Source organism: Anopheles marshallii, chromosome 2, assembly GCF_943734725.1.
Source record: "Anopheles marshallii chromosome 2, idAnoMarsDA_429_01, whole genome shotgun sequence".
Lineage (NCBI taxonomy): Eukaryota > Metazoa > Arthropoda > Insecta > Diptera > Culicidae > Anopheles > Anopheles marshallii.
Genome location: NC_071326.1, coordinates 10130356 through 10198095, shown reverse-complemented (window position 1 = coordinate 10198095; position 67740 = coordinate 10130356). Strand labels below are relative to the sequence as shown.

Genomic DNA, 67740 nt, shown 5'->3' with positions numbered 1-67740 from the left:
ACAACAGCAAGATAAAAAAAACTAACTGCCTATCCCTGTATGTTTTGCAGAGTGTACGATGTGGACTCGCTGCGTCATGTATGGCGCATTGGACCGACACCAACACCGCAACCCGTCAACGGTACCGGTAGCGGTAAGGCTGGGAGCAAACGCGCCTCCGCCGCCGGTATCGCCGGATCGCCCGGGCCCAACGTATCCACGGCCGGTATCACTTCGAAGCTCGCCTATCTTAACAGTCTGGGCGATACGGCTGTTGATTTTGACATCGCACCGCCACGTGTGGTTTCTTCCGCCACCGGTGGAAGTGGCCCTATCGCCGATACCACGTTCTCACCGACGACGACCCTGTCAACGACGTCGTCAACGGTCACCACAGCGAAACCGGCCATTACTCCGAAGGAAGGCACCCTCATGAATGTAGGTACCACCAACGCTACCTGGGCGATACTCTTGCACTGTTTGTTTGTCCATTCGCTCCCCGTCCGGCTATGCTGCCGTCCGAGTTCGTCCCGTTCGAGCACGTGACATGATGCACCACAGCTGAAATCATTCTCGTTTCGGGCGCACTCATTTACGGATGCATTGTCCCGCTCACCGTCACTCAGTCAATGGGTGTCTGTGTGTGGATGCGTTCCCATACCATTTATGTCCCATCTTGGTGTTTGCACAACCTCTTGTGCCAATATCGCATGTGTATTTCTTCCTGTCGGTTCTCTGAATATTCATCCGTTTATTTTTTTTTTCTTGCTGTTGTGTCCACTCATCCCCAACGCAGGATTCTTTGATCGCGCAGAAGAATAAAAAGGCCTCCGCCGGTGCAGCCGGTACGAAAGTTGAATGGCCGATAGTGATTCTGCGAGGCGACGGTAATGTGTATGTACTTTGTGCCGGCATCGACACCAATCGGCCAAAACTGCAGGGTCCGATTTCGATTCAGCCGCAGGTCGACGATAACTATGGACTCGATTCCTGTTCGCTCATCGTCATCCCGACGCTGCCACCGACGGTCATCATTGCCGAAAGCACGGGCAAAACACATCATGCACTCTTCCTCGAGGAGTCCTGCCCGCTCGAACGGTTCCACACGTCCGAGCTAGCCGACAGCAATCTTACCATGCACCCGTGCGAGTGGTACCTGCACGTATTGGAAACGGTCGAACTCGAGCTTGGCCTACCGAGCGTGGAGGAAACGAAGGAGGCCAAATCCTACTCGTGTCCGTTGCATCTCAAGCGCGACCCGCTGAACGAGGCCCGCTACTTTGCCTACCACAACGCGGGTTTGCACGCTGTCACGCTGGATTTCACTCGTCCGCTGCATGCATTCGTCCAGCAGGAGACCGAAGACGAGGATCTGGTGGAGAAGTATCCCCTGTTCAATTCACATAGCCGGGCCGAATACGTCGTTTGCACGAAGGCGCTGCAGAATGCCAACACGAACGCTGTGCTCGGTTTTACACTGCTCCAGTCACCTTCCGGGTTGGTATTGTTCCTTGCCTCCGGTCAGGTCGTTTCGCTGGATCTGATTACCGATCACAGTTTGATTCGAAAGTGGCCACTTGCGGGATCGAACAAAAAGCCCAACAATGCCGAATCACCCATAAAAAATGTAAGCATGTCTACTAAAAGAAACACGCTTTACCACACCCCGTGTACGGTATGTTACTGTTTTAAGGACGTTTCTCTTTTTTTTCCAGATGTTGAAAGACTCATTCCAAAAACGCATACAATCGATTCTCAAGTCGGGCCTCACACAACCCATCCTGAAGCTGGACCAAACCACTGAACCAACACCACAGGAAGCGTTCGAGCTGCTGACACAGGCTACGCGAATGCTGCGGGAGAACTATTTCGTGCGGCACGACAAGGCTCGCCAAGAGATAGAAAAACGCGAACACGTCCTAAAGCTGCTGAAGCAGCAGCAACTGTGCGATATTGAGGAATTGCAGGCGGAAAAGCAAAAGATTCGCGCCACGGCTGAACGGTTGGCAGAATTCTATGAAGATCTATGCGACAAGCAAAACTCCCTGTACAAGCGGTAAGTGGAACTTCATAATCGTTTTAAGGCATTTGCAACGTATGGACACGTGTGGGTTTACGATGGAATCCGACACGAGGCGCTGGCAACAAGACGTGCAACCATTTCTTTACAAACGAATAGTCCGCGCCTATAATCCTTGCGCGAGCTATTATAACTCAATTATCGCCATAATTGTGATGGCTCTCTGTCATACATCTGATTGATAACCGTTTTTCCTCCGTAAATCTGTAGAAATGTATTTATTATAATTTATTATTATGATTTTAAACATATTCGAAGGTTGTCAATGTGGTAACTTGGGGCATGCAATGCAAAATGCATATTAAGAATGCACATGCATCAAACAAATGCACTCGAAGACAGTACGAAGCCATACAGTTGAAAAGATCAGCTGCACTTCTATTGGTTGGGCGATTTTCTGCAGTTGGAACGCTTGTCTTGAGTAACCCCTTAGCGCACAAGTAAAGGGAATAGTTTGGAGGAATGTTTAACTCAATTATGAACATCGTTTTGCGCGCATAAGGCGCCCTATAAAAGGTGCACCCTGCGGTCAGTTCAAATTGAGTCGTTCTTGGTTCTTTGCAGCCGTTGCAACGTTAGCCTAAACCATAAGTCTGAAGTAGTTCGAGTAACATCGATTTTCTTCAGCTTATTGGAACATAAGTGAAAAGTGAAAAGTGTGTGTGTTTCGCAACAATTACCTTAACCGGCATTAATAATACCAAGTGCGAGGGATTTCTTCCGATCGTGGTAAGATGCAGCGCCAACGTCCCGAGGGAGATTCCGAAGGACCTTCCGATGGACGGGATGGATTGTCTTGATCATTTTCGTTTTGTCTTTCCCATTCTGTTGTGCAGTCGTAACAATGGCAGCCTTTGTGGAACCGCATTTCGATGCCTGGACGCAGGGATCCGGCAACATGACCGTGGTGGACAAGGTTCCTCCAGAGATGCTCCACATGGTGCATCCTCACTGGAACCAGTTCCCGCCCATGAACCCGCTGTGGCACTCTATCCTGGGCTTTGCCATCTTCATGCTCGGAATGATCTCGATGACCGGTAACGGTTGCGTGATGTACATCTTCACGAATACCAAGTCACTCCGAACCCCCTCCAACTTGCTGGTGGTCAATTTGGCCTTCTCCGATTTCTTCATGATGTTTACCATGGGACCGCCGATGGTGATCAACTGCTGGCACGAGACTTGGACGTTCGGACCGTTCGCCTGCGAGCTCTACGCCATGCTTGGATCGCTGTTCGGCTGTGCCTCGATCTGGACCATGACTATGATTGCGTTTGACCGATACAACGTCATCGTGAAGGGTCTGTCGGGAAAACCGATGACCAACAACGGAGCCCTGCTGCGCATCATGGGTGTGTGGGTGTTCGCCCTGTTCTGGACTCTGGCCCCGCTCTTCGGATGGAACCGATACGTGCCGGAGGGTAACATGACCGCTTGCGGAACTGACTACCTAACCCAGACGTGGCTGAGCCGCTCGTACATCATCATCTACGCCATCTTCGTGTACTGGTTGCCGCTGCTGACCATCATCTACTCGTACACCTTCATCCTGAAGGCTGTGTCCGCCCACGAGAAGAACATGCGCGAGCAGGCCAAGAAGATGAACGTCGCCTCACTGCGTACGCAGGAAGCCCAGAACACCAGCACCGAGATGAAGCTGGCCAAGGTCGCCCTGGTCACCATCTCGCTGTGGTTCATGGCCTGGACTCCGTATCTGGTCATCAACTTCACCGGAATCTTCAAGGCAGCTCCGATCAGCCCGCTGGCCACCATCTGGGGCTCGCTGTTCGCCAAGGCCAACGCCGTCTACAACCCGATTGTGTACGGCATCAGCCATCCGAAGTACCGCGCTGCTCTGTACCAGAAGTTCCCGTCGCTATCGTGCCAGGATGCACCAGCTGACGATGGACAGTCGGTAGCATCGGGAGCGACGCAAGCCTCGGAAGAAAAAGCCTAAGGAACTGTTCTAGTCTGACATGAATGAGAACCGTTGACCCGACCGTTGACTCGACTGCTTGACAAACTGTTTAGTATTTTAATTTGAGGAAGCAATAAACTTTTTTACGCCCTCCTGTGTTTCTACAGGCGGACGGGAAAGTGAATACCAACAGCGTTTATTATGTACTGATGTGAATGAAAGGACATGTTTTGTAAATGCCATCACTCTCTGTACATCCCACATTCCTCTAACACTCATGCATCGGTTTTTGTTTCCTTCCCCCATGAAATTGCAGGGCTCAGGAAGTGGTGCGGCTGTCAACGTTACGACTTCCAAAGGGATCCTTCTCCGAGAAGCAATTCACCGAGAGGATCGAAAAGATTCACCAGTCGGTTAAGTTGTTGCAGAAAAACGTTGATCAGGCCAAACAAAAGATAACCACGCAGCAGATAGAGCTGGAATCGAACAAGAAAACGGTAAAGGAGAAGACGTTCACATTGCCGGTCAAGCAGGAAGACATCATAAAGCAGATCATTGGAGAAATGTACGTATTGTGCAACGTATTAGCGTTATTGTATTAGTTCGTTAGAACTTCCATCTGATGTTAGTTTCCTTCCGCTTACAGGTACACACAAATCGATTCAAACGTGAAGGACGTGAAGAAGATGAGCGGCATTCTGAACCTCACCTGAAGGACTGGCACATTATTTTTATTATATTTACCTTTACAGCTTCACTTGTTTTAACTCTGAATTATCCGATTACTTTCCTTTTGTCAAGTAAGAGTTCCAAGACAAATTAAACAATAATAAACCTCTTACGTGCAAATCGGGCACGACGTGAAAATTCAAATTTCAATGACAACTCGCTACAGAAGAAACGTTTCACTGCTTTGTAGCGCCATCTATGGGACGATGAAACATTTCATAATAAGCCGCTTTTACACGTCCGAAACAAATCGAGCGAGAAGAATCGGTGCAAATTTCATGAACCGTCGCGACATCTAGATGTAAGAAGCGAATTCAATGTCATCTGGCAGTTGACAAAGAATTTTCCCAAGGATTTTGGAGTTGGAGCTGGAGTTTTTTTGAATTTGTCGTATAATTTGAATTAACTTTTTGTCACAAGACAGGCACCATAAAAACAAAAACCTTAGCAAAAAAAAAATATATGGCCAGTGAGGATGTAGTTTGTTCCGATATTTTTCGAACCCTTTCTACTTTACTAATAACATTCATCCCGGTAGTGGTGGCAACTGTTGTTTTTCGTTTTACACATAATTCACCCTTGCAGAACACCAAGACCATCGGGTCGGCAAAGAAGTGCGTGCGTACGAGCACACAAACCCAACATCGCGGTCACACACATACCACTGCCAAGAAGCCGGGTTCGAGGGAATTGGTGTGAGTGTTGTGGCCAAAAAAAAAAAAACAAGCACCACAACTCCGTTCGCCGATGGACCAAAAATACCAAAACATCCATGCACCAGAGCGGGATGCCTGCCACGCACCGACAAGACGACAAGGGGGTTAGCTTCCAACTTCAGCAGCAGCAACAGCGCGCAGCTATTTTTTGGGACCGTTGGAGTGATAGAGAGCGCTGCAACTCGAACGTACGGTGTGTGCGAGATACGGAAAAAATTCAAATTCGTCGTCATTTCCAGTTGCTGACTGCTAGCGATCGGCGTGTAGAGGAAGTGCGTCGTGGATTCGGCAAAACCCTCTTTCGGTGTGTGTTGCAAAAGTCGAAATACAGCACAGTTGAAACAATTCCAATTCCAAAGCCGCTCGTTTCCAAACAAATCGGCCGCTTGTGGTGATAGAAACAGAAGTGGTTCAGTGAAAGGTCAAGCTAGTGGATTTCACATTTCGCGTTGTGACGGAGTTAAGAGAAGAAGAAACGCCTCATCAAAATGTCTTTTGCACTGTTGCGAAGCCAAAGCCGACCAGCGCTGGCTGTGATCGAGCGACAGGCTCGGGCCCTCTGTTCCACCCTGGCAATAACCGACTTTTCGCCTAAAACTGCAGGAAAGGTAAGCTTTTTTTATCTTAAAAATGTGATACCAACGTAACTACGTAAATAGGATCTCGGTCATTGAACGGACATTTGCGTCTGGACGAGCCCCCTGTGAAGAAATCGCTGCAGAGCAACAAAACCCATCGCTTTTAGGATCCTCAATGTGAAAAAAATATGAAAGTCTCATTTTTAGAACGCATGTGATAATTGTAACCCATTTTCAGTAAGCATTAGCCCTACTTGTTCGATGGAAATTGTTCCACAACAAAGCAAAACCTCCACAACACGATACGACATCTACGAGCCATGCGCAATAAGAACCTCTTCAGCTCAACTCTGCTCTTCGGCGCATTTGCAACGCATCATTGCACCGTACCGAATGTTGACGCCGGAACACCAGAGGACACCACCAGGGACAAATAGTTGGAAAACAATACCGACACCACGCGAAACGAAACGCCACAAGCTTCAATCGCGCTTTGTATGATTGGCTATGCTCTGTTATGTCATGACCGATTTTGGGCTGGTGCATGTGTGTTATGTTGCACCACTGCTAACAAGCACTTTATTTATTATACCCGGTCTCCCGACCGAAAAAAAAAACCCTCCCAGACGAACCCGTACGGTGCGCCCCCTTTGCGCCCTTTGCCATATGATTATGTTGCGGGTAGCGCATGTCTCTCTTTCTCCAGTTTCTCTTTCGGGGGATTATTATTCGGTAATAAGTAGAAAGGTCTACGGTGGCATATCACGTCACATGACGCGAAGGGCCAGTCCAACGTGTTGGTGTGTTTGACCGTAGGGATAGGTTTCCCTTTTAATCATGCATCGAAATCTTTGCCCAGCTCCATTCGGGTGTGATAAGCACGGCAAGATATAAGCGTCCGTTGGTCAGCTTCTTATCCAGCCGAGCGGTTCAGAGTGCTCTAATTGTGACCCCGGTGTCCTACTTATGCGCCTTGCGCTCCAGACGACACGTAGCGCATGTTGACAGGCTGATAATGATTTATTTGTACAAGAGCATCATGCAGCGGGCAGGCATGTTCTTGCTCACGTTGTCACCGTTCTCAGCCAGGCATTTGGTAGCTGGGTCAATGATGACTGTTTCACGTGGTAAACCATTGTGACTGTTCACACATTGTACTTGGAACATAATTTCAATTACCTGCTCTGCACCAGTCCCTTGCACCTTTCAACCGTCTTCGCCAGTTCTCCGGACGCATCTGTACCAGCAGCCAATGTCGCATCGCTAATGCTCACTAACCTTTTTGCAGACGACCGAAAAAAAGGCCTACCTGCAACATTGCCAACCCGGCAAGAGCTTCGTCTCGACATCCGTGCGCAAGTACTCGAAGAAGACGGCCGCCCCAGAACGTGCGTACAACAGCGATTCGGATTCGGACTCGGATGACGAGCGCGATACCACTCCGCGGCAGCGTCAGCGTAAGGAGCGTGTAAGTATAGCACAAAAAGACGCATGCACTACCAACCGATTGGACCGTGATCGTGGCACGGCTGATCTCAAGGTCTTCACGGGAGCTGATCCCCGTGCCCCTTAGGGGTCGATCAGCCTCACATCGCCGTTCTTCGGAACACAGAACAGTTACGTAGCAGATTCGAAGGTACCTGTTTCGGACAAACGCACACAGACGCAGGCACGTGGAGGCTGCAAGGTCATCTTTTGAGGCGCACAACAAAGACCCAAAAATGAGGGTTTGTTGTTACCTAATTCTTCTCGTTCCCTACGTCACAGACGTGGGCAGTCTCGTAACGACGGCGAAGAGAGAATAGAATTTAAATTAAAGTGCGGACTAAACGGGTTTGAAATAGTGGAAGCGATCGTCACTCCAACGCCAACCCTCATTACATATTCAGCTTAAGATCATGTCTTCCGGCGACTTTCGTCGTCCGCTTTAGTTGATGGCGGGGGGGATAATCTGTGGGCGGAATAACTCGAATCACAGCACACCCCGGTCTATAATCGTCTTTGGAGCTCCTCATGAGACAACGGCAGCCAGATTTTCAGCTGGTTTGTAGCGTTTATGGGACCGTGTTATCATGCTTAAGTAGGAATAAGCGGCAGCGGCACACATCACACCAACACACGCTCAACGGCGGTGATCGTTCCGCGGATAAGCACGCGTTTTTGTTTTTTTTTTTACGATCATTCCATCCACAAATGCAGCAGTAGATCGCTGAACTTGTGCGTTGTGTGTGCACAGATGTTGCCAATATGAAAACAAAAGCAGCGATAGACACAGACCAATGGCAAGTGGCATGGCAGTTTTGTTAATTCTGTATCTCCTTTCCATTTTACTCACCAACACATTTGCTAAAGCAACAGCACAACACGCGCACTGGCAAAACCAGAAAATAAAAACGTTTTACCGACGTTCGTTGACCGGCTAGCAAAAGGCGCGTTGCAATTTATCGTGCGACAGACACGTAGACACGTTTGGTTGTCCCATATCTCGCGAATGGAAAATCTGGCGACAATGAGTCGTTAGATATAATGACTGCTCATGATCAAGGCTAAACAGCGAACATGAATTACTAACACTTTCAATGCTTCCCATTTTGTGCAGGTCTTTCACACGCCAGAAAGGAACATGGTATACTAACATGGCTGCACGTTTGCACCCTGAACTTCGATTTACTCATCACACGTTTATGCTTTATTTTTAGGGCAATTCCGAGTTCTGGCGGCGTAAGATGCGTACCCTGCACGGTGTGCTGGATGTCAACAAGGATGGGGTCATCTCGTACGACGATTTTATGTTGCTGACTGAAAAATTTGCCTCGCTCGGCCATTTGGACGTGAAGGCGAAGAACGAATTCCGTGACATCATGAGAGTAAGTGCCGCGGGCTGCATCCCGGCGGGAGCATTCGTTTACCCGTTTTCGCTTTGTTTCGCAGACTACCTGGGAATCGCAGTGGGGAGAAATTACGCCCTACAATCTAGTCACCGTGGAGCAATACCTCACCGAGATGCATCATGTCGTCAATGATAAGGATCTCAAGAAGAAGGTGCACCGCTTTCTGCCCTACCTGTACAGGGTAAGCCTTACACGGAACCGAATCATGGACGAAGCCAACCTCTCAAAGCCGGCAGGATTTTGATCGTTTTGTATCGTTTCCTTTCCCTGCTTTACAGGCCGTCGACAAGGATCGGTCCGGGTCGATCTCGCTGAACGAGTTTAAACTGTTCTTCCGCTGCCTGGGTCTGACGGAGGAGAATGCAGCTGTTTCGTTCGCAGTGATCGACAAAAATGGCGACGGCCAGATTACGCTGGACGAGTTCGTCAAGCTCGGCAAAGACTTCTTCGTCAGCGAGAAGGAAGCGCACGTGTCGCGTATGTTCTGGGGACCGCTGGTTGATCACTAGAGATCGTTCGTCCAATGCGAATCTTCACAATTGCCACGACATACACGCACGATTGCGCAATCGAACTTACTAATTAACCGTAGGATGTGTCAAGTGTTTTAGGGTGTAAGTATATGGTAGCCTGTAAGCTGATGGTTTGTTCTTTCCTCTGTCCGTGTCGACTCGTTCGTATACTTTTCCACTCCACCACTCCATTTCATACATCATGCCGGGTGTTAACCGGACGAGCTTCTAACCGAGAAAATGTTGTGAACACAATTCAACAGAATGTAAGCATCATTTGTGATAGAGCAATAAAGCGTATTTTGAATACAAAAACAAACAGAACAACAAACCGAACAATTGTGGCCCAGCAAAATGGAGGCGCAGTGAAGCGCATTTGGCTTAATGGATCCTGCTAATGGAAAACTAATCACTATCGACACGACACTATAAAAGAATCCAGCAATTGCCATGCGCACGCAACGATGGTTTCAACCCGTGTAGCAGTTCTTGTTATCGTAACAGTTGGTTGTTTCGACTCGATCCCCATAGGCTTTGGAGCAGTTCTGCAGTACATCCATCACCCGGAGTTGCTAAACAGCAAGTGCAAAATAAGCGGCAACACTATATGTAAGTGCGAATATTGTTTCGATTCTCGCTTTATGTCCTACATCGAATTTATGGTCTTTTACGCTGTTTTAGTTTCGCCCTGTCACAAAAACGAGACGTTCGTGTGCTGCGGCAACGGATGTGAAGGCACTTGTACCAACATAAAACCAATCTGTCCCATGAAAATGGGCTGCCCGTGGCGATGCTATTGCAATATAGGGCTGGTGCGCCACGAGCACGTTTGCATTCTACCATCGCAATGCCCTTCGGCCAACAATTCTTCGCACGGTGATATTACTTCACGATAGAACCCATTTCACCTTCATTTCACCTTATCCTTACCCTTTTCGAATGCTAATAAACCAATGCATACAAGCGTCGGGTTTGTTTGAACAACTGCCAACAGAATGTGCAAACCACGTGGTTTTGGAAGAATTCGTAGCTTTAAGCAAAACATCTGTATTTGAGGCAAACAAAGGTACACTGGAACTGTAGGTTCGCATGAAGGATATAGCTTTTTTTTTTATTAAAATCTGAAGGTTTTCTAATCATATGGTACAAGCAAGGAATGTGTATGTTGGTGCGATACCAGCAGTAAGAAAAGCTCCTCAGCGTGGTTGGTGGAGGTTCTTGAGCTCGGAATCCTGCTTTGTGTGTAGATTGAATGACTTGGGTGTTACCAGCAACACACGTTTAAGCTTTGCTGGGCGCGATGGTTTTTGGTGAAGGTTTATAAGTTGGCAATGTTTTTACAGGCGGCTTTGCCGAAGGTGTCGGTTTGGTACCAGTGGGACGAGGCGTAACAGGTTTTCTAGTCGTACGAACGGTTTGCGGTGGCTTACGTGTTGGGGAAGTTGTAAGCGGTTTCTTTGTAGCTGGTTTAGTACCATCTGTAACGACTTCTTTGGTAGGTCTTGCACCCCCGGTTGTCTGTGCCAATACCTACCAGATGAAATATGTTTAAATTGTGTATTACGACGAGCTTCTAAACTTGCTGCAATATTCAAACATTCTTACCACGGCTAGAAATACCATCACTATCATAGTGAGCACAAAGAAAAACCTCTTCATTTTTACGCACTTACGGTTACTCTAAACGCACTAAACCGAACTGTCTGTATTATGCATCATCATCATCATCATGCCCGTCATTATATAGCCTAAAACTGTATTCCCAAGAAAACATTTGTGCAAACATTTTCGAGAATTGCGATTGTTTCTAACAGCACATGCATACGCTTTAGTGAGGCTATTTAACCATTTCCAGGACATGTACATGCTCTGTCCTATGATTTGTATATTTAATATGCAGTCAATGAACTCGACATCCTCGGTTCCAGAAACTCTCGAAGGTTGTCAAATTCTCGAGTCGAATTATTTGTGGTTTGCATATTGTGACATTCTCCTGGCACGCTTATTTGAACAATTACTAAAGCATCCTCCATGTTATGGGGTTTTAGAAGTATTCCTCTTTATACTAAAATGCCTACCATCAAAACATCAAAATACAATAAACGCTTATATAGTAGTTTATATGTGTTTAAAACCACCAACAAGTTCCTTTTGGAAAACTAAAAGCCCCGAAAAGGAAGACTCGTTGGTTTAGTACCGGTAGTAGGCAAGCTTCTTGGTGTGGTAGGAGCTTCAAGCATGGTTGGTTGGCGGAGGTCGTCTAGTGCCGAAACCTGGGTTTTGGGTAGGTGGCATTTCTTGGCCACTAGAAGGATAAGGTTTGGTTGCTCTTGTTGTCGTTGGTTTAGTTTCAGCAATCCATTCCCTTGTCCTGGCAACAACTGTTTTCATTGGTTGTCTTGGATTTGCTTCTGCCAACAACTAGAAATTTATTAAATATGTATTTTTAAAAAAGTCCCTTCTACTAAATGATTGCTCAATTTCAAATTATACCTACCATTGCAACAAATATTGTTACCATCATAATGAGTACTACCACAAAGCACTTCATTTTTACCGGCTATGCTTATGAATCACGCTTAATCGGACTGCCTTTTCTTATGCAACAGTATTCCATTTGCATTATATAGTCCAACCAGTTTCGCCTTGAAAACATTTGTGCAAATTTTTTCGAGGTTGGGACACAATTTTTGCAATGGGGATGTTTTACAGTATCCAATAAAACTCTTGAGTCTAATGTATGGATTTCAAGCAGTATAACTGTTAATTTTTTGTACATTTAGACAAAAAGCTTACATTACCTGTGAAGTAACAAATGTACGAAAGTTTTAGTGATCTGCCTCATTTATTTCCATAATTCTAATCGATTTTCTCTGGTTAGACAAAGCTAAAACATGCTGAGCGCGCTTGACGGACAAAAACTAACTTAAGTAAAGTGTTGGTTATTTGCAATAAAAGGAAACAAACGATTTTTTTTGCTGCTGTAAGGTACAGATACCCTACAATGTGTAATAAATTCAAAGAACCAAAAGAAAATTTTCAACATGGTTTGTGTTTCTATAGCAACAATTCGACAATCGTGAACTCGCTTTCAGGCATGATCAGGTTTTCAGAGGTGTCAAACGTTCCTTTTCCTGTGGGAGGTTTCGGTACTACAAATTTAAGGTGCTCTAGTCACTGGCGAAGGTTCGGTCGGAGTAGGCGTTGGAGGTTGCTTCGTCGGTTCCTTAGTAACATTCGTAACGGGCTCTTTTGTAGGTTGATTCGTAGTTGGTTTAGTTCCTTCTGTAAGTCTTGGAGTTGTATTTGTTGTTACTGGTGGCTTCGTCGGTTCCTTCGTAACGGGCTCTTTTGTAAGTTGCTGCGTGGTAGATTTTGTAAATACAGGAGTTGTATTTGTTGGTGGTGGCTTCGTCGGTTCCTTAGTACTATTCGTAATGGGCTCTTTTGTAGGTTGCCTCGTAGTTGTTTTAGTTCCTTCTGTAAGTCTTGGAGTTGTATTTGTTGTTACTGGTGGCTTCGTCGGTTCCTTAGTAACATTCGTAACGGGCTCTTTTGTAGGTTGCCTCGTAGTCGCTTTAGTTCCTTCTGTAATAGGTTTTCCACTACCGGTTGTTTGTGCCAATATCTACCAATGGAAACCAATTTTTAAAAAAATATTATATCGTGCATGCTGCAACCCTAAGGATGCTTACCATGGCTAGACAGACCGTCACGATCACAGTGAGAATTACCAGGAAGCTCTTCATTGTTACGCACTTGCTTAATATCCGCACAGAATTGTACTGTCCATGTCATGAATTCTACGTGTATTTTAAAGTCCAAACCGTACCACCTTGAAAACATTTGTGCAAATGGTTTCGAGGTTTGCTAATTTTGTTTTTTGCAATATGAATGCTTATTGCATCACTCTTCTGATTTAGTGGATGGTTTTGACACGTTCAGCGCCGGATCTAAATGTGGGCGACGCTCTATGGAAAAAAGCCTTGAACGATTTTGACACGGCGTTGAAAGGCAGCCTATCGATCAATAACCAATCAATAAACGCCTCATTCTCCATGAGCGGAACATTCTTTAAATAATTTAAACTTTTGTCAGCAAAGTTTATTTGTGCAATTACATCACAAAAAAAAAACACATACGAGAATAAGACCCGCGAGTAAGTTAACACGTGTCTGTTTGGTTTGGCAGCAGATTCCGTAGGCGCATTGGGAGAGAAACACTTCAAGTACGGTTTGGCGGATCGGGTTTTTCATTTATGAAACCTCCTGGGGTTTTCTTTGTAGTTGGTGGTGTGGCAGTGGTGCTAGACGGAGAAACCGAAATAGGTTTTCCAAATGTATTGCCTGTCGGTGGAGCATTCTCCGTAGGTTGGATGGGTGTGGAGCTAACAGAACGACGCGTGGTAGTTCTTCCGGACGTAGCGCTTATGGGTTTCTTTGTAGGTGGTTCAGTTTCGACAACCCATCGGCTGGTATCGGCTGTTCTGGTAGCTCTTCCGCCACCGGTTGCAGTACCCACGGTCATGAGCTACAAGTAGAAAAGTTGCATAAATTTTATTCTATTTGCTGCACTTAATATCATGCTTACCATGGAAAGAAAGAGTGTCACCATTATGGTGAACACTACCATCAAGCTTCTCATTCCTGCGGACTTTAATTAAAATTCCGCACACAATAAAGAAAGAAGTGTTATGCAATAGCATTCTACTTGCACTACATAAGGCAAACTGCACCACATTGGAAACATTTGTGCAAACACATCACTTGGGACTTTTTGCAAACTTTTTGCACCGTCAAGGTCAAGATACAGCTCATCGGATTTGAGGGATGGCCAGTTCAAATTTCCTTCTTTACCGGAACAACAACCCCAAGAGGTCTGTCGTTTCTAGCTTTCTTTGACTTTTATTAACCGGTAGCGATGCGGACGTTGCAGTTGGCCCGGCTGGAAGGAAATTATAAGATCTCGAAACGATTTCTACCGTGTCCACCCGGGATAAGGTGCATCCTTAAGGTGGGAGAAGGAAATGTCTCCCAACCGCATGGCAATGAGATTTCTTATCGCAATATTAAATATTCAATTTAGTTTGTAAGGTATGCGACTCGGCTGTTCTTCCGATAATTCCCCAACAAAAAAAATCCGCATTGCTGAGTAGTCAAGTCCTTTGTACGGGGGATTGGTCTGGATGAGACATTTGACCAGTAGTGTTGTGTGAAGTTGGGGCGGCCCAGTGGTATGATGGTAGTGGCACCGGTCTTCACACGAACTGACCAAACCAAAATCCCATCCGGATCAACCCCGCCGTACGCCGTCGTATGTGTTTTTTGTGATGTAATTGCGCCACGTTTCATTAGTGCTGTTTGTGAGGGAATTCTTCGTCGCGCCAAAATTTAACGAAATATCAAGACGTTTTTTTTTTTTGGTACCGTCTACTGTTTTATTGGATTATCCATTCATTTCAATTGCCAGATTTTCACGAAGGGTGTTATTGCGGGGTTATTAACCTGCAATTTAACCGCTTGTCGGAGCAGCAGTAGGGGCAGCTGTGGGTTTCGGGCGGCGAGTCCTCCTAATCCATGCGCGGGTTGGGCGTCCCTTTGGCTTACCACGGGGGGTGGCTGGGGCACCTTTGCCGTTACCATCGGCGGCGTCAGCAACGTTCTGGAACAAGCAGAGCAACAAAATATGAGTCAATCCCTACCTGGGCGCCATCGAAACCCGCTCGCAGCTCTTTCTTACCAGCAGCAGGACAATGCCTACGAAGATGAAGAAAATGTAAGATAGATTCATTTTGATTGTTTCGTTTGGAGCCTTCTGACTTAACTGAAGATACCCTCTGTTCGGTGCAGTTTATATATGGTTCTGTGGAGCGCGGAGCGTCTCGACGAAATGATCGTGCCCAATTTCATTCCACTGTCCTTGGCTTAAGTCGCCAATCGGCAAATAAGATATCCGGGTAAACACAGGTGCAAGACCAGACATCGGTACCATTTTGCCTGGCAGAAAAAAGTCGCGCCGTCATGCAGAAGCTGCATGGACAAAATGGAAACGGCACACCCAGGCAAAGCGCCAACCAATTTTACTACGCAGTATTAACATTACCCGACCGCGTTGTACTATCTTTACGAATGGTACAATAATATTACACTACACAACATTTACCTACGTTAATGACATGAATAAATGGTATGCGTTTCATTGGAATTGTGAGTGGGATGGGTGTGCTTGCGGCAAACTTTCATTCGCGTCAATGTAAAAACTCCACGTCATCGAGCGTTTTTCTACAATCCGTGTAGTGCACACACCGTCCGTTTTCATTTCGCACATGGCCACGCGTACAGACACAGCCGTTTAGGCGCACAAGCGGACATATTTGGCCGTATGTGCCACAGGATTTGCCGCAAGGTCTGCCATACTGTACGAACGTTTCGTTGCCGGAGCAGCTAGTGCCCGGTGCGAATAGATCCTTCCCGACCAAGTGGAACCACGGGTACCAGCGTGCTAGAACATTCCAACGGTTCTGCTGATGCTGCAGCACCCACCGCGATGGGTAGTGAAGGTTGCTGTACAGCAGCGACGTCCATGAACACTCTATCAGCAGTATAATGATGGCCACACTAGCCACAATGTGTCTTCTGGAGCGGTTCATTGCGCACTGCTGGACCACTGACTGTCGCCAATGGTGTGCCAAGTTGGTCGAAATGCTTCGTGTGTCCATAATGCACTTTTAATGGAAAGCTGTAATAGTCGGAAGGGAAGCGGCGAAACGGCATGTACACTAATATGCTCGGCAAGCACTAATATGCTGCTGTCTGCCGTTCATTCATGGACGAGTGTTGAAACATGGTTTTGATTGGTATAACATTTGCATTAAAAACTGACGAATTTTATGGTTTTCTCAAGTTTTGTACGAGAAGCCATCTGCCCTGCCATCCAGAGGAGAATCCTTACATGCTGTGTCCTGTACAGCTATCCTTTTATACACAGACATACTTGAGTTAACTGGATCAAAGAAGTTTTAGGTCATGAAGCACCTCTTATATGCCGGATAAATCCAATATCACATATTTTCTCTCTTCTGGAGGAAGGTCAGTGCGGCTGAGCGACATCCGTGATCTTAGGCTGCTGCAGAGACTGAAGATGAAGATCGAGTGAAAAGTGGTTTCGTCGGAGCTTGCAATCAAGTACGTGGACAATGTCATACGAAAGTGTCATTCGTGGCCAGCCGTATCTAAACATCATACAATACCTCCTACAAGCAGAGGTTGACGGCACTGGAGAGGTTCCTCAAGAAAGTGTTCTTAGTCCTTTCCTTTACTTATTGTTTTTTAATGATGTTTTCTGCGTCCTCCCCAGCTCTGGACACCTGTTCTACACGGACGATATAAAGATTACTATCCAATGATAGGTCATGATGATTGCTCGTCTCTCCAAATCTTACTTAGACTCCTTCTGTCATTGGAGTTCTGCTAATTTTCCAGATTTATGTCCTAGTAAATGTTTTATTATTTCCTTCTCTCGTGCCCGTAAACCTATTCACTGTAATTATTACCTCCACTCTGCTCCAGCTATAGCGTGTTAGGGACATCCGTGATTTGGGAGTGATCCTCAAATGGAAATTAACTTTCAATGTCCATTTCATAACCATTGTAAAGAAAGCTTTTTTAACCTTCCCCATAGGCTCACCACTGACATTAGAGATCCGACCTGTTTGAAGGCGCTCTTTAACTGTTTAGTCGGTACCCCTCTAGAATGCGCTTGTATTGTTTGGAATCCTGCAGCTATAGTTTCGACTAGGAAAAAGGAAGCAAGTACAGCGATATTTCACGAGGAGCATTTTTCGACGCATCCTGGGTTTCAATTTTGACTCAATACCTCCATGCGATGTGCGATGCCAAATGCTTGGTCTATAATCTTTGGAGAGTATACGGGACCGTGCTTAAGCAATTTAGGGCCATAGACAAATTCCAGAAATAACCTGTGGGGAGGGGGGGTAGTAAGTAGTACGCTACTTTCTTCAGAGACCCCTTGTGATACACTTCTAGCATCTAGGCCCTTCTAGCATCCGGAGAGGGAAAAACCGACGCTTTTCGGCCCATTTCTGGCACAATTCAAACAGTTTTCTCTTTTACACACCTTTTTTCGCCTTCCTTTTTTTAGGGCCTCCCAAAAGCTGGGGCCCTAGGCGGCCGCCTACTCTGCCTATCGTTTCATCCGCCACTGGTGTCATTGACGTGCCTTTACTCCATTCTCGGGTCCCTATTTATGTTCCCTTCCACGCCCTACGATTCTGATCTTTTCTCTTTGATCTTGCAAGGCACTAGATACGGTTCCAATGATCCGTTTTTGGTTTGTCTAAGACGCTTCAACAGCCTGTGTCACTTTTTCGATTTCTATCTTTCGTTGACCGTTTTCCGTTCCCGCTCCTATCCTATTAACATTAGCTTAGGTTAGGCTCCACATTGTATTTAAGTTACATTTCTGGTAAACCCTTGGGGTGGTAAATTTTAAGAAATACAGTCAAGTCTCTCTAACCTGCAAGCTGAAGGGACCGCTATCTTAGAGAGACTTGCAGCTTTGGGAAACAAACACACTTGGATGGTATGCCATTTATGTACGGCAAAAGTCTTCAACCATACTCTGTAAACGCTGCCGCGCTGTCATTGGCAAACACCAAAACACGCCTACTTAGAGAGACATTGGTGTATAAACATCATGTTGTGCAGCTTAGAAAATGCCATGTTGGGGAGACTTTGCAGCTTTGAGAGACAAAAAAAATGTATTGAAAACGAAGAGGCGGTCAAAAATGTTCATCTTAGAGAGACTTACTATATTTGAGAGACACTACCTTAGAGAGAATTGACTGTAAATACAATACAACACAATACAATTCCTTTGCCTCTTCGATGATTTGGGATATGGCAAAAAACTGTATGCCCGAAGCTGTTCCTTGCATTACAATGTATGACACGAAAAGGTGTCCAAACTTTTGGACAGAGCAGGCCTCTAACTTGTCTCAAAAAAATTGCTGAAGGAGAGGCTGCTTAGAGATAAGTAAGAGCACCAACCAATGCGACTGTAGTTGTAGCATGTCGTTCAGGATATAGTTTATCAGTTCAATAGTATGTAGAAGCAGTAAGGAACTGACAAACCTCATAAAGTTTACGAAACAACTAAGTATGCCATTGATTGTAGTGGCGCCGGTCTTCACACGAACGGACCAAACCAAAATCTCAAGTTGTAGTTGGATCAACTAGGTCTAAAATCCAACTACGCATGCCACAGGATGCATCTTATCTAACTGAGCTGGCTCGAGTAAGGACGGAGGAACAACCGTGGACGCCAAGAGCCAATATTTGTGGCTGGGTGAAATGCAATATGAAATCCGATTAGATGGCAGTACCTAGGATTCGAGGGAGGAGGTATATTGTACTTATCAGCCTCTTGCATTTGATAAGGCTGTTTCGCTTTCGTTAAAACAGTATTACAATTCGTACAGCAGTTCATGACACTGCGAAGCGCCATCTATACGTGAGGTGCGAAATCAATATCAACGCACAGTATTACGCAGACCAACTTGTACAAGTGATGCTCTGAAGATTTCTGTTCAATTTTGTGAACATTTTCGCTAAAAAAAAAATACAATAACCCCCCTGAAAGACAACGTTTTGGTTGACCATCAACTGTTTTTATTGCATTAACATTTCATTTCCATAGTTTCCATTTTTGCAAAGGCTGTTATTTGCGGGGCGCTTTAGGGAGCAGCAGTTGGGGCCGCGGTGGGCTTCGGGCGACGGGTCTTTCCCAATGGATGTTTAGGGTGTGCCTTCTGTCCATGTGGTTTTCCTGGAGCACGGTCTGCCTCGACAACATTCTGGAAAGGGAACCACAAATTTGAGTCAATCGTACCGATGCACCGCAGAAGATCGTTTTCTTACCAGCAGGACGAAAATTCCTACGAAGAAGAACAGGATGTAAGATAGATTCATTTTGATTGTTTCGTTTGGAGCCTTCTGACTTAACTGAAGATACCTTCGTTTCGGTGCAGTTTATATATGATCCTGTCGGTCTGTTACCTCCGCACTGTAACCGTAACCGAACTCATTGCCCTTGAATTAAGCAGACTTATCGTCCGGGTAAACACACGTGCAGAACAGACCTCGGTATCGGTAAAATACGCCCGCATATAGAACACATAAAAGAAAACAACACTACACAGGGAATAAGCAGACCTGTGTAGTACTTATTTAGGAAGCAAGCAGAAATACTGCGCAAACAACCAAAACCAACAAACAAATATCTATTTCCAGTCTTAGTGGCCGAATGTTTCCATTTCAGACGGAGCCTTCCAGCCTTGAAAAACGAATAATCATTCCTCTACATCGTCTAGCACTTTCGTGCAATCCGTGCTGGGTACACATTTTCCGTTCTTATTCCACATGTCGGCCACGAGCGCAAACACAACTGTTCATTGAATCTCAGGCAAAACGGTTCATCTGTACACGTAATCATGTTCTCATCGATGCTAATTATGAAAGTAAGTCTAATGCTACAAAGTTTGCAAGAGTGTGCTGGACAATTTTGCAACAAATTGAAAAAGCTTTGATTTTGCAAATGTTCCAGCAATTGAGAAAAATTCCCGATCTCTCCAGTCGAAAAACAATGCCGATTTGTACTGTCAACGGTGAGTTGTGTGAGTTAAACGTGAGCACAAAATTTTGAGGATCGAATTTTAGGAAAAAAAGGGTTCAGAACAGATGATCACAGGTGTGGCTACGGTTAGATATGTGGTTCAAAAGTTGAATTGGTCCAGGTCATGCGTTCAGACAGTTCCAAATCCTACTGAAAGAAGTGACAAACCCGGAAACTGGACACTCTGATGCTAGTCTAATTTTCTCATTATGGATGATGGAGACTTACATCTAGGTAGACTCACTTAAGATAGAGATGCACTCCAGAGATGGTAGATGCACTTGCATTCATTACTAGCAGAACTGTAAACGGAGAGATCTGTCTAAAGGAGTGTTCGTAGAAACGTTTGTTTTTGCTGTTGAAGAAACACGAGGTCCTTACGATTTGATTCGATCCAGCTTCGTATCCAGGGCTATTGGAAAGCAGGTTCAAAACTATAAGGGGAGTGAAAGTGAAAGAGTGAATTTCTACACAGAAGAAGTAGCAGCCAGACAGTGTGCAAAACCTGATGAGCCTGTGGAGTTTAGCGTAGGGTGCACGCGTAACGGTTGTGGTACTAAATTTGAACGCATCAAATGCACCAAAAGCTTACTGATAGGAAGCATTTTGTTTACCGAAAGTTAGAAAAGGATCGGTTAAGTGTGGTATTTTCTACAGCATTTTATCCGGGAAGCAAATTGATGTGAAGCACTGTTTATGTTCATCACTAGCCAGAACAGTACTACGATTCACACAGTAGTTCATGACATTGCGAAGCGCCATCTATAAGTGAGGTGCGAATTCACAGTATTCTGCCGACCAACCTGTACAAGTGAAGTTCTGAAGATTTCCCCTCAATTTTGTGAACATTTTCGCCAAAAGAAAAACAATACCCTTCCTGAAAGACAGCGTTTTGGTTGACCATCAACTGTTTTTATTGCATTAACATTTCATTTCCATAGTTTCCATTTTTGCAAAGGCTGTTATTTGCGGGGCGCTTTAGGGAGCAGCAGTTGGGGCCGCGGTGGGTTTCGGGCGACGGGTCTTTCCCAATGGATGCTTAGGGTGTACCTTCTGTCCATGTGGTTTTCCTGGAGCACGGTCTGCCTCGACAACATTCTGGAAAGGGAACCACAAATTTGAGTCAATCGTACCAATGTGCCGCAGAAAATCGTTTTCTTACCAGCAGGACGAAAATTCCTACGAAGAAGAACAGGATGTAAGATAGATTCATTTTGATTGTTTCGTTTGGAGCCTTCTGACTTAACTGAAGATACCTTCGTTTCGGTGCAGTTTATATATGATCCTGTCGGTCTGTCGACTCCGCACTGAATCGTAACCAAACTCATTGCCCTTGAATTAAGCAGACTTATCGTCCGGGTAAACACACGTGCAGAACAGACCTCGGTATCGGTAAAATACGCCCGCATATAGAACACATAAAAGAAAACAACACTACACAGGGAATAAGCAGACCTGTGTAGTACTTATTTAGGAAGCAAGCAGAAATACTGCGCAAACAACCAAAACCAACAAACAAATATCTATTTCCAGTCTTAGTGGCCGAATGTTTCCATTTCAAACGGAGCCTTCCAGCCTTGAAAAACGAATAATCATTCCTCTACATCGTCTAGCACTTTCGTGCAATCCGTGCTGGGTACACATTTTCCGTTCTTATTCCACATGTCGGCCACGAGCGCAAACACAACTGTTCATTGAATCTCAGGCAAAACGGTTCATCTGTACACGTAATCATGTTCTCATCGATGCTAATTATGAAAGTAAGTCTAATGCTACAAAGTTTGCAAGAGTGTGCTGGACAATTTTGCAACAAATTGAAAAAGCTTTGATTTTGCAAATGTTCCAGCAATTGAGAAAAATTCCCGATCTCTCCAGTCGAAAAACAATGCCGATTTGTACTGTCAACGGTGAGTTGTGTGAGTTAAACGTGAGCACAAAATTTTGAGGATCGAATTTTAGGAAAAAAAGGGTTCAGAACAGATGATCACAGGTGTGGCTACGGTTAGATATGTGGTTCAAAAGTTGAATTGGTCCAGGTCATGCGTTCAGACAGTTCCAAATCCTACTGAAAGAAGTGACAAACCCGGAAACTGGACACTCTGATGCTAGTCTAATTTTCTCATTATGGATGATGGAGACTTACATCTAGGTAGACTCACTTAAGATAGAGATGCACTCCAGAGATGGTAGATGCACTTGCATTCATTACTAGCAGAACTGTAAACGGAGAGATCTGTCTAAAGGAGTGTTCGTAGAAACGTTTGTTTTTGCTGTTGAAGAAACACGAGGTCCTTACGATTTGATTCGATCCAGCTTCGTATCCAGGGCTATTGGAAAGCAGGTTCAAAACTATAAGGGGAGTGAAAGTGAAAGAGTGAATTTCTACACAGAAGAAGTAGCAGCCAGACAGTGTGCAAAACCTGATGAGCCTGTGGAGTTTAGCGTAGGGTGCACGCGTAACGGTTGTGGTACTAAATTTGAACGCATCAAATGCACCAAAAGCTTACTGATAGGAAGCATTTTGTTTACCGAAAGTTAGAAAAGGATCGGTTAAGTGTGGTATTTTCTACAGCATTTTATCCGGGAAGCAAATTGATGTGAAGCACTGTTTATGTTCATCACTAGCCAGAACAGTACTACGATTCACACAGTAGTTCATGACATTGCGAAGCGCCATCTATAAGTGAGGTGCGAATTCACAGTATTCTGCCGACCAACCTGTACAAGTGAAGTTCTGAAGATTTCCCCTCAATTTTGTGAACATTTTCGCCAAAAGAAAAACAATACCCTTCCTGAAAGACAGCGTTTTGGTTGACCATCAACTGTTTTTATTGCATTAACATTTCATTTCCATAGTTTCCATTTTTGCAAAAGCTGTTATTTGCGGGGCGCTTTAGGGAGCAGCAGTTGGGGCCGCGGTGGGTTTCGGGCGACGGGTCTTTCCCAATGGATGCTTAGGGTGTACCTTCTGTCCATGTGGTTTTCCTGGAGCACGGTCTGCCTCGACAACATTCTGGAAAGGGAACCACAAATTTGAGTCAATCGTACCAATGTGCCGCAGAAAATCGTTTTCTTACCAGCAGGACGAAAATTCCTACGAAGAAGAACAGGATGTAAGATAGATTCATTTTGATTGTTTCGTTTGGAGCCTTCTGACTTAACTGAAGATACCTTCGTTTCGGTGCAGTTTATATATGATCCTGTCGGTCTGTCGACTCCGCACTGAATCGTAACCAAACTCATTGCCCTTGAATTAAGCAGACTTATCGTCCGGGTAAACACACGTGCAGAACAGACCTCGGTATCGGTAAAATACGCCCGCATACACAGAAAAGAAAACAACACTACACAGGGCTAGAATAAGCAGACCTGTGTAGTACTTTGTTAAGGATGTGAGCAGAAATACTGTGCAAACAAAAACCAATAAACAAATTTATATTTTCCGTCTGAGTAGCCGAATGTTTCCATTTCAGACGGAACCATTTAACAAAGAACGAATTATAACTGATGTAAAAACTCCACGTTGTCTAGCATTTTCCTGCAATGGGAAAAACATATCCATGTCTCTTTTCGGCAGAATTAATGATGAGCTACGAACGAATTCCAACTCACGTATACCAAGTTAGGCTAGCGAGCAAGACGAAGGGCAACAAAATAGAAATGACAGAAGGATGAAAATGAAATGAGTAGTTGTACTCATGAGTGTTACAACTTCCTCACCGTCGGTGAGATGACAGTCGCCGAAAAGAATTATAACTCACGAGTTGAATATTTCATTTATGATGTTAAGCTCTGGCAGTACGTTTCATTGCAAATGGGTCTTGATTTCACTGTAGGTAAAGATTCAAATTAACTCACTTACTAGTGATACTCAACTCACTATGTGCATGACCTTTGTAGAACAGTATCTCAATTCTCACAGTTTGTTACACTGAGCAGCGACATCTATGTGTGAGGTGAGAGTTCAATATCCAGGCACATGTCGCAGTTGACAAAACTGCATAAGTGATTATTAACAAGGTTTTCGCGTTTGAACCGAATCAATATATCGATGGTTTTTAATTAACATGTTTGTTCTGGCACTATTAACGTTTCCATTTCATTCACCTTTGTTTACTGTTTTTCGTTTAGGTTCTCCTTTCAACGAACTTCAGGAAAGTGCTTTCAATTTTCAATTCAAACAACAAAATCAATCAGTGAGAAGACTTCCACAATCACAATAACAACCAGTCATTTGATATACCTGTCTGTACACGCGGTATCCTTTATCTTCTGGACTCATTGCTGCATTCGCCATCAGAAGGAAACGTACGGGTTTCATGAAAATTTAATCCGCAAACGTACTCCAATTCTCCTCCAATCACATATTTCCATCGGCAGAAATCCTCCAAGCAGCGGCCACCAAGATGCTCAATGTAATTTCCTATATGTGTTGTATGTACATGAAACCAAATATTGAACTGAAATCGATTTACCATTCCTTGCGGTGACCACTTTCTCCAATCCAAGGTGAAAGGATTCCGGGATGGAAAAAGGTACCTTCGCGATGGCAATGCATGCAAAACAAACCACCAAATTCCCTGTCGATACGCAAAAAATATTCTTTATTTCTACTTGCTTTCTTTCAGCACCGGATGTGTGTTTCTCCAGGATTTGCATCCCCAATGTGTGCTGCTGCTGGCGTAACGTTAAATATATGTGTAGTCATCTAACGGTAGCAGTAAACTGCCGCACTCCAACATCGCGTACGGAAGTTCTGTACGCGAGTTTCGGAGAAGGAACACTCAATTTGTACATTCACGGTAATTCACCACAGAAACACCAGAAATATGAACATCTACCGGGTTTCGGCTATGCATCATGTGAGTTCAACCCGAAAATCCTATCGCCGACTACATTGACCGTGCACGGATGACACACAGACGGGACACAGACGTATACGGAGAGAGAGGGAGTAAGAGTGAGTCTCCTTCGTTCCTGCGACAGACAGCACTTCCAGCTTTAGACAGCGCACTGTCCCACCTGGGGAGACGGTTCGCGCTGGCTCACACTCGTCGGTGTGGAGCGGCGAACGTTCAGTAGTCATACGACCACGTCCCGACTCTGCGTGGCCGGTTGCCCACCATTGCTCTCGAGAAAGGGATGTGTCACTAGGTCGGGTAAAAATCGGCTCAGGTAGCACTGTACCGCAAAGATTACGTCGTGGTTGGCGAAGCAGAACAAACACGACACGCACAAACCTTGCAGACTGATCAGCAGGGCGGCCCCGATCTGATAGTACCGCTCCAGCGAGCAGCCCTTCTCCGGCCGCAGCGGCAACAGGATGTGCTGCAGACCGAACAGCGGTATCTGGAACGGTAAGGAGAGCACCAGCAGGTCAGGACCGTCAGGAAATCGAAGCTAATTGAACAGTGAAATCTGCAGTGGAGCTGCCGAGTACGCACCAGAATCAACGTTGCACGTGTGGCTTTCCGCAGCCCGAGCGGTGCCGGATGGGGTGAGGTGGAGCTTAGCTTCGTCAGCAACACTCGGACGACGTTGATAAGAAACACCAGCGAGGCGACCAGCGAGAAGCACACAGGAATCGTCAGCAACCACATGGCGTGGCTTTCGTCCATCCAGCAGCTGTAGATTGCGGTTTGGCCGAGCACGAGCACGAGACGATCAGTTAGCGTGCGATGGGTGTTAATGGGGTGAAATTGGTTCCGGTACGGTTTGCAGGACCTTTCCGATCCGACGACATCCAACCTGATTGAGTTCAATTTATTTGGCAAATTCGACCAAGGTCGGTTCCGAAACGCAAAACCTCGAGATTGTTAGATTGGATAAGGAACGGCACAGTCCAAGCAGTAAGAGGAACAGTTCGGTCCCGTAAAGCGTCGTTGCGCAGCTTTATCATGACTGCTTAAACCTCATAAAACGTTATTTACTTCATGAAGACACCATCAACACCCAATCAATTGGGAATGCTGCCACCGGTCCATAATCCATCATGCTGGTCATGGGGCCGGTGGTCGTAAAGGTTTTGAATCATTTACCCGACAACGAGACACAAACTTCACAACAAACTTCTAAGGGCGCCACAAAAAAAAGGGACATCCGAGAAGAGGCCGGGAACATCCATGTATAGCCCGATCTAATTCCACAGTATCACAAACAATCTCGTAAAAAAAAGGCAAACACTCGGAAAATGTGTATCAGTGCGTCGTAAAATACTTACTGCTCCGTATCGAGTGGCTGCGTGTTGCGGACGAGGGCGTACAGGCTCACCAACACCACCGGCAATATCCAGCCGATCGTGACAAACCAACGCATTGCGACAATATCCTTGATGAAGACCTGTTTTTTTTTTTGGTTTTGTTTGTTCGAAGTGTCCCGAGGTGTGTGCCATGAGGAAGAACGGTAGAAAAATCATACGAAACGGAATTAAATCGAGTGGAGACGCAACGTTGTTCCATCGCACATGACGGGGTGGGCATGAATCAATCTCGACCAACCACAGCCACACACACACACACATACATATCAGCCACCCTTCATGCGGGAACCGGTACGATATGTTCGCCTCAGCCTGACAAGTCGGCTTTCGCAAGCCACACCAAAACGGAAGACACTAACGGACGTCGGAACGTGTCCGGGACACACGGCACCGACGCACGGACGATACGCCCGTGACGCCGATAGCAACAGGCGACAGATACCACATCGTCCTTCCTTCTCTCTCCCTCTGGGTGTGTGTGTTCCAAGCCGCGTGGTTTGGTGGTTTGCAAAGTCCTTCGGGGGCTACTGAACCGGTGTTGTTCTGATGGCCATCATCCGGCGACCGGCGGTTCCCAGCAAACAACTTCATCGTGCGACTTCCTAATCGAAGAGAAAATGGGGCCCCAATGAGGAAATGACCTCATTCTTCGACCGATGTTGGTGCGGCATGTGACATTGATAGTGCCGCACGGAAGGAAGTTTAGCACACACACACACAAACAATAACTAACTCACAAAAGGACACGAGTCAATTTGACGTACTTGTGCCGGGCTTGTTAATCGCCCACAAAAAAAAAGTTACCCAGCCGACGCGTGCACTGCAAAGCCATCTGCCATCGTTTATGAAGAGAAAATTAACTTTTCATCCTTCGTCTTTTTCGAAACCAACGCTCCAACTCCGACTTGTCAAATCAATCCAAGTTAACTACGGTTACCAATGGCAATCGCTTCAATACATTCAAACATTGAGTGTCTCTTTCCATGAAGATGATGCGTATGTGTGACACCCGCTCATACTTACTATGACGAGCACGAGATGCAGGTGAAGCCCTTCGCAAAACATCCAGAAATAGTTAACCAGCATCAGGTAGTGCAGCAGTATGTGAAGTCCAACGCACCAGCCCTGTGAAAAGGAAAATAGACAACGTTTGTATGGCGGACAACGATTCGAAGAAAAGTTACACAAATTGAGGCTAATGGTTGAGAGGTGATGGAACAGGATGGAAAGGCTTTGCAGTATCATGAAATATGAGATATCGACCTGCGTGAAGATAATGAATCACATGACCCACCGACCAGCTAATGGCCGTTGTATGGCCAGATTGTCCAGCACAGCCGGAATCCGGATTCGTTACACTTTTAGTGGGCAAACTTTAACAATTATCCGCACCTTCATGCCAACGTCTGCCCACAGGTTGGCCGCATGGAGCTGATCCCTGCACTTCCCACATCACTCGCATGCCCGGGTTCATGTGGTTTTAACTTGTAGCACAAACTATGCCGAAACTAATCACATGCTGGGGGGTGCATACACAAAAAAAGCAACGGAAAACTGCAACTGTTGAGTCGTTTTGGGAAATTCAGGGTGCAAAATTTTACTTTTATCCTTTCGAATCACCAACATTCTTGCCTTCATTCTTGTGACTTTTGTTGCGTGTTGTGATTCTGCTTGCAACCGTTTGCCCTTGTACGTAGGATCCGGGTGTGCTGTATCACACCATAAAGGAAGGCCACTTGAGTAAGCAGCCCCGAAATGCAAACGTCTGTGTTGCACAATAAGGTGTGAAATGGTTGTCCGTTCCTTCCCTTTACAGCGAAGGCAAGCAATGCAGCGCGAATTTTTTTTATACAACCGGCCAGCGGAAAACTGCTAAAACGTGCCCAAAACGAAGCATTATTCTCGTTGGCAAATACTGACCAAGCACGATGCCGTTGGCGCGGGAATGTTTAATAAGTGAAGGCATAAACTCATTCCATCCGGCAACAGAATCACCCTCCAGCTAACTAATTTAACTGTTTTTTTTCCTCCGTGTTCATCTTTGCTCCCGGAATGGCTGCTAAAATGTGTCGGTAATGTTTCGAGCCAACGGTCCATCCTTCCCGGATGAAATGGATGGCTGTGGAAAATCACAAGCTGTGCGGGATTCATCCGCGGCATGCAGATATGATGCACTCGCGAGGCATGAGGTCCCATTTTGCCCCCATCACTGTGACCGACACGTCCTCGGTTCGATCGTTTGATCATCAAATGAAACATCGAAAACAAAACCTAATTACGCGGACGGGGTGCTTCCCGAACCGCACCGGTGTTGTAACAATTTGCGCCCATCCCGGTTCACAGTTCAAAAGCACAGTCCCAACCGTTGATTATCATCCCGGAACGGACGGGTTGACCCGGTCAAGCCTACAATCAAACCAGATGAACCGCATTGATTCGATCTCGTTTGGGTCGATTTGTCGATGCGATGTCTTCCTTGCCCATTTTACAACCACCAGCACACTGTACAATCTCATAGTAAAGGCCGTGCCTTCGATATCCGCCAGCCTATTTTGTAAACTAAATTTAAACTAAATTAATTTATTTCCTACTTTGCTGCAAACGAAACCACAAAAAACAAGCTCTCGTTTTTCACACTCTAGCTAGCACATTACTACAAATATCTAGCCGGCTGTTGGAGCTGGAGCCTAGCGAACCTCCCAGTGTCCCAGTGTCTTTCGGAACGGAAGCTGCAACATCCAGAAGAAACATGATACAACTTTAAAGCAAATAAGCAACAGGCGTGGTGGAATGTAGAATGTAGTGTGAAAGTCCATTTTTTCCCCCGACCCCGACCAGATTACTTCCACTGTTTCATGTCTTTTTTCTTCTAGGAACGAAGATCCTTTTTTGTTGTCTCTTGTTCCCGATATTTGCATCTTGTATTCTACGCAAGGTTTGTCACCCCAAGCACTGGTGGGAGGATGGCGATGATGGTACGTCGCTGTGTGTTGCTCTTTTACCTTACACTCTAACGCTTGCCATTTCTAGCGACTGGTGTAAGACTTCTCGCTTCGTTGTTTTTTTCTTTGCCAGGAAATTATGTTCCAAGATGTACAATGAAGCTCACGACCCATTGCGCCCGGAATTTCCTCAAACAGGTGGTAAGCCTTTGCGTACCTTTCAGGTTGGTTGGTTTACAAATTGTTAGACCAAACAGCTTGCTAACAGAAAATCCACGTTCAAAAAGGCACTAGTGCTTCCGAACGATCAGAAAAAGCTTAAAGGACATCACCCGAAAATGGTGTACCGTTGTGTGTTTCACCATCCCAGCCTCCCACTGTAGATTTACATAAGTTCACACAAATCACTAAAATTGGACGACCCCCGTTACACTGCACACCATTTGTTACGGTTGTTGCGCTTACCGTATTTGCATTCAGCACCTCCGGATCCTCGACGACAAACTTGTACCAGACGATCCAAAACAGACAGCTCAGTGCCAGCGAGGTGAACAGATGGATGTGGATCCGTATGCGGGTGCATTTGAGTGTGCTGTGGAGAGGCGAAAGAAAATGGAAAATGGTCAGCATTACACAAAATTGTTCGATAAGTAAAGGTAAAGTCACCCAAACACACGATTGGCTCGTTTGCTATCGCGCAAATGTTTGTCTAAGGGGAAGTTTTTCAATTTGCCTTTCAATTCCGTTCCGGGGGTCGGATGAATGTTTAACGATGTTGGTGCTGGCTCGCTGTGCTTCTCTTCCACTACGGACCGCTTGCAAGTTGGTGGCGATTTCTAGTGCGATGCTTAATTGCCTCAAGTGGCCGTCACCACCACTCACCGTCACAATGAGATTTCACAAAACAACGAAATTACAACCCACCCCTTCTCGAGCCAGACATCACTTTGGCACTCTTGACGTGGCCGCACCGCGTTCGTGAATGAACACACTTCTTGTTCACAAAACGGTGAAGCTGACCAGAACGAAACACTTGAAAATAAAGATTGATTAAGCGACCACCCAACAATCACCGACACTCACTTTCGCCGCTGGTTCCGCTACACTTTCCGGCAAGGGGTTTGGGGTTTTTTGGCTTAAAATAAGCTTCGTCCAGAAATGCGTTCCACAGAAAAACAGTCTCAACCACAGCGCTAATGCTTTCCATCCGGTGCGATGATTCAACGGACAACAAACTTTTGGGGAATTTTCATTCACACCCACCGCCTCGCAGTGCGAGAGCATGGTGTAATAAATAAGATATTTAGCTGAACGGAATGTTCCGGAGCACCGGAGCCCGAAATCGTTTTGTACGAAATTCCACGGCAAAAACGGGATCGTGACGGGGAAGCGGATCCGCTTTACAGCAGCCGAACGGTCCATCGGCACCCAGATGGATTCGCCATTCCTTTTTGCTCGAAGGATACCCATTTCAGGCTGAAGGATCAATTATTCACCCGACGGTCAGCAGACTGATTCGGCTTAGTGGCCAGTTTTTCGTCTTATGAAAGTCGATGATTCGATGGGATCTGTTTTTCCTGCACACACCACACGCAGTCAGGAACGCTGGCGCCACCCCAAGGGTGGCTTACCGTTACGGCAAAACAAGGCTCTTTGCGAGCTGTAGGCGCTACATTCCGCAAAAGTCAACTCAATTGAAAAACTAGTTATCATCAATCATCCGCGCTAGCATGGGAGGTCGGAAGCGTTTCGGCGTGATTTTCGGTCCAACCCTCTCACACGCTTCATCGCATCGTCTTCAAGCTGCGTTGGGAAGGTGAAGCGACAACGGAAAAAAAAATCACAGATAGGACAGAGGCTCCATCTGGACCAGCAGGCAGAAAGATAGTCTTGTCTTGTCGGTGGTTTTGAATGGTACGATTTGTTTTGCTAATGGTGTGCCATGTAGAGAGCGCCCAACTTCAATGTCTAAAGTTACCCAATTATTGCTACATTTTAAGACCGTATGTACTTACCGAAAGCTGTGGAAGATACACAACGATATAATTAGCGTTAAGAAGGAAACCGTGTATCCGCCGATGTAAATGTCGTTCACCAACCGACGAAGCTGCAAGAAAGAAAATTCAATCCGACACTTTTTATTTTGGCAAAAGTTAAATGAGACCAACAACATGGAACCCCACGGTGCATGGTGCGAATCGGAGGTCGGAGGTCACGAAATATGGCCAAATTATACGGCCCTTTCTACCACATCTGCTCCGGGAAAACATTCCAACGGTTTAACCGGTAGAAGTAGGGAAGACAAACATTCACCAAATACGACTCCACGTCTAACGCACATCATCAGCACCAAAAATCCGTCCGTCCGTCTGGTGCGTAATCTGTCGTTGGATGTCGGTTCTGGGGGTTCCATTCTTTTTATCATTTCATTAATCGGAATAAGGCATTTCACACCCGTAGTCCAACCGTAGTAGATGATGCCGGTACGCCGACGTGTCATGATGTGCTTTGCGACGGTCGTCGGTCGTCGTCGTGTATGCGTACACCCAGCAGACTAGCAGTAGTTGTATCGCGTGACGTTGCGTCCCGCCAATGTACTTGTAGTACGCGGTAAATGATAAGAAACCCATCGACTGCTAGATTGGACCGAGATTTTTGGGTTTTTTTTTTCTTTTGCAGACTTAACCGCTTAACAGTCAAGCACCAGTCGGACAACCGCATTCGTCATTCGGGGGGCCTAATCGACAGGTCGTATCGCATCTGATGTGTTGGGCACCGAGTCTGCCCAACAATTGATTTATTGGAGGAGTTTGCAGCGAATGAGTTAAAACTAATGGTGAACCAAACACCAACCCGACCAACCTCCCCCTCTCTCTCCCTCCGCCGCAATTGCATGTCGCGACAAGACGACATCATTACTCATGTTGTCAAATTTATTTTATCATTATCGGAACGCCTGCAAGCTGCGACACGACTGTCGAGGGTAAGGAGAGCATATGATGGGAGCGCAAGAATGATTGTAATTTAATTATCGTTTCATGTTCCAACACCTTCCAGTGGGGTGGTTGTTTGTTGACATCGAGCTCCTCCCGGTCGGGGGAAATGGTGGAATGGAATTGGAAAATAATACGCAAACTAATGAGGTAAGAACAAACCCGGACCACCGTACCTGCATATCATCCGTGTCGATACAGTTCGTGTAGTTGGACCATTCCCGGCCGGAGTGCGGGTGTACGAACCAGGACCCATTCTCATGACATCTGTAACACGAAGAAGTAACATGTCGAACCCCGTTAGTACTGTACGCCAATGTACGCTGGACGGGCGTCCCGACAAGAGCAAACCCCGTCCGATTCGACGGAAGGGGGGAGGGGGGGACATAAGCAAATACATAAGCTAATTTCCCCGGAGCAATCTGCACTCAGGAGAGCCCCGGGCATCGCAGCAATGCTAGAAAAGGAAAACGGTTTAAAATAGTTATACTTACGTACGATAGGCTTGCCGGCGTGGATCAAAGCCCAGTATAAACTTTGGACAAAAATTGTCCGCCACCGTACCCGCCAGTGTCGGTTCCCAGCAGGACCACCCGTCGAAGCGTCGGGGACAAAATGCCGTACTACCTGGAGAGGGAGAAAAACTTGGAAAGTGAACACAAAGCCCCAAACGAGGACGCCACTGTTCCGCCGAGGGCTATCCCTTTTCCTGATGACTGTTTGCACTTTAGGATGTTTGCCACAATGCTTAAATGGGCCACATGTAATCCATGATTTCAGACCCGGGTTTAATGCATTGCACGTGTGGGCTGTACTGTGGTCGAACATTGCCCTCCTGCCAGCTGTCAATCCGGGAGCTAGCCCAGCTATTTTTAAAACTGGAACCACGTAAGACCGTCTGCGGGTCTTGTCACGTGTCCCGTTGCTCACATTTGTTCTTGTTCTAAAGTCAAACCATTCTCCAAACCAAAAGATTCCTTTTGCATTCCTCATTTTTCTATAGATTCACGCGGTTCGTTCGAGCTTTCCTTTATGGTGGAATTTACACCGAAAAAAGACACACGTTTGCGCTGGGCAATCATTTATTCGCGGCAATATGCAACAGGACATTCCGTTGCGAAACCATTCCTTCACCTCATATGAATATTAATGGCGCTCGTTATGGAAAAGCGAATTACCACCAGGAAGCCGCATTGCCGCACACATGCGAATTAAATCGTCCGTGTTAATGGTTGCCACAAGCTTATAAACATTACTACCGACCAGAATCCCATTTCGCACACTCGAAGCCCCGCCTGGTGAGCTTACATTGTAACGCGTTTTGCGTGGATCTGCCATTCGGATTCGGCGATTACGTCGTTTGATTCCGGGCTAATGCTTCACCATGTCACAAACACACCAAAACGCGCCTCCTCAAAGTCACAATGTTTTGTTAAGCTTGTTTCCCCCCGGAGTTTAACACATTCAACAGGTTTCGATTCCTGTTATTTTACAATTAACTTGGTTGAACGATTCTAGAGAACACATTTTAGCCCCTTGAAACTTTACAAGTTAATCTTAACCTCACTTTTAATTAAACCATCCTGCCAGATTGGGGGGTGTTTTTAAATTGTTCCTTGGCAGTAAGTGCAGTGTGTCACAACAGCCTGAAGCCTGAACTTTCGCTCCAACAACTTTCCAACCAAGGACAACTGCGTACGTACGTACTTGTTCGGATGGTGGCAATCATCGTCTTAAAACAAGAATCAATTTCGATCCTCCGACAAGCAGGGGGCCGGGCCCAGCTCTCTGAGGGGAACCGCTTACAATTGCCCCGACACACCGCCCCAAAGCCCGAACCCGAACCCACCGTTCGCTCGTTCACTCATCTTGGCCCCGTAACTTTTACGCTCGACTTTTCACCTCGGCTTAAACTTGAGCTGTAACTCAATTTCAGCCGCACCTGCCATTCCTCCACAACACCCTTTTTTAAGGGGGTTGCTTGCACCGCACCGGAACTGGAACCGCACAATCTTCCGTTTTAAAACAAGCCACTGTCAAACCCGATTAGCCTCCGATGGTGCAGAACGGTTTTCCTTTTCCCGTAGCTTACAGGATAACTTTAGCAGGTGTCTGGCCACCGTCTCTCCATCGCTCGTTGGCGAGTCCGTACAAAGCTCGTCTAAAAGTTTCAAGTTCACGTCGGATAGCTGCCATCGGAATTAGCAGCTATTTTTTTGTTAAAAAAAAAGCTCAATCCATTTTCTACCGACACCGACAAGGGGCAATTTCAAATGAACAATACATGTGTGTTGCACTCCTGCGGGCCTTGAACGCCATGGACCACTTTAATCAGGTAATATATTAGGTTAGGAATATCCTTTCCACATCTCCACGGTCCGCAAACCGGTTCCCCAGCAATACTTACCATCGGTGGTCCAGGGCGGCTCGGAAACGTTGGACCGCATGCACGTGTAGTACAGATGGCGCATTAAATCCTCCGGACTCTCGAACTCGAGCCGATCGAACTGTATTTGCCCATCCTGTCCATCACCCACCCGGCCTCCAGCATCAATCGGTGACGTTTGACCGTGGTAGCTGCCGTTCGCTGTAAAAGCAGAGTGTCGAAAGTCCGTTAGCACGTATTCGATGCGAAATTCGATCAATCGCTTCGCTTAATTTGATAAACACCCCCGGTACCGGGAATGCATTGCATTGATAGTGAAATCGTGGCTGAGGCCATTTTGGAGGATGCTCTCCGTACCGGGATCTCAAGGTGTAAACTATCCTGTAATCAGCTTGCCAAACGGCTAACGAACGATTACTCCATTTTGCTAAAGTCAAGCAGATGAAATTAATTATGATTTCCCCAGCATAATTCCTTCCTATCAGTAATCGTTCGGGTGGGATTTCATTCGACCATTTCCACTTTTTTCCACGATTCGATTCGTAAAACTCACACGACTCACAATTTAATAACGAAATGTAAAACAAACTTCATAAAACCAATTTCAATCCGAACATTCCTGGAACTGTAGCTGCTGGCCTTCTGATGTGCTGGAAAGCATTTTTTTTTTGCTTGGGATCATTAAAATGTTAATACATTTTCACACCAATGAGCATAAAAATCGGCACAAAAAAGGCGTAAATCTGTTTACCAATTTGCAGGACGCGCTTAACTCACAGCCTGCGGGAAAAAAAGTCGATTAATCCAATTCGATTCCAATATATAGATTTGTGATACTAACATGTAAAACAAATAATAATTCCCTTTTACTTCAAGATAAAGAGCTCCCATTTCTCGAGCAAGCCACACCTAATGCCATGCCTTGGAACGGACAACCACCTAGGCAGCATCTCTATCCGTCGTAGAACTTTCTCATAAACGAATTACTCAGCATCACGCTGAAAGCCAAGGACACCGTTGAATAATCCTGATCAGAGAGCTACTCACTGGTGTCATTCCTAATGCCTAATGTGCTTTCCGTGCTGGCGTTTGCAGCGGCATGCGTACCAAACACCGGGAATCAAGCTCATGAAAACATCGCTAATTTCAAACGGCAACTGATCTCCCTTTCAACGCTCTATTCACCATGAGCGGGCAACCCGATTACCGGGCACCCCCCCGTCCGCTGCTAATGGCTTATAAGCGTTGCGGGAGATCTTTCCAAGCACTTTTAATCCTCCCGGGAGCTGTTTTGTTGGAAATCGCCGCTTCGATCGCCGTTACATCGTGACTTTACTGCTCGACAATGTTGTAACCTTTGCTCGGTCCGTGTGTAGCACACAAAGTAGTAACTTTCGTTGCGATATTTCACACCAAAAAATACATCTTCCGTGAATTGTTGGTGTCTATACACATATCGCAGAAAGAGCCATCTTTATTATTATCTTTGTCCTACACCTGACAATGAACCTTTGTCCCTATAGTGAGTGCATCGCTAAGGAATAAATCCCTTCCATTCATATGACGTCCCTCTGTATGACTATTTAAATGTATTTAATCTATCGTATCCTAGCATCTTTATGCTTCGAGGTTATTTATCCTGAGTCTACATCCAATAATTCGTTCGCAAAAGTTTACTAATCGTATGAGGAAACTAGCACCCAATTATGCTACCATAAGCGGCAAATGGAAAACGATAAATAAGGACTATCAATAGCACACATTGGCACTGGTGCAACCATCTGACAATGTTGCCGTTTATTAATATAAGCCTAATTAGTCCTCCGGATAATCCTTTTCCTCCCATCCGTGGGCTCCCAGCTAATTCGCACTATCACCAGCGAATAAATACGAACCAAACGCGCAACATCATCATCGTTCACGAGCCATTAGTTAGTCATTTTCCCCGGATTAGCTTCACGAGTGGAGTGGAAATTCCCACCACCAGCAACAAATTCATTACGTCCTTCCACGCGTAATTGCCTTAAAGGCATCGAATTTGATTTGCACCATGTTTTTCTCCCACTCCGAATGGATGCCGATGGTTCGTCAAACCAGTACAGTGGTGGCCCTTTCCGGTAGCTTTTTCAACTGATAAGCTTTTTAGCAACATAACGCCACCATACCAATGCTGGGTGCTGGGCATGTGCGAGGGTCAAAGAGAGCAAATACTACAACTCCTTGCAGTACGCCATCGTCCTCGTCGGATATTGCAATTCGATACTTTAGCTTCCGGGGTCGGCTAGGGCGCACTAGGGCAAACTTTGCTGAAAACCGACCACTTTCATCTGCCGGTAGGGCGTCGTTCAACTTTAACATTTATCACCTGTAACGAGCCGAACAAACATGTTGCGGTCGTATTGCTCCGTTCGGCACAGGAAATCGAATGATGGTAAACGATTTAATGCTCATTGTGTACGATTCATTGCGCCGTTATAATCACGGCCATGACTATTTCCATTCCCAGCGCGTACAGTAGCTGCTAGATGCAATTAATGGCAAATCCTGGCCCCTTTCTACCTGCTCATATGATGGAGATTTAATAAGGTGCAGAATGCTTGTAGTCTCAAGATTACATCGCAAGAAATAATGTGGTTTTGAAGCAAGCGAGACCTTCCACCATTTCCTCTTTGAGCACCATTTTTCCATTCCTTTTCATAACACAATCGAATGCCGTTCAGTGTTGTTCCTTACGGCAAATCTAACACGAACACAATTACGCGGTCCGACAAGGAAGATACAATTTTGGTTTTGGAATGTTTGTTTGTTTCCGAAACATGGCCGACCTGCGTTGCTATATTTCACGTACCGGGAAAGAAACTGCCATTAGAAATACGATACCGACGGTCATGCTTGTTTTTGTGTAGGCAACTTGCAACTCACTCAAATTCGATACCGACCGTATTGAAACCGCGCTCCACCGGATATTCCATCGATTTCGTCCCAGTAAAGCCAGATCATCGAACAACGCCCTGGCAGTTGTAGGCCGCAAAAATGTTTGCACAGCCAATGCTTTCGTCACTTGGACGCACCGACATCAAATGGATTGGCCTAGGGAAGTTAATTTGGTTTGGGAAGTTCAAACGACGTTCGCATATTCGTACTTCCAGTGCCACACATAATTACCATAATGAGCGCCATACGTCGCTTCATTGGAAGCCATTACGCTGTGTTTGATGTTTAATAGTCGGATGAAGCTGCCCCACAACACTCCGCGGTGGATACATATTTGATTCACAATCATTGACAGAGCAAATGTAAATTCAACTATTTACCTTTCGCGAGATCAACGCGCACCAGCTCCATCGCCGTCGCACCCGTCGATCTGCAGAACCTACCACACCGCCTCCAACTTCAATTATCTCCAATGAGCTTTTGGTGCAGATTAATGTTTGTACATTCAATTATCCACTTTCGCCACCGTTCCCCGCAAAAGCTGGCAGGATTATTTATTCAACAGGCGAACAGACGCTCGTGTGAGGCTCGTCTGTTGCTCGACAACGATCGCACCACATATACGTTCGCGTTACTTTCTCATCCATTTAATAGCACACCCGCGCGCCACTTTGATTTCTTGCGCTTAGGACAACCGGTAAAGTCTCTGGGTTTCTTCCAATAAGACCATTGTCTATTCACTATCACCCCAATTCACCCACTTGGGGTCCGTTCGTTATCGGGAATTGTCAACGCAACGGCTACAATCTCAACACAAATCACTACCATTCACGACTCCGACTGACGCCACTTGTACGGGACGATTCCTGCAAAGATCCGTCTGCATCCAGCAGCCCGACGCAACTGAAAGGATGAAACCATCGCATCGCAGTACCCATCGCAACACGGTGGGCGATACCATGACGACGGCAGAGTGCCTCTTGCCTCTTCCGATATCTGATGGAGGTGCCTGGTGTTGTTGTGCGTTGCAGAACACATTGCAATGGGAGCGAGAGTATCAGAGAGAGAGAAGACTACTAAACTACTACACGCGAGCACGGATGAGAGAAGAGAGAGAGAGAGCGCAGTCGCGTGGTTTCTCGCGCGCGCTCTATACAAAATTGTTTTCCCGCCATTTTCGAACCGCGTGGTCCGCGTGTCGTTTGTTGCATGATTTATGTTGGTTATTAATTTGTGCTAATCAGTCTCCAATCTCAGCTTTTAACTTGTTAAACATGTCTTAATCTACGTTCCGTTTCATACTTCTGTACATCAAAATGGTTGTTTTGGCTGAAATGTAATACCTTTTTATAACAACTTGCTCTTGCTGGATTAATATTAATCGAAGACCAATCTGAAGTATGAAAGAATGATAACTACAAGCATACGAATGCGTTCCGCAATGGTGAAAAGATATTATTGACGATGAGTTTTATGTAGCGTCTGATAACACCAACACCAACACCAATCTGATTAATCTTTATCAACACATATTGAAGTTATCTAATTGTTCATGTGCAGAAGAATGTTGATAAGAGCGTTGATAAAATACAGTACAAACACACCAGCGCTAGGTTGGTTAGCTGACTGATACCAGCAGTTTTCGACCGTAGCTCATTGCCATTGCATCACCATCACATTATTCAACTGGCGTTCCCGTCGTACTGACCATGAATCATTGGAAGCATCTTCTTGTGGCTATTTTAGTGTGCTGTTTCGTGCAACATGGTAGCTATTAGAACTTAATGGGAAGTGAAACGTTCTCGGACTTTGCTAACAAGGCACTTTTTTGTTGTTGTTGTTGGCAGCATTTTCCATTTCCTGTTTTTCGTGCGACCATTCGGACGGTGACAGTGTGTGTGAGGACAACCTGATCGAATGTGATGCCAGTGCTGCATCGCTCGGCATGATAAGGGTGGCAGCGTTCAAGCCGACCATGCAGATAATCCAGAGCTCAACTTTTCGCTGCTTCGAGCTGTTGGTCGAGGACAATTCCGTGGTACAGCGGACACGGGGCTGTGCGTACGATTCCGTCGATGTGTGTCCGGGTGAAGTGCGCGTTGGTGTGCAGACGGGATGCCGATGGTGCAACGATAGCGATGGATGCAACTCGGCGGGCATCTTCCAGGTAAACGTGCTCCTAATGGCGGTTCTACTTCTGGTGGGAGTTTTTCACAAAATGTTTTAAAACAAGCAGTATTTGCCCATAAGTGCGTACAGGGGATTTAACAAACACACGTGAAATGTGGAATTAACAGGTGATAATGAACTGCAATGTTGTTACAACACAACTTGATGTTGCAAGTGACATAGTATTTTGTTTGATACGTTGTACGAAATAAAATCAAAAGTGACAAAAATGAAAGTAAAAGGGTATTTGATTTGTGTGTGTTTTTACATATTTCTATCACATATGAAACGAATTCTTTTAAAGCTTTTCTATAAGTTCATTTTTTTAATTCTGTTATTTTTATCCGTTATCCTCATGTACAAGAACTTCAAAAATCCAATCTCCTAAAAGTACGTGTCTTTAGTTGTCATCCGCTCTGGATTTGAATATGCTTCCACAGGATCCATAGCAAAGTCTAACCAGTCGACTACAATTTATCCAGCGCAGACTCTAGCCTATCTCTGCCTAGCTAGAAGTAAACGCTTGCTTACCAGGCCATCTGACAGTCAACGTGCACCTTATGAAGTTGGGCTTCTGCACTGGAACTCTGCGGTAGACATCGTACATCAAATCATAATCGTAGGCACATCAAATGTTTGTGGCTGGCCACCAGCATTAGCTTCTGATTGAACTATTGACTAAGTGTATCTACTGCCCAATCTTCCTACAAAGACTTGTCCGTATGCTTCAACAATTGTCTGATGATTTCGTCTACTGCTCGGAACAAAATAGAACTAACCATGGAACTCCTCTAATACCTAACCATAGACAACCCCTAACACTTCTACGTCAATTCGGTATTCAATATAGCATCTTATAGACAATCATAATCCAATCGTTCAATCCTCACCTCGAAGATCGCCGATGTTAAAAATGTATTTTAAAGATGAAAAAAAGCCTAATTCTAAAAAGGGTCATGTAAAAAAATTCAATGATCAGAAAATAAATTAATTAATTAATTAACTAATTAATACACACACAAATTATCAAATAAATAAAGAGTCCCCTATGTTCGTTTGACAAAACGCGCTTGAAAACACCTGACACCGAGTTCGAGAGATTCGAGAGAGGCTTTGTCGCCCCGAGAGGCAACGCAAGTTTTTCTCCGCTGCGCATGATCATCAGCGCTGTCCAACATCCGCAGCCAACATCGGAACACGCCCAAAACATTACCGAAACTCTGTTATGAATCCGGTTGGTTGTATAGAAAATTTCTCGCAATGCTTTTGTTTGAATTAAGCCAACAAACTATTAAACAAAGATCTTTAAGATTTTGCTGTTGTGGTAAATTTCCGAAGATTTGCGCTTATTGCAGAATTCACAAGGAACGCATCGCCATCCGCATGTTGGACATGCCTGCTTCATGACATCATTGCGTTGTGTTTCGCTTTGTCACAAAACGACGCGCGGTCATTAAATAAAATATTTCCTTCCAACCGCCGTTCGCTGTTGCTTCGCATCTCGCCTTATTACTGAATTGACTGCGGTCGGGTGCAGTGGGTACAGTTTTTGGTGCTGTTATTTGAAAGTGAAAGCAATATCCTCACAATGAAACTCTTCCTGCTGAGTGTGTTTTTCTTCCTGGCCACCTGCCACGGTAAGCATCCGGTCGAATCGTACGAAGGTACGGCTTCATTTTTACGGTTTCGTTTCCTCCCCTTGATCGCTGTTTTGCAGCCGCTCAAGCGTTGCGTTGTATGCAAGGGGTCGAGCTGATTCTGCCCTCGAACGGTACCCCGGAGAAGGACAGCGAAAAAGTGCCGGAATACACCGAGTGCGGGCTGGTGACCACGGGTGTGTCGGCTGCCACCCTGCTTGGGCTGAAACCGAGCACGGCCGTGCTGCCCTCGGGCGACTACAAGTGCTACCATCTGCGGATTGAGGACAGCGACACCAAGAAGGGAACCATCGTGAAGGGCTGCATCTACAAGGCCCAGAACGTGTGCGACGGCAAGTTCAAGGTGGACACCGCGCGCGAAGTATTCTGCAGCCAGTGCGATCAGGACGAGTGCAATTCGGCCCTTCGTTTCGCGTCCAACTGGAAGATTCTCAGCCTCACCCTGTTCACCATCGTGTGCTTCTTCATGAAGTAATCGCTTCCCGCGGTCCATCCCACTTACTCCATTGCGTTTATGCCAAAATGAATCATCACTTCGTTTTTTTTTTTTAGTGTGTAAGCTTTACAACCACAACGTACAATTACGATAGGGCCCAGTCTCAAATCTCTCAGGATAATACGCATGCCTTCCGCGAGCGTCAGTGTTTGCGTGCGACGTCGAGAGCGTGTCCGTTCGGGGCAGCAAAAGTGGAAACGAACTACCGAAAACTGCCATCTCTATTCTGCGACTAGAGTGTGATGCTGAAGACGCATCCGTAGCCCGGGATAAATGCCTTAACCACGATGACTACCAACGATATAGGATCGTAATCTCAAACGCTTTTTAGAATGGCCGTAGACCTTCCATCGCGAGTTAGCCGCCTTCGGGTGACTCGTAATGAAAGGACGCTCTTTTGCGCTTCCAGCTAATTTTCTAGTGGCAACATACGCTTGTAGTACGTTTTGCAAAGCGAATCAAAACATTATTGTACCAACGCTGTGTGTGCGACGCCCGTTCATCACCTTCCGGTGCCGGTTCCAAAAATCTCCGTAGAAGTAGATGCATCTTTTTCATGCTTTTGTGGTGCGTTAACCACGCATACATCATTGTGTTTGCCCGATGCATTGTGAAGCATCTTAGAGAGTGATTAAAGAAACAATAAAATTTGCTTATCATTAGCATGCCCCGCTCGTGTGTTGTTGCCGTGAAGGTGCCGGCATTGTCAGTGCCATTTTTCGCCGGCAAAACCATGACATCATCCGAAACAAACAAAACCGCGCATGACTTCATTCGCGTCCGATGGGGTGCTGGGGTAATCGTTCCCCCACCAACAGTGTACGCGGCAAGGCAGGGCACGGCGTTGATTTAGCGACGACATTTTTCTTTCTTTATTATTCTGTTCATGCGCTTGCGGTGAAGCCGTTTGTCACACACACACATGGCGTTGAGCGTTGGGCACTTTGCAAATTTTCTATCCATATTCTTGCATGTGGAATTGTACCAGTATGATCACGTAACTCGTCACAGTGGCCATTATCTAGCAAATAAATTACGATTGTTAGTCGGCGTGTAACGATGGTCAACGATCGTTTCGTTGGGATGAAAACTTACCCCAAACAACAGTGCGCGATTCATCTCGTACAGACCAAAGTTTGTAACGCTGTAGTTTCGCTGCATACAGTCCAGCATAATTAGCTCCAGCTGTAATGATGTGAACGAACGAAGTTGTTAATTTACTAGCGCCGAAAAATAGCCAGCTTTGATCCTACCAATCTTTCCATGCCTTGGCTCTGGCATTGGTGGTCGACGGTGTTTAGGGTTAAGCACATTTTCTTCGATCGTTCGGTGAACTGGGCAGGTACTGCAACTATGCAGTACAGCTGGAGACACAGATACAGGAAAAACGACGCAGAGTTTAAATATTGCACGATGTCCTCCATGCCCAGGTTTTGCTGCTTCAATTCTAACATCGTTGAGGTGTACATGTAGTATACCTGGGGGCGGTAAAACATCACACAGTTATTGAAGAGCATACACCACAATGTATGAAACTCCCCTGATACAAACCGACAACACAATCATGAAAAAGTACCAACAATTTAGCAGCAGCACCGGAAGATTCATGATGATCATAAACTGCTTTTCCAGGTCGACATTTTTGCAATGAAGCATGTACGCGTGGTGCAGTGTTGATTCAAGCTGCTCGTCTGAGTTCTCGGCAAAACTGGTCAGTTTAGCATTGATCGCTCCTTGAATATGAATAGCGATCATTAATCCTACCAGATACAAGTTCGCGAACGCAGTGATAATGTATCGAAACACAGAAAAGCATACACCCATCGCTATCTGCCCGTTACTGGGACCTTCGTCCAGGGCGACGTAAAACATCACCAACGAAAACGCCAACAGAAAGACGTCTACAAACACTATTTTGAAGATAAGCCGCTGAGTGTACTCCCTGTTCGGGCCAGCGCAGTTCCACTTCCGCAGGATGGAGCTTCGCAACGCGAACAATTCATTGAACGTGCGGCGCAAAATGTCCACATTGAGCAGCATCTTCACATTCACGACGATCATGAACAGATAGAGGAGGCACAGTTGCACTGCAACTAACACAGATTCCATGGGAAAAAATCCACTGTAGCCGTGGAGATATATCAACACCATCACGCCAGGAGTGGCAACAGCGATGGCAAATGTCATCGCAACACAGTATAACACATGTTTACGACTTTTTGAAAACTGTCCGGGAGATCCGGGATCGTACTGTAACGCTAGTGTGCCGCATGCCAGTAGAAAGCTCCACAGAAACCGTTCCAACAGTTCGGACCACTTGCTAGCGTGCATTGTAAACATCCAAGTGAGGATCCTCCTGCGTGTCGAATATGCCGGCCACACATAACCCATAGTCGATGCGGTATGTAACTGGCGGTTCCTTAATACCCATCTGTTGTTTATTTATTCAGCTATCCATTTCTATCATTAATTAATTTACAACGCATCTGCGACAGACTTGCATAGACATTTAATTACAATTGCTTGGCTTGCTGCGTTATTTATATTCCTGAATATGGAACTGTATGAGTATGATCAGATAACTGGTTATCGTTGCTATCATCTGTAATGATAACGATACATTAGAGCCATGAGACATTTAGAGATTCATGAGCCAATTTCCTACCCCAAACAAGAGGGCCCGATTGATGGCGTACATGCCGTAGTTGCTGATGGAATAATTACGCTGCAAACAGTCCACCATGAGCAGCTCGATCTGGAACGACGGAAGGAATGCTTATATCCAAGTCCAAGCCCAAGCCCAAGCCCAAGCCGTTGCAATGCACTCCTTACCAAACGATCCTGACGAGCGTGGTGGTGAGGCTGGTTGGCGCAGACCAGATTTAGTAGTCGCATCATCTTTTTAGCCCGATCGGTGTACACCGAGGGCACCAACATGAGCAGATACAGCTGTACGCACTGATACAGCAAGTATATGAAGGGAACCATACATGCTTTAACCTCATCCCATTTCATGCCCCGTTCGGATGCTTCAAACGCATACACGTACATGTAGTAGACCTGTGCAAAGTGTTGCGGGAAAGCTCGAATTACACAAATGCGAAATCGTTAACGGTCAAAGGGTTTGTACGAACGTTACCGCGAAAATGATCATGAAAAAGTACCACCCGGTTAGCATCAGCGTTGGGAAGTTCAGGGTGTCCATGAATTTCTTCACTATTTCCTCGTTTCTACAATGTGCCATGTACATTTGCACCAAACTCGGTGCCGACGCCTGCTTCGACCATATCGGGCGACGGGCCAACTGCTTCACAATTGTATTTATCATCACTTGCATCGTGCCACAGATCGCCAGCCCGAGTAGGATTAAATTTTCGATTATCGACACGAAGTGCATCATGGCGTAAAACAGCACCGAACTCAGGGCAAGTTTGGGGATATCTTCCTCAAACGAAACGAGCGATGACAGTGAGACAGTGAAATCCAGTAGTAGGATTTTCAAGAACATCAGCGAGTACATACTGAACCCCGACAGCGTGCGACTCTGCGCCGTTTCCAAATCGTGCTTGAGTTCAAACATTTCATTCAACAGCCCGTACAGGGTTTCCTTCTTCACAATAAACATAACCTGCACTACCAATATAACGAGGTAAATGAACGTAAACTGAACAGCGCCAAGCAGCTTGGTGATTGAATTTTCCGCGCTCAAGTTGTTTGTGTACAGCGCAACACAAACGAACGGTCCCAGAACGGCAAACAGCACCAAGAACACGACGCAGAACATTACATTTGCTAACCGCTTCCTAAACCGTTTGCTTCGACAATCGAAATTTAACGGCAAAATTCCGAACACAAGCTTTAGCGCAATGCTTTCCACAACGATCAGCCAACGTCGGGGCTGCATTGTTGAGTATTGTGTGACGTGCAAATCGGATGGGACGATATGGCCATCGTTGCTATTAGTGAATGGGCATACATATTTTATGCTGCACATTTTTATTTATGCGTTCCAACTCAGTCCATCGAGCCATCTGCTCTCATTCCTGTAGGTAGTATTGCACTAAAATAATCATGTAGCTTGTAGTGCTGGCAACGATCTGCAAAGGTGAATGCGCATCATTATTGTTTTACCCAGTGTGCTGCTGGATTGCTTAACGATACTTACGGAGAACAGCATCGTATTGTCTATTGTAAAGAGTCCTTTAACTTGTATAGTGTAGTCCCGGTTCAAATGCTCGATAGTGACGAGTTCTATCTGTAGAGTAAATAGAGCGAACAATGTTCATTATCAATTCATTCTCCATTGCTTCGTTTGCCACTAGTCGCTACCGCTTGGTCCTCTGGACCGTCCGAAATTCGTCCCGTGTACATGCTCAGGTATGAGATGATTTGTCGCGCACTGCTGGTGAACATTGCCGACGATGAGGCGAGGAAATACACTTGAGCAATCTCACTGATGAAGAATGCGATCGGATTGATGATGTTCCGTACAGCGTCCACCGAGCCCAGTTGAAGATCTTGCACAATGCTTGTGTACGTGTAGAAAACCTGCGAATGGGAGACAGTTTTTTTTTGTTGGCACATTAATCACTGCAAACTTCCAAAACACGGCGAACCAGCACCTACCGAAAATACGATGATAAAGAAGTACCAGATGCTCAACAGCAGGATTGGTATGGTCACGATCTCGATAATGTTTTGCACGATGAGCGATGTTTCCGTGTGCAACAGGTACAGGCGTACGGTTTCTTTGGGAGCTTTCGACCCGTACACCAGATCGTTACAGCGTGCATTGATAATCTTGTAGATATTCACAGCGTTATACAGCACGAACAGGAAAAAATTTATCGTAGCGTTCATGCTGCTCACTTGCAGCAGATTGCAGAAACCGATGAACGAATAAATCAGGGAATGGTTCAAATCAACAAACGTGCGAAAAAAGGATGCGCTCAGAATCATCATCCCGAGATCAAACACCATCAGCTTTACGAACAGCTTTCGCGACAACGTCGGCGCCAATGCAACACCCGACGAACCCTGCAGTGTCTGCTCGCGCAGTGCTAGCAGGGCATTGAGCAGCTTGCAAAGCTTTCCCCGATTGGCGATAGCTTTCATGCGCGATGTTAGCACAACGATGTACATGAACAGAAACTGCACCACCATCATGTAGGAGTTCACTTGGCCGCCTGGGTGAAGCAACCCGGTAATGGATATCCAATAAATCCAGGGTCCTGCGACGGCATACAGTGCGGTGCCCACCACGTTGCCCCAGTAGTGTGCGGAACTTTCCGCAAATCGGTTTGTCGATCCATTCAACCGGAAGGGCAACAGTCCGCAAACCATCAGCAACCAGATGCAACACTTTTCCATACGCGTCAACACACCGTTCGGTGCCATCGCGTATTTAGACTTTTGAGGTGTGTCTGTTCGATGCGTACTGTTCAACCTCGATCACGCTACGCATAACTAAAACCTGCCCCCTCGCCCGAAACACATTACTCAATTGCTTGCGAAAGAAGGCAAGATAGCGAGGAAAGTATAGATTAATAATGCAACGCATAGCTTTAATTAATAGCTTCTCCTGACTAATGCGAGCACTGTCAGACATCTTGCAAACGGGAATGAGTTATAATTTATGAACACTTTTCAACGAGCTTCGTTCGGCCAAAGCCGGGACTGCATGGTGTGGCAGACGAGTAGTACGGTAGTATCCTGCAGCTAGACCATGTTGCGGTACTGCTTCCGCTTTCTGTACTACTTCCATTCGATCATGGGACTAAACCCATTTGGGATCAACGACCGATACACAGTACAGCGTAGTAAACTCAAACGGCGCTGGACGCTCACGATCGGTTGTGCTATAGCCATTTTGGTGTGCTTCAGCTACGGGTCCATTTTGTCGGGGGGTTCGGCTTCATCCGGCACGTATGTGGACTTGATACTCATCCGATCGCTAGTGCTGGTTGAGTTTTTCATCCGATACTGCTCCGTCGTCGTGTGCTTCTATCAGATACTCACCAACGAAGCTAACCTGCACCGATACATCCATCGATTTATCGCGATCGTCCAGAGTGTGCGGTGCAGTCAATCCTACGGCCTGATCCCGCGCATGGTGTACATCCTGATAGCTAAGATACTGATCGTTGATATCGGGCTGTGCACGCTGTTTGCGGTAAACTACGGCATAAATAACCCAAACGCGTACATCAACGGATATCGCACGGTCAACATCTATGTGGTGATGATTGGCGCACAAATCACGAACGTTGTTCTGCTAATGCTGCTCTTCAGTTCCCACACTTATGCGCAAATAAACAATCAGCTGGATCGAACTGTGCGCCGGATGCTTTGCTTCGAGACAGAGGGCTGCTACTGGGGCAGAAGAAGGGTGCTGCAGCAACAAATTTGCTGCGACGCTAGCGACACAATCGATCGACACTGTGCGCTGCATCAAGAGTTTACCGAGATCATACACAGGTTGATCTCGATTTTTCAAATCCTTATCGCACTGATAAATCTTAACCAATTCGTCGTCATCGTTTCTCGAGTAAGTGTACACGGACTGTGCATGTATGAACCATCTCAATGCAATTGCCGAACATTTCAGATCTACTTTATCTACATAACAAAAGCACAAAGCGACAGTGACTTCATCTCCTACCATCGATTGTACAACTCGATCCTGTACACCTGCTTTGAGGTTATCCAATGCATTCTACTTGCAGTAGGATCATCGGTGGTCACCAAAGAGGTTGCTTCGAAGTCCCGATTTGGGAGGAAATTCGCTTCTCACGAATGATCACGAATCTTTTCTCTCCTGTTAGGCCCGTATGCCAGGCATCATTCTGAACCTGTTCATTGACGCTCCGCTAGACATACGCGCCGAACGCAGCATCGAGACGTTCAGCCTCGTCATGTTGGGCACTGATCTCAGAATCAAAATCGCTGGATTGTACGTATTGCGTTTAGTGTTTTTGTTCTCGGTAAGTATGGTTCTTCTGTGCAGGTTGTTTTTTAAGTCTTTCCTTCAAAGAGGTTCCTTTTTCTCGCCTTAGCTCGCCACAACGGTTTGCATGTATCTCATCGTGTTGATACAATTTCAACTGAGCAGCTACTAGCCGTGGAAGTGCTACGATACGTCAAGGTTGTGCTGGTTGAAGTATTGGAGAACAGTATTACTATCACGCTATCAGTGCAGTATAAAAGTAAAATAAAATACTATGTATCATCCTGTCACATAGAACAAGCAGTATCTTCTATCTATCTGTTAAGGTCATCCTTTAAAATTTTAAGCGTGGAATATGTTTTTAAGTTCTCGTTTGCACTTTACCAAACCTCTTGAATCTGTTGCATCTTGTGGCATGCCTTCTCTTGGTTTTCCTTCTGTTTATTCTTCTGCTTTTTTTCGATGGGACACTTCTCACTATGACTGCGGAGCTCTTCATCCCTCAGTCATATTCAAGTCATATTCATATTCACCCTACTTAAGGATAACTTATTGAGATAACTTTAGGACAACTTGAGGGCGGATTACTTGTCTTCGCACATTCCACACTAGAACACACACTGGTTTCGAATGTTAGATCCTATGTACATCCCCATAAACCAACATTACTAATCTTTCTGTATGCTTGGTCTTGTGATTGACCAATGATCGTCAGCTACTAAATCGATCAATAATTGTACGACAGCTCGTTTGGTGTCGAGTGCCTTAATTGCCACAGAGTTGAAGGGCATATTTTAATTAACGTGATTACTCATACCGATTAATTAACGATTAACGAAGGATCTTCTATTGACGGCCACCGAAGCACCGAGAGCATTAGTACTCCACGCAATGTCGTACGATATTCGCATTACGAAAGCTGTTCTCGTGCTCTTGAAGTGGTTTGGCCAGCTGTACGGAATTTTACCATTCTCATCGGAATCGTTCAACTTCGTACGTTCCCGCCCGAGGCTTTGGTACAGCCGAACGATAGCGTTGGTGCTGATAGTGATCTATCCGTGTGCCTATCTCATAATACTGAAGAATCATTCATTTCCCATGCTTGCTATAAGCCAATACCTCGTAGTGGTGCAATTTTCGCTTAACTACGTGTTCGTGGTCGTACTCTACCTGCAGGTGTTGTTCGATCCTTCGACACTGCTGCAAGTGCTAAACGAGCTGATCGAATGCGCACGAGCTGTACTGCGCTATACGTACACCTCGGGGGAGTTCACAGTTGGACGCCGGCTGCTGTTCAAAGCGCTTGCCATCGATGTTTTGCAATCGTTCTCGTGGTACGGTATATTTATCTGGCTGCAGCGAATGTTCGGTCTGAGCTATATGTTAGCCTTCGGGTTGAATGCGATGGCCGTTATGCAAATTGTAAGCGCGACGAACATTCTTCTAGCGGTCTTGCTTTGGGGCGCTTTTCTCTATCGTCTCATCAACGAACGCGTCCAGATCATTATCGAAAATCTGGTGCAAATGGGAGACCCAGCACAACTTCGCGATACTGCCAATCCCGAAAGACGAATCGTCTTCAACCATATTTACCGTCAGCTAGGTATTCTACGGGCCCATCATAATGCGCTGACCAACTGTATACAAAATATCGTTCAGTTTTACGAAGTTCCACTAGCGCTGGCAATGTTGTATCAATTTTTTATTATTATTTCTGAGGTAAGCAGCTGTATATATTTCTCGCACTAGCCGGTTAATAATAGATCATACAGGAACCAACTGCACAAACCATAATGATTTCCGGTGCTCCTCGAGTACATCCAGTTGTCAAACATATCTTCGTGATACGAGTTCGCCATGCTGTACGATAAATTAATGCTGTTTGTGCTTCGCGTTCACTTTCACAGCGCGCGGTTCATCGGATTCTTGCCGTTTCACTGTACTGGACAGTTTGAGCATTTTTGCATTAACAAATGGCTCACTATTTGGTCGCACGGACTTGCCGTCTTCCTAATTTGCTTCTATCCATTTGTCTACTTCAACCTGATGTTGGACATTCCTTATCCGGACCTAAGTCTCGTCAATTATCTCGTTGGGTTGCAGATGATCCTGCACTATTTGGCACTCACGCTTATGTACATTCATCTGCTACCGTCCAGAATAGTGGTTTGTGACATTTTCAACAACCTTGCCTATCTCTCCCGTTCACTCAATGATGGACAGCAGTGGAAAGGCAAGAGAACAACGAAGAACATCCTTAAAATCACCTTCAAAGTTATCCTATCGGACAATATTATATGCACATTCTTCGCGTACTATTGCGGACGGTTTATTACTCGTGGTAATACAGGATCGGAAATACTCTGGTTGTTTAACATTTTTGCCCTTTGGCAGTGTGCGATCTTCAGCAACATGATCATATTTCTGCTAAACATTGGCACACATCTGTATGATATGCTGAATCGCAATATCTGCCTCCAAATGCATCACATTCGTTCATCTCATTATTCCGATCAAAAAAACTCAGAATCAATCACGTTTGAGGCGTTAAACGCTATTAAACGACATCATCAATCCGTCACTAGCACCGTGCGAACTGGCATTCACGTTTTAAGCTTTCCCATGTCGTGCCTATTGCTTGTTCACTTTACTATTATCATATCGGAAGTATGCATCAGATGCGGTCTGCAAACAGTGCAAGTAGAACTAGACTGAATGGGTTCCTTTACTACACCACGACAGATATTCTACGCGTATACATCCATCGTGCAGGATATCAAAAACGATGTTGAAGTGCCGCTGGGGACGTATATGAGCTCTATTCTGTTTGCCGCTTTTGAGGCTATTCAATTTTACTACATCATTTCGGCCAGTTCCGAAATCACCGAACAGGTTCGTCTAGTATTTGAGAAAAAAGAGGGTTTTATAACCAGGACCGGTTGCAACTGATTGTCGTTGTCTTTTTACAGGCGGAAAAAACTGGCATATTACTTAATGAGTTCATGCCAACAGCTCCTAATCTGTGCGTAGAACGATGCGTAAGTACTTTAAATGCACACAGGCAATTCGCATATGTGAGCTGATTTACTGCGACTTTCGTTTAGATCGAATCGTTCACTATAGAGCTGTTGCACCAAGACTTCAAAATCAATAACTGTGGCATGTACGATGTTGACTACACATTGATGTTTTCGGTAGGTGCTTAAAACACAGAAATCGACCTTATGTGTTATTAATACTGTGGATCTTTTCCAGATGATCGCCACCATAACCAGCTACCTGATCATGTTAGTGCAGTTCCAATTGGCTGAGATTTAATCTGCCTCTGTGTGTCACCTTCGGTCACTATTTCGGACATTCGGGATTTGTTCAGCAAATTTCAGTAGATGGAATCCGTATAGCCAACATGCCGTATCCGTTACGTTTATTCGACATTTCGCAAATACATCAATTGAGCTATACGTAGTGAATGAATTCAGATCGGGGTATTTATATGATACGTTCCGTGGAACGTACAGTACTGCAAAAGCTTTGCAAAAGATACACGCGTGAGTCTCATTTCTTTCAGGCATTGTTTTTAATTAACCCTGAACGCAGTACGGGAGGCTCCGGTCTCTCAAATGACAGGACCTTTACCAAATCCTATCCGGACCGTGTTCCCGTAACTAAGGACTAACTATCAAGTTACGTGGAGAAAAAAAAATAGCAAGCCAATCATGGCAGGCATTTGACCCATGACAGGTCGTTACACTGTAGCTTATGCAGCTGTTATTTGATACGCCAATTCTCTCTTGATTGGCACCGAAATCACCTACAACGAGAAGATCGGGATATATTGGAGTAAAGATGTGAAGATTAGTCGTTCTGAGAAAAAGAGAGAGAAAAACTCAATTCACACGTGACCGACATGCTCCTAAACGATTGCAACTACCTGCAACAGTGCGTGATCGATATTAGTACGAATAATGACTTCTGATATCATCCTTTACTTGCATGCCTTCGGGTGTCCGGTTTCTTTACGGCTGTCTCTTCACTCTGGCAATGTATTTCGTTTGCGTGAGCGCACTGCTACCCTCGGACGGGTCCATCATTCGCTTCCAATCCGTGACACCGACGACAAACCCTAGCTGGCGCATCTTTTCCTGCGCTTTGCGCTCCTCGACATCAGCCCAGCGTACACGCTTTTTCTTTCCGCCGGTGCTGCTGGGAGCGTCCTGCTGGTTTCCACTCTCGTGCTCCTCGCTGTTGAAATCATCCAGCTGCAAATAGTCCTCCAGTGTGGGGGGCCGTTTCAAGGGTTTACTGATACCATCGAGCCTTGCTGTGAAGAAAGATGACGAAAAAACGACACACAAACGAGCCTTATATTAGACATCGGTGTACAAATTATGGGATTACTGTTGCTAAAAATTCCGATGATGAAATAAGATTGTTTACGGTTTATTTCAAGACAATCAAGAGAGTTATTAAGTACGGTTTACAAAAAAAAAACGAGTAATACCAACCTAAATTCTGCTCGCTGGTGTCGTGGTCCCATTTACTCGCGAATATGTCACACTATATGCACGCATTATATTTATCAATAATAATTGTTAAGAAAAAACCGTATCATTACGATGCTATACGCTGCATCAATCGTCGAATGTTTCATACAACGAAGGGTCTCATATGCATCAATGATGCATTACGATAAATAAAATAGGGGAATTGGAAATACTAGAAACTTGGCGTTGAGGTAAAACATCTGTTCATATTTGGCCATATACCATATGTTGCTAGCAAACAGTACATAAGAAAATGTCCAACGAATCTGTTTTGAAACGACATTCGTTTTGCTTAATACTCAATATCTCACCTCAGCCGTACCATCCGGGGAACTGTCGTTACTGTCGTCGTGTGATGGATTGGTCTGCGAAAGAACGTTGAAAAATATGAAAACAAACGTGTGAAACATAAACATCGACAACATAACCACACGAATGGGAAGTTAAAATCATTCGCAACGTTACGATGACTCAAAGTCACTATTCCCTACATGTTCCTCTTGGGGCCTGTTCTCCTCAGCGTCCGTGTGTTCCTCGTCGACTGGGGCAAGGTCCATATCGGCCACTGTCGTATCCGTATCTCCCGGCAGTTCTGGGTTAAGCAGAGAGCTGAAGTTGATTTGCACATGCTCATCTGGTGCCATGGCCCAATTATCTGCATATATCTGAATCTCCTGCTCAGTGCGATTATGAACGTTTTGCCGGGCACAATCTTCAACATCGGTTTGCATTGTACAGGTGTACACCTGCGAAAGTGTTGTTAGCGAGAAGAAAAACGTTTATCCTGGCACTCTCTACAAACAGTCATCTTCATCATCATCCTTTACCTTAAACCCATTGCTCCTGGCGAAGTTATGGAATTCACTATAAGTTTCCAACATGTGATTACAACAGTCGACAATGACAAAGTTAAACAAACGCTCCGATATGGTACGTTTGAATGCTTTGATCAGATTCTGCACATAAATGTCTTCCATTTCCGCATCGTACTCGTACTCCGATTTGGTCACCTTTGATACCTTGCCAGTCATTGGATCCTTCTCTTCTTCCTCTCTTTCCACCAGGAAATAATCGTCGATACTTAACACTCTTGGCGATTGATCGTAGCGTTGCTCGGTGTTTTTGATCAGGCGCGCCAGGTGTGATTTTCCACTGCCCGGCAGACCACGGATCAGTAGACAAATTCTAGGCGGACGGTGGAAACGTCCCGGAGGCAGCAAAAGATCGTCAATATCAACCATCCGTGATGGTGTTTGATTCTGCGAAGACAACGAAGATACCGTCGATTCGGACCGTTCGTCTAGCGGTTCCTGCTTGATTGGCTTTGCACTTTCGTCATTGCTCTGATAGGCAAATCCACCATCTGTCAAGACATCTTCGTCCGAGCTCAAGTCCTCCAACAACAGGTCCGGTTCCTGCTTACAGACCACCTGCGGTTGATCTGTTGTGGAATTCGCAGTTGGTTCACTCTGGTTCTGGCTGGCCGGCTCTGGCTCACCTTGCTGTTGCTGCTGCTGTTGTTTGAGCTTTTGCTTGCGTATGGACGATGGTCGCTTACCACGCTTCGTACTAAGGCAATTGGGACGATTATCGTTCATCAGCAGGAACTTGCTGGGATAGTTGGGGTTACTTTCATCCGGATTAGGATTCAAGTGCATCTGGGCCAACCGTTCCAATCCCGACACGGTTCGATCATGCGCTGCGGGTTGATTCGTTGGTGGCCATTTATTGCTGTGCTGTACGGCAACTACCGGTGCCGCATTCGCCACACGCGAATGGTTGTAATCAAAACGCTGCGTAGTTGTACCGAACCCGTTTTCATTGACTGAAATTGATCAAATTAGTTAGTACATCGAGACAAACTTCATATCAGGACAAATATAATACCTCCTCGACTGTGATTGCCAGCCCTGTCCATATCACGGAATTCATTTCGCCTGTTGTTGTTAAATCTGTTATTAGTCGAGCTTTGTTGATTAGTGCCACAGTGACCATAGTCTATAACGCGCCCAGCTGGCAGCTGATGACCAGTTACTGATCCCGTATTGCTACAGTTGGAGTAATCAAACACCTGCTGCGGTTTGAAGTAATCATCGACCGGTTCACTTTTGATCGGTTCCTTAATCGGTGGCAAAGGTTTCGGCAATTCTCCCACGTTCCGAATGGGGAGTTCATCCAGCACGAGCACCCCTGTGCGTATTTTTTTCTGCCGCAAAACCTGAATCGCCAACAGCATCTTACTTTTCCGATGCTCAAAAACTTGCACATGTTCGTATCGATCGTAAATTTCCTGATATTCGTCCTCGGTCATCCAGTCGGGTTTAGGCACGGCCACCGGACGACCCAATTCCGGATCCACCTCGTACTCTTTGTGATTGACCGCTGCTAACGGTGGTCTTAAATCGAATCGTGGCATCTTCGCTAGTGGCGGACCGTCCCTCGCATAACCATCGTTGTTGTAAGGCCCATTCTCAGATGGTGGCTCCGCATTTCTGCCAAATCTATCGCGCTGCGACTTATTGGCTGAACGTATCATAGGGGGTGGTCGACTAAAATCGACGTCTAGTAATGGCGGTGGTATGCGAGGATCGAAACCTTGTTGCTTACTGTGTTCTAACACCCAATCTTCCCTTTCCATCCGGCCATGTGGAGCAGTACTTGATGAGGGATGAGGCCCACGATCATTTGGTCCATTAGTATGGGAACCAAACGATGTTGCTACGTTTGAGTGATGTTGTACCTTTCCGTCGACCATTTCATTCGATGGCTTTTCTACAGCATTGTTTTGCTCCGGAGTTGAATTTCCCAGATTTGGGTTATTTGTTAGCTGTGCCAAAGCCGCTACTAGAGGATTTGTTGCACCGCTAGTACCTGCGCTGTTTCCTGATATTGTTTTACCGACCAGCTGCAATAGAGCGTTCACGTTGGGATCGTTCAACAAAGAACTGATCATGTTGTTCGGGTTGGGTTTTGGTGCATTCCGCTTGACATCTTCCTCGTCATTCGACAAATCGATCACAGGGTCGTCTAATTTTGCTTTCTTGGGCAACGGTGCAGGTGCATCGTCGATCAAATCCAGTCCAGGGATGCCACCATCACGGCAGCTAGCACCAGGACCACTAAACAGACTTTGCATATTGTTCGACTCCATGTTTCTATCTTGCTGAGTATTCTCGACAGTCACTGTACCGGTTTCAATGTTGGAACCGTAACTATAGGTTTCTTCCGGCGCTGGAGGATGCGAGGGTTGCGAGGATGGCAATGGGGGTGGTGGCGGTTGTGATGGTTGTGGCGGAGGTGGAGGAGGTTTTTGAGGTGGCACAACTAGAGTCGTGGTCCGAGGTCCTTGAGGCCCAGCATTCTGACCAAGTCTCCGTCGTCGCAATTGTTCGCGATGATCAAGTAGCTTCTTACGCTGTTCTTCGTACTTCTGCTCGTACTCTCTGTATGCCGCCTTGTCCGGATGGTTGATGTTGGTTTTCTTCCACGTTTCGAATTCCTGTTCCCATTTTCGAAACTGTTCATCGAAGGCGACCTCCTCGGGACTTTTCTCTTCCGGAAGTGGAGGTTTTTCACCAACTGAAAATATTAAGAATCCGTGTAACGAAATATAAAAGACATCACCCTTAACAAGACATTTCCTTACCTCTGTTCATATGCAACTCGTCCGGATGAGGTTCTGAGGGCGGCGGAGGAGCAACCATGGAACCAAAAGATGATGCAACCGGTGGAGGAGCCGGTGGGACATAAGCATTGGCCATGGCATTGGGCACAGCTTGGGGCATCGGAGAGGCCACGGGTGGCAACGTATTGCCTGTTTGCTGTGCGTATTTTTCACCATACATCGCATACCATTGTGCGTATTGTTGTTGATACTGCTGCCATTGCCATTGATTGTACTGATCGGTATTGGCCGCCCCGTAGTTCGGCATCGGGGCACTGGGCGCACTCAAATGTGCACTATTGCCCATTGGTGGAGGATATCTTGGGCCCATGGCTTGCTGCTGCATCGCTGGCCAGTTATTCTGCCAGGCCATAATGTTTGCTCGCTTTCAGTCGGTGTTCCAGGTTTTACATACTCCCTCACGACTCTGCAAATGTGTACAAATTTTACACAACGTTAACAAGTCCTCTTTAGCTTGAAATCTTTCATGAAGGTCCGAGTACTTTAAATGCTCTTTATATAGGACGTGCTTATTCCTAAATAACGAAACAAAAAAATGTTTCACAAAGCCTTATTTTCTTATTGCACCTAATTTGTTTTGCTAGAAAATTTTTAATCCAAAACCGATTCTGACAACTCACTGACAGCAGACTGGTTGGAGACAGTGCTGCCAGACACCTGTGAAAATTCATGTCATCCAATTCGGGGAAACGAAATAGATTTTTGGTCGTTTCTTTTCAATATGTATTTACAGAGATTTTCCATACCGATAAACAACTACACTATCGACGACGACGGCCACGAACCTGGGTCCATCCAGGGTCGATGGGTTCTTCGATAAACTTCGTGCTGGAGCCACCCGTGCTTGGACTAACTTCCGACGACACATCCACGGCAGATGCCGGTTCCACTTCCATGTCCTCTTGATCGTTTATGTCCTCCTCACTATCGCTGCTATCCGCTGGATGATACTTTATTTTCGATCCACTCATTATCCACATTTCACATGGGACCATCATTGCTATTTCAGCTCTAACTTCTTCCTCTTTGCCTTCCTTTAACATTTTCAAATGTTTTATCAAAACACCGCTGACCTCTGTGAAGCGAAACAGAAACAAATCAACACACGTTCATCGTGTATCCACCAACTCACTTACCTTGAATGGAATCATCTTCACAAATGGTCTCAAATTCTTGATCCATTATTTCTTCCAGCACCTCGCGTAGATCAATCGCGTCCACATTTTTGTTTTCAGTGCAGTACGATGTTACGTATTCGATCAGTTCTATTGCAGTCTGTGGACAACGATAGACACATTGTTATTAATAAGCGAGTGGTGGTCGGTTCACAGAAGGCTACTTACATTTAGTCCTAGGGGGCCACCCATGCCATGTTCTACAGCGAGCCGCAATGCCGTCCAACGATTTAGCACATTCTCCACGACCACCCGGAAGACTCCTTGCAGTGCTTTACTCGACATTGTGCAAAAGGAAAAGTGTACGCAGATGGTAATCTAATGACCTCACATGAGTTTACACAAGTTTATTATTCTATCGTAACTTGGTTCGTCAAAACCATCGTAAACACACGTTTCTAGCGGAATTCAACAATGATTCTTCTTGTTGTTGTTTTGTTGTCGGCTCCCAACCAACCAGTCAAACGTCAAATTCAACGTCTAGCGACATCTAGCGATCGGTACGAGAAGCGTAATTTGAATATCACAGTGGGAATGCCTGACAAAAAGGGGAATAAATTAGTTTTTGTTTTGGAATCTATGTTTATTAAAAACCTTTAAAAAAATGTAGAATACATAACGTACAGCTGCTGAATAAATCATTTTTAAATGTTGTTGTTTAAATGTTTTAAAAACATAAATTAAATTTGCAAGAATCAAATTTAAAAACGGAAGCGAATTTATTACCAAGCGGCAGTGTCATATAAGCTGTTGTTACGAGTTTAAAAAAAGGATGATTGGCAAATTTTTATCAGCTTTAGGAAAAGTGATTATTCAACTCTCCTGCCGCTTTCTTTTTCTCACTCTTCTCTTTCTCTCTTACTTTATATCTTTAGATCTGGCTCAGTCACTATATAGCTCCTTTCTCTCCTGCATCCTTCTTCCACTCTTTTTTGCACTGAGGATCGCTTCGGATGGGATTTTGTATAGGTTCTGTCGTGTAAAGATTGGTGACACTATCACTAAATCAGAGGCCTGTACACGTAGAATCATCCTTAAGCATGCCTTTGATTATTGTAGCCAGCAATGTTCCAATATAGGTAATGCATAGGTCTGTGGCGACCAGAGCATCGCAAATAGCCAAGACACAAAATAGCGCCACCTAGGCAAAAAAGAGGGTACTAAACAAATTGCTAGTTGGGAAGTTTTGCCTGGACACGACGAACACAATCAGTCCTTTGTTCCTAGGTAAACCCAAACTAGCAACCGGTAAAAGCTAGAACAATAAGATCCTTGTTTGTAGGAGAGGAACGAAGGAATACTCGAACAAACGAAAAAACAGACAGGATCAAACACGAAAGGAGACAGGAAAGTTCGAGACATGGCCAGCACAATATAAAAGCGGTGGCATGTCCGAACGAAAGTTAGTTATCGCTCCGGCCCCCGACGAGGAAGACCTTCTGCGAGTTATCGCTCCGATCTCCGACGAGGAAGACCTTCTGCGAGTTATCGCTCCGATCTCCGACGAGGAAGACCTTCTGCGAGTTATCGCTCCGATCTCCGACGAGGAAGACCTTCTGCGAGTTATCGCTCCGGCCCCCGACGAGGAAGACCTTCTGCGAGTAATCGCTCCGATATTCGACAAGAAAATCCTTCTGCCAGTAATCGTAAAGTAGGGAAGCAAAGTTGTCTGGAACCTAACTCCCAGCAGTTGGAAGGAAGAATAAAAATAGGACCCAACTTCGGTTGGACAACTCCTAAAACTGGTGACCCCGACGTGATTCCTTCCACCATCAGCCTTCAAACAGGCTTGTTGGGTACCGCACCACTGGCACCGAGGATCAACATGGGTACTGAGGAACCATCCGGTTTCTTTACTCCACGTACGTGTTAGTGTACAGTCTCGATCCGCACAAGCCGCTTCACCCGACATCGTCCCGTACCAACACTGTTGAGTATGACGCTGGCTCTCCGACGCCGACTCGTACACGCCTAGCCTTGTGTCCGTACACGCCGTACCACCTCAAGCCGTTTCACCGCACGATGAACGCAATCATCACGATCGCTGTGAACGGTGACGATTTCCGAACGCCGCCATTTTCTTTCACCACGTGCTGAACAACGCCACCATAGAAGGACGAACGCAGAAACGAGCGATAACTCCGCAGCCGAGGAACGACACCAGCAGCCAGGAAACATCCGGTACCACCTCGTACCAACGCCTCGGCCCGTAAATGCTGCTACCTTACACATCGTCGTGTAACGGCTCATGTCGACAAACACCATCCGTACCGACGCTATCCCGTCCGCACCTTTCCGTAGGACATCATTCCGTTAGACATCATCCCGTTCGACGCCGTTTCGTTACACGTATTCCATCAAATATACAGCGTCCGTCATCCGCAGTGACACCGTATTAGTGCGCCAAAAAGCACATACGGAGCGCCCCTACACTCGACAAAACTAGACGCTGTAACTTCCCAGGAAACGCTATCCACGCCGTCTTATTGCGTGACGAACGTAGCCACACCATCATCTACTGGTTGTTTTCCTTGCACTGCACAACGACAAACACAACCGCGTTGAGTGTCCTGGGAACGAACGAACTACCATCATCGCTGATGGCACATTGATCCTGAGCCTGACGACATCCATTGGAACCAACCGAATTGGTTTACGATACAACGTTGACGATCATCGACCTGCTGATGGAGTTCCCTGGATTGACCATTCGGTTCCGACACACGACAAACACCGGCACGCGCCTCACGCCCTCTAGATCAACTTTCGGGCCCTCGACCGACTCGCAGCCTCCTGCCCTCATCCACGGGAGCCAACCGTCATAGTCCGCGATACGACGCCAACGATGATCGACCAGCTGAGGGAGTTCTTTGGATCAACCGTTGCCTGATCACATCACCGATGTGCCCGCCTTCATCACGTCGTGACAACCGTCACCCGACCGCATCACCGAGGCTTCGCAACAACCGTTGCCTGATCACATCACCGATGTGCCCGCCTTCATCACGTCGTGACAACCGTCACCCGACCGAATCACCGAGGCTTAGCAACAACCGTTGCCTGATCCCATCATCGATGTGTTATCCTTCGTCGCCACTTCCTGGCGGAATCTTTCGATCGGTGTTTCCTAGTCACACACAGTTTCTGGTAACACCGCTCTAGGAGGGGAGTACTGTGGCGACCAGAGCATCGCAAATAGCCAAGACACAAAATAGCGCCACCTAGGCAAAAAAGAGGGTACTAAACAAATTGCTAGTTGGGAAGTTTTGCCTGGACACGACGAACACAATCAGTCCTTTGTTCCTAGGTAAACCCAAACTAGCAACCGGTAAAAGCTAGAACAATAAGATCCTTGTTTGTAGGAGAGGAACGAAGGAATACTCGAACAAACGAAAAAACAGACAGGATCAAACACGAAAGGAGACAGGAAAGTTCGAGACATGGCCAGCACAATATAAAAGCGGTGGCATGTCCGAACGAAAGTTAGTTATCGCTCCGGCCCCCGACGAGGAAGACCTTCTGCGAGTTATCGCTCCGATCTCCGACGAGGAAGACCTTCTGCGAGTTATCGCTCCGATCTCCGACGAGGAAGACCTTCTGCGAGTTATCGCTCCGATCTCCGACGAGGAAGACCTTCTGCGAGTTATCGCTCCGGCCCCCGACGAGGAAGACCTTCTGCGAGTAATCGCTCCGATATTCGACAAGAAAATCCTTCTGCCAGTAATCGTAAAGTAGGGAAGCAAAGTTGTCTGGAACCTAACTCCCAGCAGTTGGAAGGAAGAATAAAAATAGGACCCAACTTCGGTTGGACAACTCCTAAAGGTCTAAGAATGTCCTATAAATGCGGTAGAATCAATAGTGTGTGTAATTTATTTCTACGGCGCAATCGATGGAGAGTACCCAAAGTATCTAGACATAGTTTCTTGGATTAATCCAATTAAGTAACCATACCCGTTCAGTTCATCCCACATGAAGCGATGATATATCTTCCCTCACAGAAGACGACAAAATGGTCATGTAGCACAACACTCCCGAGGTATCAACGGTATGAATCACACAACCAACCAACCTCACGCTTATATTGTTTACCGTTGCGTTGGAAATTGATCATAATCAAATCATTGGATTAATAATTGGCACGCCTTGGCATAGTAAGTCCCGAAGTCTATGCTTCAAGGATGACTGGAGCAGTAAATTCAATTTCAATCTGGAACTATCTTGCAAGCGCACGTACTGGGTATTGGGTTTGCAGAGAATATAAACCACAACATGCACGTGGATGAGACACGTGTTGCTTTGCGTAAGAACACTAATAACGGGTCGCCGATCGGTAATGATTAGATGGAAGGCATCCTGAGACATCACGGCATGAAATGACCATCTTTCCTCGTACAGCCAAACAGCCAATTTGTACTGCTCATCCATTGAAAGCGGTGCAATAAAATGCATCCTTTTCTAGCAACGCTTTCCTTTCCTTGGTTGGCGCTTCGCAATGCAAAAGGATGTTGAATCTGCGAAGTTCAGCAATAATGACTGGAATGGCCTGTAATTTTCTCCGCCTGGCCGTAATGCTACGTTTGCTAACTTTTTGATGCTGATGGTTTCGTGGGCGAGCGGTTTTCGTTTTCGCAGGAAGGTTATAAATTTTCTTCGTCCTCCATCGTACCGATGGCATCATCAAGAGGGAGTAGCAACTTTGGCACTTCAGTGGCACTTCAAAACAATTCTCCTTACCTTGCTGGACCGCCAGCCAGCCAGCTCGTTCCGAATGTGCCAACCACAAGCATATGATGGGCCAGGGCTGAGAGTCCAAAGTCGTTTGGCGAGCTGGCGCAAAAAAGGAATAACGTAACCATCTAACCAACAACAGTGCCCAAGCGAACGGGCCACTATTCAAACCTCGAACGGGTATGCCAATTATGGAATGGTTCAAGTTTCTAATTAAACAAGAAAGATGATTGCAACGTGTACCAGCGTTCACGAGCGCGTTTTCGCGTACCAAAGGCGAGAAGAGTGATGAAAGTTCTTAAGGAAAAATGATTTTTCGGGGAGGAAAGTCAGCTGTGTTGAGATGGATTTGTAATGTTTGTTAAATGCTACATATTTCATTACAGCAAGAAGTGGTGTGAAAAAGGGCATTAAAGCTTTCGAATTCATTATTAAGTTCTTTTATTCATGTTGTGTGTGTGTGTGTGTGTGTTTGTGTGTTGTGAAAGTGAAACAATAATCCGGTCATTCTGGTTGGAATATGAAAGTCAATGCGATGCCTCATTATTTCGGAGTACATTGTAACGAAATTGCATTCGAACCCATTATTATGATGTTTCACGTTCATTGTATTGTTTTCCTGTTTATTTTCACGGTCCGCATCCGTGTTTTTGTTTCACGCTCGCATACCTTCCGTGCGGGTTATGCGCCCCTCGAAAATGCCACAATTCTATAGGCAATTTCGTGATATTTATTTACCTACACGGAATGGTGTGTGATTTTTCATCCCGTTTTCTCGCACTCATACTCTCCGTACACGCAATCATGCAAACAGTTGTGCGCGGGGCCATATTTGCCATCCCCAACAAAACAACACGCGGCACGGAAACACGATTCGGAAATATGACTCTCGTTCGATTGAACAATCAATTTTATCGCTGAAATAAGAAATTATCTACCATAATCGTATTACGAGCTCCACTTGCGCCATTCCACGACCGTCCACTAGGGAATGGAAAACTCGCAACCTTTTTTTGTCCGCCCGTGTCGGTTCCATCGACAAAGGTGTTACCGAGAAACACGTGCCGCTATTTGGTTCTTTAACCACTTCCGTGTACAATCGTTGCGGTGTACACTGGATTCCATTACCAGTTCGTCCCCACCGGTAGCGATAAGATTCCAATCGGTGGGAGAGAAAGCCCTCCCGAACGAACGAGCAAGAAAATCCACTTTCGCCTGTTTGCATCCTGTTGCATCGTCCATTTTGGAGCAATAATGGCGCAACGGCCGGGTATTAGTAGTTGTTTGTGACTGGGTGTTTTTTGTTGCTTCTGGACGTAACAATTGTGTGTCGTTTGAATAAGCACGGGAAAAGGAAATGCAAATGTTTGTGGCAATTGGTATTTATAAAGTTGGTTTAATTTCTAGGGCGGAAATGATTCATACAATCAAAAGGGACCAGAAAAGCCATAGACGGGACCGAGTTTTACCGATGCTCTTTGATAAGAGTCAAAGAATTCGAGAGTTGATTGCCAACACATTTGGAAGAATATGTTATACATAATAATATCGTTGAATATTGCTCAAAACAAATGCTCTAATAATGTTGAAGTAGTGTAAGCGAACATAGTCAATCTACTTTTGAGGTTATGTTCGCATTGGAAACGTCACTCCAGAGCGAAGATGTTTTGGATCGTGCGGTACTTGATATCCGCCGGATATTTAGTTCACGAGTACTCGTTTTTCTCTAGTACTGGTTATTAAACGACATAAAGTGCTTCAGACTCTAAAATTGACTTCGCCTTTCTACCAAAAAACCAAAAAAATGGTAAGAAATACTTGCTAACAAAACAAGCTGAACATTGTTATGTGATAGCATCAGTCTCGGCCATCTGCATGTGAACAACAGACTTCAAATTTTGACATCTTTCCGACTTAGCATGATATCGGGATCTTAATGCATAACGAGGCCTACTCTATAATGAATAAAACTTAATTGCATTTGTATTTTAAGTCCTCAATAAAAAAAAGGTAAACAGTGACTACTCCAACACCAGATGAAGGCCTTTGAGTGATTAAAGAACAATACAAAACAAAATTTTCTTTCCTGCTAGACTTGCGCACGATTTGACATATGCTCACAGAATATCTTCCGGCAGTTGTCACGCTCATCGGTAAGATGCGCAAGAATTATGCAAACTCCAACCCTCCTCAGAAAGATCGTCCATTAGCAATATCATGGCCAAACCTCAAAAGAAGGATCTCATCCTGAAGTTTCGAGTCCAAAACGGAAAACAGTTGGTCTTCAAGGACCTGGAACAGCTAAACTGAAAGCTAATTTTCATGTTTTGGGTACAATATTTGTACAGGTTTTGGCCATCTATAGGATGTGAAACCAATTTTAGTAGACTTACTAAGCAACTTTATTGAATTCAATTACCTTTACAACTTCTTCCCTCACATCCTTTCGCAATCAGTCAATGCTGTAATGCATACATATACCAATAAACATTATGAAGATTTATCGCCTAGCAAAGTTCTTTTGCATACTTTCTCATGTTTAAAGTTCAAAACGCAAAACAGTAAGTTTTCATCATTATCAGAATAACAGTTCCTCGTTTCTAGCAGCAGCAAGAAGGTTTAGGAAGGGTCTGCAGAGGGAATTTCATCTAACGCACCACGGTGAAAGGGGAAAAAGCAACGGCAGTAAGCATCCCCGCAGTGCCGGTGTGGCAAGCAGCCTCCAATAATGTACAATACTGTCTTACACATGATGCAAATGCAGCTCGTTACCAGTTCCAGAGCTGCGTGCCGAAACCACAGCGCTACACTATGCTCGTGCAAACTGGAACTTGGCTGCCAACCGGCGTGAATATGCCACGCTCGTTGGTCGGCGAGGTAAGCAAACTCCAAGACATTATTATTAGCGTAAGCTTTGCCCCGGCGTGTACTTGTAATCTTGGGGTATTTGCAGAGATCACCGGTGATCAAGGTTGCGCGAAGCGTAAGGCAAAGTTTTGCAACCTCCGTAGTACGAGATTTTCATTTCATAAAAGGTGAATTTTTGATTACCTTCCCCAGGACCGGGCTGTTTTTTTTTTTTTTGCAGCAATGGGATGGTTTCTGAATTTCTCACCTACATGCGGTAACCACGTGTACGATAGTTTCGCCCAGACTCACAGAGGCGGCTGCGTGTGCCTTTTAAAGTGTGGCTGTAGTGCAATGTTGGCTAACTTTTTTTTTAAGTTACACTTTGTGTGTAGTTTTTAAGCGATCTCATCCCTGTTTTGATTTCCTTTTTTTTCGGGAAACTGTATCTTCGCCAAGTAAAGAGCGGAGAATGAATCTTCCCCGTCAAAGTTTAGCGGTAAAAAGTTGTTTCAACACCTTCGTTCGTGGCAAAGCGACATTCCCTCATGGAGATAGGGGAAGTGGAAAGAATCACATGGCATGGTTGTCGTTCGACGATAATGTGCACAAAGGATGGTAAGCAGAGGGTAAAGTGTCTCAAGATGGCCTGATGGCTGGTACTTTAAGACCGCGGCTTAACCTTGTTTGTCAGCGTTTGACGCAAAGCACACTTGCTGCATATTCGCATGCACTTAGTAGCGCACAAGTGCTACAATCTGCTCTTCACAGCACAAGTGCAGCATAAGTGGTAACACGTTGCACTTTTCCTACGTGTTTGTGCTTTAAGCTTTAACAGCCACACCAAATGGTACAGCAGCAGCTGAAGCGGATAAACGTACGTTGAAGTTAATGCCACCGATTAGATCTGTTGATGGTGAACTTTAATTGTTTGCCGCATATTCGTTCGGTGTTGGGAGGTTAAAGCTGAGTATAAATATTACCATTCTGAATTAAAATCCCACATCCCACTGTTTGATGGCCTGCTCTAAACACTATTCCCGGAAGTTGTCATGTACTCTGCTATTTGTTCTCCGAACCATCAGGAAACCCCTTCTGATTTGAGAACGGAAATGATGGCGCCGGCGTCTGGGGTGATAAAAGTTGAACATCGATGCATGGTGACTGGTGAGTTTTTCGGACATCGTAGTGAGCAGTGAGAAGCGTAGTGGGACGAGGTCCCATCCAATGAAAGCAGTTGCATGAAGAAAAATGTGAGCAAGAGCGTCCAGATAGGAACGTGACTCTTGCGTTATTTGCTCCATCTCACTGAACAGCATCCCAGTCGGGTTTGTTTCGTGAGCTTTAAGTAATGGGGCTTTTCAGGTTTTGAGCTTTCCGAAGCGAAGGACGCCTTCGGCGTTGTATCGCATTTGCGTTTAGTATGAAAGCATCATTCCAGCCGTGATGATGCCTTGCCGCTTTTGCAGCATATATTGCCCTCTTTTGCGTCGGGAGTAGAATGAAAGTTCGAGCGATGATGAAATTGTAAACATGAGCAACGTTTGTGTTTGGAACGAAAGTCAACCATCTTGATGGTTTATTTTTCAAAGATAAATATTGATTAATTTAATTTTAAGCGAGACAGAGCACACCCTAATCGATCATTAAAGACATGACATACTACTAGGACATTAATTACGATTAATAACTGTTCGATCCGGAGTCCACCCATCGCTCCTTCTCGTGAAACATGATGAAGGATCCGAATTTTTGACACGGTCCCGAACGAAATAATGAACTTTGTTGGGCAAAATATTTAAACGACATCGACGTGGTTCGTTCGCGAAAATCTTAATGTCCTTCCCGATGAATGAATTCCAGCAAAACAACGATCAAGACAC

General features: G+C 45.6%; 12 protein-coding genes and 1 pseudogene across 14 annotated transcripts in view; 7 read left to right on the top strand and 6 right to left on the bottom strand.

The window, feature by feature from the left end:
• LOC128709465 (opsin-1-like) overlaps positions 1-4033 on the top strand; it is a 4746-nt gene extending 713 nt beyond the window's left edge. Inside the window, exon 2 of one of the 2 annotated variants that reach the window (XM_053804463.1) lies at positions 2946-4033. In XM_053804463.1, the coding sequence (XP_053660438.1) occupies positions 2958-4016 (1059 nt within the window). In that variant the 5' untranslated portion in view covers positions 2946-2957 and the 3' untranslated portion in view covers positions 4017-4033. Of the gene's footprint in view, positions 1-2900 lie in introns of those variants that run through there. The other variant, XM_053804462.1, reaches the window with a different exon arrangement.
• The window catches only part of LOC128709464 (nuclear pore complex protein Nup88), a 49439-nt gene extending 44749 nt beyond the window's left edge, over positions 1-4690 (top strand). The window contains exons 4-8 of the mRNA XM_053804461.1: positions 51-417; positions 776-1606; positions 1695-2035; positions 4294-4542; positions 4624-4690. Coding sequence (XP_053660436.1) covers positions 51-417; positions 776-1606; positions 1695-2035; positions 4294-4542; positions 4624-4690 — 1855 coding nt within the window. The remainder of the gene's footprint in view (positions 1-50; positions 418-775; positions 1607-1694; positions 2036-4293; positions 4543-4623) is intronic.
• Positions 4691-5910: 1220 nt separating this feature from the next.
• On the top strand, positions 5911-9400 carry LOC128709462 (sarcoplasmic calcium-binding protein). 2 transcript variants are annotated; one of them, XM_053804459.1, is made up of 6 exons: positions 5911-6030; positions 7289-7468; positions 8600-8626; positions 8700-8867; positions 8932-9072; positions 9170-9400. In XM_053804459.1, exons 1-6 carry the CDS (start codon positions 5911-5913, stop codon positions 9398-9400), a joined length of 867 nt encoding a protein of 288 aa, XP_053660434.1. The 2 variants fall into 2 exon arrangements, with proteins under 2 accessions (XP_053660434.1, XP_053660435.1); XM_053804460.1 differs by lacking the exon at positions 8600-8626.
• Positions 9401-25177: 15777 nt separating this feature from the next.
• On the bottom strand, positions 25178-38020 carry LOC128718911 (calcitonin gene-related peptide type 1 receptor). Its single transcript, XM_053812528.1, has 10 exons — positions 37990-38020; positions 34697-34876; positions 32784-32916; positions 32466-32556; positions 31312-31403; positions 29762-29888; positions 27378-27479; positions 26316-26434; positions 25540-25720; positions 25178-25444 (listed from the first exon to the last, which is right to left on the bottom strand). Exons 1-10 carry the CDS (start codon positions 38018-38020, stop codon positions 25178-25180), a joined length of 1323 nt encoding a protein of 440 aa, XP_053668503.1.
• A 1298-nt stretch (positions 38021-39318) lies between these two features.
• LOC128709124 (uncharacterized) lies at positions 39319-39836 on the top strand. Its single transcript, XM_053804109.1, has 2 exons — positions 39319-39376; positions 39457-39836. The coding sequence occupies exons 1-2, from the start codon at positions 39319-39321 to the stop codon at positions 39834-39836; spliced, it is 438 nt and encodes a 145-aa protein (XP_053660084.1).
• A 1513-nt stretch (positions 39837-41349) lies between these two features.
• On the top strand, positions 41350-41911 carry LOC128708826 (uncharacterized). Its single transcript, XM_053803807.1, has 2 exons — positions 41350-41415; positions 41496-41911. The coding sequence occupies exons 1-2, from the start codon at positions 41367-41369 to the stop codon at positions 41909-41911; spliced, it is 465 nt and encodes a 154-aa protein (XP_053659782.1). The 5' UTR covers positions 41350-41366.
• A 976-nt stretch (positions 41912-42887) lies between these two features.
• Positions 42888-44263, bottom strand: LOC128709344 (uncharacterized). Its single transcript, XM_053804341.1, has 4 exons — positions 43484-44263; positions 43186-43410; positions 43028-43117; positions 42888-42953 (listed from the first exon to the last, which is right to left on the bottom strand). Exons 1-4 carry the CDS (start codon positions 44261-44263, stop codon positions 42888-42890), a joined length of 1161 nt encoding a protein of 386 aa, XP_053660316.1.
• A 205-nt stretch (positions 44264-44468) lies between these two features.
• On the bottom strand, positions 44469-45836 carry LOC128710059 (uncharacterized). The gene is made up of 4 exons (XM_053805098.1): positions 45072-45836; positions 44765-44992; positions 44598-44687; positions 44469-44534 (listed from the first exon to the last, which is right to left on the bottom strand). Exons 1-4 carry the CDS (start codon positions 45834-45836, stop codon positions 44469-44471), a joined length of 1149 nt encoding a protein of 382 aa, XP_053661073.1.
• Positions 45837-46083: 247 nt separating this feature from the next.
• LOC128710054 (uncharacterized) lies at positions 46084-47329 on the bottom strand (annotated as a pseudogene).
• A 328-nt stretch (positions 47330-47657) lies between these two features.
• LOC128710048 (uncharacterized) lies at positions 47658-50833 on the top strand. The gene is made up of 6 exons (XM_053805088.1): positions 47658-48479; positions 48540-48683; positions 48757-48902; positions 48968-49137; positions 50005-50597; positions 50786-50833. The coding sequence occupies exons 1-6, from the start codon at positions 47658-47660 to the stop codon at positions 50831-50833; spliced, it is 1923 nt and encodes a 640-aa protein (XP_053661063.1).
• A 499-nt stretch (positions 50834-51332) lies between these two features.
• Positions 51333-52196, top strand: LOC128710046 (putative gustatory receptor 28b). The gene is made up of 5 exons (XM_053805086.1): positions 51333-51545; positions 51621-51770; positions 51848-51916; positions 51983-52072; positions 52134-52196. Exons 1-5 carry the CDS (start codon positions 51333-51335, stop codon positions 52194-52196), a joined length of 585 nt encoding a protein of 194 aa, XP_053661061.1.
• A 698-nt stretch (positions 52197-52894) lies between these two features.
• On the bottom strand, positions 52895-57459 carry LOC128707433 (uncharacterized). Its single transcript, XM_053802386.1, is given in 7 exon segments — positions 52895-53199; positions 53384-53435; positions 53734-53787; positions 53914-54168; positions 54250-55247; positions 55286-57001; positions 57069-57459. Coding segments are annotated over 7 exon segments (3771 nt in total).
• A 409-nt stretch (positions 57460-57868) lies between these two features.
• Positions 57869-58567, bottom strand: LOC128708647 (uncharacterized). The gene is made up of 3 exons (XM_053803626.1): positions 58451-58567; positions 58244-58382; positions 57869-58182 (listed from the first exon to the last, which is right to left on the bottom strand). Exons 1-3 carry the CDS (start codon positions 58565-58567, stop codon positions 57869-57871), a joined length of 570 nt encoding a protein of 189 aa, XP_053659601.1.
• Positions 58568-67740: the final 9173 nt, after the last annotated feature.

What these genes read in the sequence shown, in the direction of transcription:
- LOC128709462 (XM_053804459.1), top strand. Translation starts at nt 5,911, where the DNA reads ATGTCTTTTGCACTGTTGCGAAGCCAAAGCCGACCAGCGCTGGCTGTG. An exon ending in CGCCTAAAACTGCAGGAAAG is followed by an intron (nt 6,031 to 7,288) that starts GTAAGCTTTTTT and finishes ACCTTTTTGCAG; the next exon opens with ACGACCGAAAAAAAGGCCTA. An exon ending in ACACGCCAGAAAGGAACATG is followed by an intron (nt 8,627 to 8,699) that starts GTATACTAACAT and finishes CTTTATTTTTAG; the next exon opens with GGCAATTCCGAGTTCTGGCG.
- LOC128718911 (XM_053812528.1), bottom strand. Translation starts at nt 38,020, where the DNA reads ATGGAGCTGGTGCGCGTTGATCTCGCGAAAG. An exon ending in TGCATCTCGTGCTCGTCATA is followed by an intron (nt 26,435 to 27,377) that starts GTAAGTATGAGC and finishes AAAAAAAAACAG; the next exon opens with GTCTTCATCAAGGATATTGT. An exon ending in CAGCCACTCGATACGGAGCA is followed by an intron (nt 25,721 to 26,315) that starts GTAAGTATTTTA and finishes CGCAATCTACAG; the next exon opens with CTGCTGGATGGACGAAAGCC.
- LOC128709124 (XM_053804109.1), top strand. Translation starts at nt 39,319, where the DNA reads ATGAATCATTGGAAGCATCTTCTTGTGGCTATTTTAGTGTGCTGTTTC. An exon ending in GTGCTGTTTCGTGCAACATG is followed by an intron (nt 39,377 to 39,456) that starts GTAGCTATTAGA and finishes TGTTGTTGGCAG; the next exon opens with CATTTTCCATTTCCTGTTTT.
- LOC128708826 (XM_053803807.1), top strand. Translation starts at nt 41,367, where the DNA reads ATGAAACTCTTCCTGCTGAGTGTGTTTTTCTTCCTGGCCACCTGCCAC. An exon ending in CTTCCTGGCCACCTGCCACG is followed by an intron (nt 41,416 to 41,495) that starts GTAAGCATCCGG and finishes GCTGTTTTGCAG; the next exon opens with CCGCTCAAGCGTTGCGTTGT.
- LOC128709344 (XM_053804341.1), bottom strand. Translation starts at nt 44,263, where the DNA reads ATGCACGCTAGCAAGTGGTCCGAACTGTTGGAACGGTTTCTGTGGAGC. An exon ending in TTTTCATGATTGTGTTGTCG is followed by an intron (nt 43,411 to 43,483) that starts GTTTGTATCAGG and finishes TACCGCCCCCAG; the next exon opens with GTATACTACATGTACACCTC. An exon ending in GCCAAGGCATGGAAAGATTG is followed by an intron (nt 43,118 to 43,185) that starts GTAGGATCAAAG and finishes ACATCATTACAG; the next exon opens with CTGGAGCTAATTATGCTGGA.
- LOC128710059 (XM_053805098.1), bottom strand. Translation starts at nt 45,836, where the DNA reads ATGCAGCCCCGACGTTGGCTGATCGTTGTGGAAAGCATTGCGCTAAAG. An exon ending in TTTTCATGATCATTTTCGCG is followed by an intron (nt 44,993 to 45,071) that starts GTAACGTTCGTA and finishes CACTTTGCACAG; the next exon opens with GTCTACTACATGTACGTGTA. An exon ending in ATCGGGCCCTCTTGTTTGGG is followed by an intron (nt 44,535 to 44,597) that starts GTAGGAAATTGG and finishes TTATCATTACAG; the next exon opens with ATGATAGCAACGATAACCAG.
- LOC128710048 (XM_053805088.1), top strand. Translation starts at nt 47,658, where the DNA reads ATGTTGCGGTACTGCTTCCGCTTTCTGTACTACTTCCATTCGATCATG. An exon ending in GCTATCAGTGCAGTATAAAA is followed by an intron (nt 49,138 to 50,004) that starts GTAAAATAAAAT and finishes AATACCTCGTAG; the next exon opens with TGGTGCAATTTTCGCTTAAC. An exon ending in TTTTTATTATTATTTCTGAG is followed by an intron (nt 50,598 to 50,785) that starts GTAAGCAGCTGT and finishes TCACTTTCACAG; the next exon opens with CGCGCGGTTCATCGGATTCT.
- LOC128710046 (XM_053805086.1), top strand. Translation starts at nt 51,333, where the DNA reads ATGCTGAATCGCAATATCTGCCTCCAAATGCATCACATTCGTTCATCT. An exon ending in TTACTATTATCATATCGGAA is followed by an intron (nt 51,546 to 51,620) that starts GTATGCATCAGA and finishes ACACCACGACAG; the next exon opens with ATATTCTACGCGTATACATC. An exon ending in GTTCCGAAATCACCGAACAG is followed by an intron (nt 51,771 to 51,847) that starts GTTCGTCTAGTA and finishes GTCTTTTTACAG; the next exon opens with GCGGAAAAAACTGGCATATT.
- LOC128708647 (XM_053803626.1), bottom strand. Translation starts at nt 58,567, where the DNA reads ATGTCGAGTAAAGCACTGCAAGGAGTCTTCCGGGTGGTCGTGGAGAAT. An exon ending in GTGGCCCCCTAGGACTAAAT is followed by an intron (nt 58,383 to 58,450) that starts GTAAGTAGCCTT and finishes CGTTGTCCACAG; the next exon opens with ACTGCAATAGAACTGATCGA. An exon ending in TGAAGATGATTCCATTCAAG is followed by an intron (nt 58,183 to 58,243) that starts GTAAGTGAGTTG and finishes TTCGCTTCACAG; the next exon opens with AGGTCAGCGGTGTTTTGATA.